The sequence below is a fragment of the Pholcus phalangioides genome, unplaced genomic scaffold (genome assembly GCF_987345545.1).
Source record: "Pholcus phalangioides strain wild (caught in Gottingen) unplaced genomic scaffold, Ppha-v1.0 ptg000002l_1, whole genome shotgun sequence".
NCBI lineage: Eukaryota > Metazoa > Arthropoda > Arachnida > Araneae > Pholcidae > Pholcus > Pholcus phalangioides.
The window spans coordinates 7,542,182-7,599,550 of record NW_028301595.1 but is presented as its reverse complement, the minus strand read 5'-3'; the positions used below and the strand labels follow the sequence as shown (position 1 = coordinate 7,599,550).

Here is a 57,369-nt window from a genome sequence, read left to right as displayed (position 1 = left end):
ACAATAGATCTTGTTTTTTGTCTTATATAAGATTTTAATACCAAGAATTGTCTCTCTGTTATAAAATTCTAAGACAGAAGATTCTTATAAAATCGAGAACTCATAGTTGATACAGACACACACATTCAATATTCTCATAAATTATTCCCACAATATACACGTCATGGGGGGAAAAAAATGGTGGTTATGGTTATATACTGTCGAATCCCGTTTTAACGAATACCGTTACAGCGAAAAGCTCATTTTAACGAACACTTTCCTAATCCTCCAGATAAATTTACATAGGAACAATGCAAAAACCTGGGATTCCTTCATAACGAAATTTCATTATAACGACGTGATTTCTTCGGTCTCTCAGAGTTCGTTATAACGGGATTCGAATGAACGAGACCTCTCTGTATTGAGGGTCTTCAACCTTTCAGGCACCGCGGGACAAATTCCAACTTTCCATGAAGTCATACGATGGTATTTATATTGTATGCGTTTTGGTGTTCCTGTATATTAATGTAAATCATTTGCATCCACAGGAGCATTTATTTCCAGACTCTGCCACGAAGCTGGGCTGGGAGAGAGATCTCGGCAAACGGGATAAGTCCAGTGGCAAAGTTCATTCATTCATTCAGTGGAGTATTTATGGTTTTTCCGCCTGTGGGCTACACGAATTTTGCCGCCCTTCTCCCATTCTAGTCCAATTTTCTTGATTACTCTTTCCTCGAATTCGCCACCCTGCGCTATAACTTGTTTGCGCCCGTCCCCCCGGTCCTACTTGGTTCATCAAGAAATTCTGAAATTATTTCTTTTCAAGTAATTATGAAATTATTTCTTTTCAAGTAATTATGAAATTATTTCTTTTCAAGTAATTATGAAATTATTTCTTTTCAAGTAATTATGAAATTATTTCTTTTCAAGTAATTATGAAATTATTTTTGTCACTGATTCCGAACTTATTTCTGTCACTAATGTTCTGTAATTAGTATTTTCGTTAATTTCAGAAATTATTTCTTTCGCAAATTTTGAAATTACTTGTCACTAATTCTGAAATCATCCATGCAACCCCGAATTCGAATCAGGTCCGAAATTATTGCTTTAAATAAACTCGAATATATTTCATTCAATATAATCGAAATTATTCCTTTCAATATAATTGAAATTATTTCATTCAATGTGTACTCGAAATCACTTTTTCGGTTATTCTGAAATCATTTCTTTCAGTGATTCCGAAATTATTTTATGCCACTACTTGTGAAATTATTATTTTTCACTAATTGGGAAACACGGTAATCTTTGAGGGAGTTGGCGCCTTTCGCATTAAATTATTGGGGATCCTAAGGTTAAGCCCGTGGGGGGAGGGGGGGGGGTCTCAAACATTTTTGTAGTCACCAGCACCATGGATATAAGGAGACCACCGAATACGGCAGTTCTGTTATGTGCTCAAACTAATTACGTTATTCTCATATACAATTTGATTGAGCTTCACAAGAATAAGATAGATCAACCTTTGGGGGCTTAAACGAGCACTGGTGCTGTAGATTAGTGATTTACAACTTTCGATTCTTCAAGTATCATCTCGAAATGTATTGAAAGGGCTGCGTTCCTCTTCTAAATATGCATAGGAGGCTTGCGTGACCCTTGAAATGAATTGGGGAACGGTGCATCCGAAGTAGGAGTCTTTTTTTTTTTTTTCAAACTGAGCACAACTCAGGTCTATCGCCTTGAGCAACTTACTACCTAGTGAGTTGTGCCGGAGGTGTAAGTGTGTGTACCTAACAGTCTGAGTACATATCGATGCGAGTCCGTCACTGTGACCACTCGATCATTACAGCGGCACGTAGGAGCCTTGAAAACCTCTAGATATACGTCCCTCTCCCCCTAATTTTCAACGGAAAAAAAATAATGAACTCAGTGCCCTTCCCGGTCCATGGCCCGGGGCACCAGACCCGGTTGCGGTCTTTTATGTGATAAAAAAAAAACACCATTGTTTTGAAAACTCGGAAACGATTTAAGAGGATAGAGTGACGTGCGGGGATTCCAAAAGTTTCAAAGTCACTAATGCTTTATAAATAAGGCTGGGAACCGATTAAAATTTTAAACTGGTTAATCGATTAATCGAATACTTTAAAGTAGTCCCTATATGGAGCGTATAGTATTTATTCTAACTTTTTTGCATTAACTGATGCTACAAAAATAAATGCATTCATTCATTTCTCTCTCACTCACACTCACCTGTTTGCTAGATGTAAAAAAAATATTAGAATAATTAAGAAATGAAGGCTCCACTCTTGAAGTGATGCTGAACATTTTTATCAGATCCTGGAATTTCTCTACTAGGATCTTATAATTATTTTAAAAAATCAATCATTTCATGTTAGTTTTTTTCGTCTAGTTTTAGACGTTTTTTCCTTAGAAACTGCTCTGAAATTGTACAGGAGAAGAAAGAGGGGGACTAATGGGTTTCCTGAATAAGACAACAAATTTCGGTCTCGTCTTCTAAAACTGGAAATAACTGAAAAAAAGCCCTTTTCAAACTGAAATCATCACAAAAATTTTCGTTGAATGGACTCGTATTTCTCCAAATATTGAAAAATTTGATTAAAATATTGATTTTTTCACATATTTTTAAATATGGTCACTCGTCTAAAATGTTGCATCTAAGAATATAATTTAAGACATCTGATCGGTTTCATAAAATAAAAATAAATTATGAATTTTTATTAAAAATTTTAATCTAATTTGAATAGGATTAATTGAGTCGATTAACTCCACTCAAATTTTTAATTGAGATCAAAAATTGATCGATTAACCAACCCGATTAATCGATTAATTGGACCAGCCCTGTTTATAAATTGACGTATTCACGGTGAAAGCTTGTGTCCTGGCAGAACCCCTTCCTCAATTTTTTTTTCTATTAATCTTTCTTTTGACCAGTGGTCATCAAATTTTCGGACATTGCGGGCCAAAAAAAATAAAATATTTCCATGAAGCTCGAGGGCCAACGAGTGATATTGCGGCATCTAGATTCGCATAGTGGTATCTTAAAAGAGGTCCAGGGCTCCGAATGAAACACAGAAGGTCCTAATAATAAAAATCTTCTCAATTGTATTGAAAATTTTTATCTTTTCCGAAGTTATTTTTTCGTTAAATATGAATTTTAATCAATTGGGAGAAATTATTTCTTGGAATTAAATATGAATTATATATGAATTTTCATTAACCCAGAAACTATTCTTATGAATTATTTTATGCTAATTCAGAATATATTTCTTTTAATGTTTCTGGAAATAATTGTCATAAATTTTACATCTTCATGAATTGTGAAATAATCTTTCTCGACAAAAATCTGATATTATTTATTTCAATATTCATGAAATTATTTCTCTCATTAATTCTGAAATTATTTCTGTTGATAGTGCTAAACATTATTTCTTTTAATAAATTTTAAATTATTTGATTCTTTGAATAATTCTAAAGCAATGTCTTTTAATAATTCTTTGAATAATTCTGAAATTATTTAATTCTTTGAATAATTCTGAAATTATTTAATTCTTTGAATAATTCTGAAATTATTTAATTCTTTGAATAATTCTGAAATTATTTAATTCTTTGAATAATTCTGAAATTATTTAATTCTTTGAATAATTCTGAAATTATTTAATTCTTTGAATAATTCTGAAATTATTGTTTAGATACATCTTTGAATAATTCTGAAATTATTTCTGTTGATAGTGCTAAACATTATTTCTTTTAATAAATTTAAAATTATTTGATTCTTTGAATAATTTTAAAACAATGTCTTTTAACAATTCTTTGAATAATTCTGAAATTATTTAATTCTTTGAATAATTCTGAAATTATTTAATTCTTTGAATAATTCTGAAATTATTTTTTAGATACATCTTTGAATAATTCGAAAATTATTTAATTCTTTGTATAATTTTAAAATTATTTGATTCTTTGAATAATTCTAAAACAATTTCTTTCAATAAATCTTTGAATAATTCTGAAATTATTCCTCTGATTAACCCTGAAATGTTTTCTAAAAATAATTTTTTAATTACGACTTCTTTCCCTCATTTTGGAATACATTTTTCCATACATTGAGGCACATTCCTTCGAATTCTCTAACACAATGAAAGCTTTTCCTTCCAACACTTCTAATAGCTTCGAGGGCCACGGGTGGCCTCGGACCATGTATTGGAAAACCCCCCGCTTTAGATTCAATGAAAGACTCGAGACGAATTCTTAGACAAAAAGACTTTATTCAATTCCCGAATAAAGGGGAGGAATAATAATAATAATTATAATTCATACAGGAAAGGTAAATAAATATACATCAGCACAGCTACGTATACATTCCCCAGAGACATGCGAGTAGCTAGCGTTAAATAACAAAAGGAGACAGGTTTTCTTGTGCGAAATAAATTAGATGTGGACGATCACGACCCTTTACTTTAGTAGAAAGGCAGTCCGATTCCATTGGCGATCTGGTGGAACCCGCCGCTGGGTCCGTATCCGCCGCTGGGCCCGTACGAAGAAGGTCCCATCGATCCCATGAGTTGCTTCATGGCTGCCTCGGCTTCGGCACCGTGCATCTCCTTGTTGCTGACGATGTGGGTCTCGGTCACGTGTGTGGTTCCCTTGTAAGGGTCCTGGATCGTGTACTTCATTTCGCGGCCCCGGCTGACCCCTCCGTGCGCTGGGGCTCCGTACCTGTTGCCGGACGGTTGTCTGTGCTGCTGTTGTTGTTGACCGTAGTGGGATGGACCGGCGGCCGATGCCCTGTACGACGGAGCGCTGGGACCGTGGGGTCTGCTCGGTAGCTGCGGGCGGCTGGGAGCGGAAGGTCGGCCGTAATGACCCGCTGGTGCCGCCGGGGCTCCGTAGTGACCTCCTCTAGCCGGAGGTACCGGAGCGGCTGGCCCGTAACGTGGCCCCGATGGTACGTGTGCGCCAGCACCGTAGGGCCTTCCGCCTTGGGGAGCGTGCGATCCGCTGTGAGAGGTTGTGGTCGATTGATATCCGTATGATTCTGAAGTGCTGGTGGCGCCCTGGTGGCTTCGGTAGTTTGGACCTGCACCGTATTGACGGTTGTACGGACCTACTGGCGCAGACGCTGCGAGCGCCAGGAGTCCGGCGAAAAATAGCCAGGCGGGATTCATCTGGAACGAAAAAGAAGGATGATTATTGGAAAACATTGAGACATCAGTTTAGCCTCAAAGCAACCATCACTCAGGTGGTAAATGCAGAGCTATTACAGTACAACGTATGCAGGGCGTTCTGCAAGTTCTAATGCGGCCTTTATCTCATCAACTGTTCGTCGTAGAGATATGGTTGCAATTTAAAAAATGCTCAAAATGTGTTACAAAAATCACTCTATACCAGTTTCGAGAATGAAAATACAGTATATCACTCAAAATAAAAAAATATAAATTTCATACAGTCCCTCTCTGTCCTCCAACTTCCAATTAGAAAGTTGTTGCCCTGTATCAAGTCCAACAAAAGAAATCCCATGTTTCTAAGTGCATTATTCGCCGAGATATCTGAATTCGGAAAACCGGAAAAAAGCTGAGAAATAAGAAGAATAACTAACGGACAGCACTTTTTTCCCTCATTTGTTGGGTTGTTCTTTTGACCACTTTTCTTTTATTTTTGAATTCAAATATCCCAGCGAACATTGCAGTTAAAAACAGGGTTGTTTTTATGACACTTTATTTTCAATCTCAGAACTGGTACAAGCTGCTTTCTGAACGCATTTTGGGCATTTTTTTAAACTGGAACCATACCTCGACGACGAACGGTTAATGAAATAAAGGCCGAACTAGGACTGACAGGACACACTGTACAATAGCTGGCCAATTATCATTAACATGCGCATGGTATGGGGCGTCCCAAAATGAACTGATGGTTTTTAAAAATGCCAAATATATCAGTCAAACGATGATACTAATCGAAAGTCATTATTCTCGAAGGAGAACTACTTTTTCGGTCCAGAGGTTTCTTTCGGTACTCCATTGGAACTTAGTAGATAAGGCATATTCAACCCGTTGCTCGCGAGCAGCACGGTGCTCCCTGAAGTACCCAGAGTGCTCGATGCTCGTGTCCGATTTCATGCTCGCGAGCATTTGATCAATATTCCAATTTACACACCTCGGAGCAATTGTATTCAAGGATTGAAATCATCGCCATTTCATGCATTCGTATGTTGAACTCGCCGTAGGTGTAGTTTGTTTTGATCAACAGGCTAAAAAAAAACTTGAGTCCGCGGACTCATGAGAAGATTTCTCACATATAATGTATATTAATAGTGTGAGGGAAAAAGGAAAGAACGATCTCGTGAATTAACTAACTGGAGTCCCCCCCCCCCCGCAAGCGTGGGCTGCGGGGCCCACCACCCTTGTGGGGAGGGGGCGGCTGACGGGACTCCACCCTTAATGGGGGGAATGCAGTAATCTCCCTGTAAGAACTTGACCATTAACTTTAATGGTTGGGGGAGCTCGAGCACCCGTAGTATTTTCTACAAGGTCACCATCAGAACAGTTGCTACATAGCTCTGAGTAGAGCCAATTTGAATGTAACCACCAAGTAGAACGGGGGTCAAGCAATTCACAAATCAGAATTTGAACTCACGGGTCTAACAACAATGCCGATGTCCCATGGTAATAACAATTATCGTCGTGTAGTACCGCAAATGAAAGCCATCAGTCCATTTTGAGACACCCGGTATACTTGCGACACTCGATTCCAAATACGCGATGACATTAATATCTCGCGTTCAAGGTCCAACACCATCAATCTCGGATAAACACCTGGTTACACACGTGAAAGTGTAGGAACAAAGAGACGAAGATGGCGATTCATCATTGGAATCTATCTTCCGGCGATCTCGGGGTCAACAAGATGAATCACGTGCATTAAAAATGGATCTTCATGGGATTATTATGAAAGAGTTCGGAAACCCCCCAACGCGTGTTTTAAAACTTCATAATGCTAACAAGATGCAACTATGTCAGGGCCTCCTCATCCAAAACATGTTTGTGTCTGAGGCCATTTTATTCTCCACGCATTAAAAAGGGTTGAAACACAATTATGAGAAACATTATGTTTCATGGGTGAAAAAAACAACAAAAAACGGACGTGTTTCCCGTTTATGTTAAGAAAGAAATTTCCGTCGATATCTGCTGAAAGAGATTGATTGGTGATAAGTTTGCATCATCAAAGAGATGTTCGCATCTAAAGCCAGGGCCACACTCGTGTCAAGCCTGGCCCAATAGTCATTTGCAAATATTTGCTTTTCCTTGATATAAAGAAGCGGCAGCGTCACCGACTGGCTTCACACTGGCCCAGCCTGTCCCATTCTTCCTTGGCAAATACTTGCTTCCAGAATAATTTAATACGCCAACGCGTGTTGCGATTGTTGGCGTTCTTCGGCCAGTGTGTGTGGCCAGGCAGCTTGGAAGATCGGGGAGGAAGGCGGCTCCTCTGACTTAGGCTAAAAGGGCCTGGTCGTTCTCTTCAATTCTCGCAAATTAGGCCTCCAACAATTGACGATCATTGACAATGGTGGAAGCGGCCACACTACTCGCCCATGACCAACCTTAGACCCCAATGGCCCAGGATGAACTCGAGTAAGGTACTGGCTTTATGCACTGAGAATGAGAGAGAAAAAAAACTTAGATCTTGCGGTTGTGGTTACTGGCACAACATTTCGAAAAATTCAGATGGCAACACTCACTTTTATGAATTGCAAAGTGATGGGCGCAGTAAAAAATCACAAACAGCATTGGAACATACCTGTAGCATGATAAGCGCCGTCGCTAGACCAATAAAGTTCTCATCACTCCCGCTAGAAGCCCCCCCTCCCTTTTGCGGCCACTAGGGTCCCGTTCGTACATCGGTAAAGTTATTTTATGACCACCCTGTATATGTTTGAGAGTATCCATATCTTTAAACATCAGAATTTGTGAATCCTTACTGAGAATTTTACATTTCAACTACTTATGATTTTGAGGCGGAGTAGCTTAATATTAAAATTAATTTGACATTGGGTAACATTAATTTGACTCTTAGGCCGGGATTACACTATAAAAGTTTGATAAAAGATATTTTATAAAACTTGAAAAATTCAACCAATAAGATAATCGGTTTCATTTTCCGAGAATGTAATCAATAATCTTATTGGCGGCATTTTTTAAGTTTTATAAAAGTACTTTTATCAAAATTTTATAGTGTAATCCCGGCCTTATAGATAAATGAAGAGATAACTCATCATTATTTTGTTCTATAACATGCATCAGACATCTTCAATCCGTTACTCGCGAGCACCGCGGGGCTCCTTGAAGCACCCATAGTGCTCGATGCTCGTGCCCGATTTCGCGCTTGCGAGCAGTTAAGTTCCAGTTAAACACCTCGTAAAAATTGCATTAAAAGATTAAAATCATATTGATTTCTCAGTCATACGTTATGTCTAACTCGCCATTAAGGCGGTGCTCTTCGTTCCGAAGGTGGATATTTTCAGTGCTCGCAGGAATACAAAAAGGTTGAAGACCTCTGTATTATACATAGAACTATCAGATAAGAATAAAAATTTCTCATTGATATATACGGTCGATTCTAAAATTAAAATAAAATTTTTAAAAATGGTCAGTAGAAATAAGAACGTTATAACGAAATTTCGTTATAACGAAGTGATCTCTCCGGTCTCTTGGAGTTCGTAATAACGGGATTCGACTGTAGCCATACCATAATTTTTATACTTAATAAATAATTTAACCATGTCTATATTGGTTTTTATTTCTGTTTCAGCCCTCAGAGAATTCAGGGGCGCAGTAGCCCGGTCGATAAGATACTCGCCTAAAGTACCGAAGGATGTTTAGAGGTATCGTGAGTTCGATACCCGGTTCGTCCTTGTCTGAAAACTTTCCTGACACGAGTACAACAACAAATGGCGACTTGACCGCAGCAAAAAATTACTACCGCAGGGAGTCCCCCATCGAGGGGTTAGCGTACCAACCTCTCGATGAGTATAAAAAACAAGCCTGCCGTTCGGAATCGGCAATAAATTGTAGGTCCCGGTCTAATTAGCCCTCGTGTGCAGAAAATGACCGTGGTGCGACAAAAATGATCAAAGCCCTCAGAGAAGGTCTGCTAATTATTACCCCGACCTATTTATTTTCCACCGGTCCGCAAATGATTTCTCTATTATTTATTTTTCCTCCTATTAATTTTTGCCAGTCTACAAATTTCTTCTACTACAGTCGAATTCCATTTTAACGAATACCGTTATAGCGAAAATCTCGTTTTAACGAACACTTTTCTAATCCCACGGATAAGTTTACATAGGAACAAAATAAAAAACCCGGAATTCCTTTATAAAGATCGTTATAACGGAGTGATTTCTCCGGTCTCTTGGAGCTCGTTATAACGGGATTTGACTATAATTACGTTTTGCCGGTCCGCTGATTATTTTTCTGGAATTTCTTTTTTCTTCTATTTATTTATTTTCTGCCGATCCGCAAATTATATCTACTAATTGAATATTTATTTTTTTAAGGTCCGCGAATTAGTGTTTCTCCAGTTTATTTGTTCCTTGCGGGTCCGCAAAAAATCAGTTCACGTATTTTTACCTCCTGTTTATTTTTGTCAGTCCGCCAATTACTTCTGCTTTATAATTTTCCAATTTATTTTTTTGCCGGTCCGAAGATTATTGGTCCTTTTTTTTTGCTTCGAGAACTATTCAATTTATTTATGTTTTTCTTTGGCGGTCCGCAAATGGCTTCCACTATTCATTTTTTTGCAGGTTCGTAAACTACATCTCCAACTAAAGCAACGAAACGACGCAAAAATCAAAAATTTAAATCACCGCTATCTCGACGAATTTTTATCTAAATGTCATGATAAATGTCTTTCTGTAAAAATAAGATAGGAGCATATTTTACCAATAGAAATCTATTCTTTTGATAGGGGGTCGTATGAAATTTTTAATTTTATATTCCCCCCTCCCCCCCGAATTATTGTTTTTTTGGAAGAATATATTTTTTTACTAATCGTTTTTCAAATGCAGTCGAATCCCATTATAACGAACTCCAAGAGACCGGAGAAATCACTTCGTTATAATGAAATTTCGTTACAAAGAAATTCCAGGTTTTTGCATTGTTCGTATGTAAACTTATCTGCGGTGTTAGAAAAGTGCTCATTAAAACGAGATTTTCGCTATAACGGTATTCGTTAACACGGGATTAGACTGTATTATTATGATTTTGCGTTACTTAAAATTACCACATTTCAATATGAGCACCCTTGCTAGCTAGCGCTACATTTAAATTGGTGAAATGGTGCTCTTATTGATATGTGGTAGTTGTACGTAACGGGAACCGTAATCAGCATCAATTAGGTACTGTTTATATAGTATTTTATGTGAATATATCGGGAGACAGCGCCATCTGTGAGCGGAACTTTTAACTTGTTCCTAATTATGTATCAAAAAATAATTCTACGTCATGATAAATACTTTTAGTCTATATCGTACTTTTTATATGTCAATTTTTGATTTTTTTTTTTTTAGTAATTTGTAAGATTGGTCATGGACTTTTCACTCAACCTGTATATTCCAAGAATGAAGCTAATCCGAGGAATGTCACTCACAAATTAAAGTGTTTTAACATGTATAATACTATTAATCATGGTTTAAATTACCTTTTCAGTTGCAATTTTAAAATTGGAGTCTACTTCGGCTCCGATTAAACAGATTCTGAGGATCCCAACAGCGATATAACAATTTAATTTTCCAATCTAAGGCGGGTATTCTTTCAGACAATGCGGGCCAAATTGAACTTTCTAGGAAGCCCACTGTTCATCAAGCGCGGTATTCTCGGTTATTATACTGGGTTCTCCAAATTTATTGAACACTTTTATTTACTCTGAATTTATTTCTTTCGTTCAGTTTGAATTTTCATTCATTTTCAAATGACTTCCTTCCTTAATTAAAAAATTAATCATTTCTCTTATCAAATCTGAAATCTGTCCCGATAATTCTGAAATTATTTTTTCATTGATTTTAAATTTCCATTGATGATGAAATTATTTCTTTTAAAAATTCTTAATTTTTGCCTTGAATTATTACTTTAAAAAAATGCAGAAATTTACTCTTGGCGATTCTTAATAACTCTGATTCACATCCGTAGTACTATTTCCTTCACTAATTCTGTAACTACTTTTTCAATAATTTAAAATTTTCATTAATTCTGAAATTATTTTTTTCATTACTTCTAAAAATATTTCTTTCATTAAGGGTTTTTTTTAGCATATTTCTGTAAATTTTGTATACCTTTTTCAGATGCCATAGGCCTCAAAAAATGTTTTGGCCTCAAAAATTCGCTACGACGGCCCTTTCAATGTATCATGCACACATTACTATCGATTCCGGAAAGTATCTCTCAGTTCTAAATACAGCAGTTCAGATTTAATTGGTCAGAGCTGTCTCCAACAATTCTTTCCCCCTTGGAATTTGATCGTTTTTGTATATGAAGTAGCTATTTTCTAAAAATGGTCGGTGGGCTACAGCAAAAAAGCTCGGAGGGCCATGGGTGGAAGGCCCTTGGCCTTTGAAGACCGGACATACCCCGCTTCCCATCTCAGAGAGATATCGAAGCGTTCCCAAAGGATGGGTGTGTCCGGAAAGTTTTATAATAAGCAACAAAACATTGTCGCCTTGGACAATGGCAACAAAAATAAAATATGTATGGAAGAAGGCTGCTGACCTAAGGAATTAAAAGTGTCAGTTTTATCATATGAGTTAAATAGGGGTTCGACTATTGAAAAATATCAAGTAAAATATTTTATTCCAGAGATATCGATGGTTCGAGTCATTTGGTTCAATAATTATGTATTTGTAATTAAGAGTATCGCATACCGCTTTCAACGTGATGAAAAAGCATCAAAAACTATGCTCTAGGACTAGTAGTAATATTATGGACATTTAATCATTGATTTTTATTTCAAATTCACTTCACATATTTTCGATTGTGTATGCTATTTTATGCTGATATAATATTTTCTCCAATGTGTTTTTCTATTTACAAAGTTTCAAACATTAAGAACAAAAAAATGTGCATTATCAACACCTTGCGTGTGTGATGAAATAGCATGAAATCTTATGCAATTGAATAAATAGCAATTAAAAATAAACGAAACTGTTTGTTTCATAAAAGGAGGCAAAATATTTCAGATACACACATTCGATAAATAATTGGTTTATAAAAAAAAAATGGTATTCAAATATTTTTAATTTTTAAATATTTTAAGTTTAAATTTAAATAGGACTGAGTCAGTCAAATCTAAACATTTTACCTCATTTTATGAACCAAATAGATTTTTATGTTTTATTTTTATTCAATTAAGGTGATTTCATGCTATTTTATATAATGCGCGCAAGGTAGGGTAATTGTACATTTTCATTGTCAATGCTTGAAAATTTGCAAAAAAGTATTGGAGAGAGTATGTAAAATATTGTATTGACAAAGCATAGCAATTACAATCTTAAATACGTGTACCAAATTTGAAATTAAATCAACGTTCGAATAATATTTTCTATTGATATTTTTACTAGAGCATAGTTTTTGTGGTTTTTTTGGACCATGTTCAAAATGCATGAGGCCCCTTGAGAAATTTAATCCTTTAACTGGATGCAAAGCGTTATTTAAACGATCTTGGGACGGAAAACGCCGTACAAAGAGATGCTGATGTTAAGGAAAGAAAAATTCATGTCTGTCTTCACGGGGACTCGAACCCCGTTTTCCCGTATGTCGGATGAGTAATTTTTTAAACGTTCCTTACTGCAGCCTGTTTGAAGATAAAAGTTCAGAATCACACCTTTGCGCATATGGAGAGGTAATATTCTTTGCATTTTATATTTAGAATTTTGCTGGTAGGTATCGCAATTAACGGCAACAGCTCATTGTTTGTTGCAGAGCGCGTGTGGCTGGGATTTCGCTAATTTGATAAATGTTTTGTTCGCTTTTTTTGTTACGTTGAAGTTTTCGATCCGAAGTTTTTTCATATTATAGTTTGAATCACAAAGAAGGTAGTTGTATATTTAGAAAGTAATATTGTTTCAATACATTTATTTTATGTGGTATTTGAGGCTTTGCACATCTTCAAATAAGGCTCTGTATAAGTATTACGATTCGAAATAGATTTTTTAAATGATTTTTCCGGCTATCAATACGTATCACTAACTATGAAAAGAAATTATCAGCTCGAAAAGATAATTGAACATTTAAGGCTTAAATTAAAGATGTACACGCCGCTGCTTCATTACTGAAAATTATGGCGATTAGAAATATCTTTAAATATTTGCAGATGGTTTGAATTATTCCATTAGTGAATTTTTTTTATTCGTCTATCTTTTTGCCGTCAATTATTTGTTCATTATCTATAATAAATGTAATTGCAATTATATAAATTCCGTATTTCTTGGAATAAATGCTGCAAAGCAAAATAAAAATCTAAATATATTTGTGAGGCTAAACTAGTACCGCATCTTCCTTTGATGAATTTCTACTCCCATTTAATTACGCACTTTTTTATTGTAATGCACAAAAAGAAAGAAAAGTAATAATGATAAAACAAATAAATAATTTGAAAAAAAATTCTAGTTTAATGTTCACAGCAAATTACCGAATAATTTACGTGCAATTTAATTTTTAATAACTTTTTTTAATGATCACCATGGTGTTTATTTCAAGAAATACGGTATTCACACACAATGATGACGATTATAATAGTTGATATGCTATAAGGAACTTCATTAAAATTATTATTTTTAAATTTTTCCACTGACACAATGATTATATTCGATTTGTTGGTTGTAAGATATAAAATTTATTAATAATAATTAATGTCACGATCAATCAAATTAATTATCAAAGCAAAAAATGAAACAATGATTAATGTTAACTACATCAATTATTATTAATTTTTACGGAATTGAAAAAAAGATTACGCAAAATAATCGAAGGAAATGATTAATAAAGATTAGAAAATAAGATATACAATATAAGATATAATAATATATAAGTAAGATATAATTAAATAATAATAACTTCGATGATTGTAGATATCTCCATTCAAATAATTATTTTAAAATTTTTCCACCCGCACACAATAATTATATTCGTTTTATTGATGGTAAGAAATAAAATTTATCAATTACAATTTAACAATCAATCAATTTGTTATCTTACACAAAATGAAAAATAATCAAATTAATATTAATTATACCAATTATAAATACATTTTATCGAACTAAAAAAACCAATAATTGAAAACTATGCAAAATAATTAAAGGGAATGATTTAATATAAAGGTTGAAAAAATTAAGATATGATTTAATAGTTGCTTTATTATCGTGAACTAGATAATTTCGACGATTATAGATATTTTTATGAAAGAGCTTAATAGTTCAATTGTAGTATAAAAAGATCATAAATAATATTTATATTCATTCAACGTGCCAGATTAAATCCGCGATTACGAAATTATTTTAACAATAACAATAAATGTCATTCGATTGTTATTCGCAGAAAACAATGTTTTTTTATATAAGACGAGCGATAAAAAATAATATGTTTATCGCTGTATGTGAATGTGTGTATTATAAAATAGTGTTATTGTTATTATGTACTTACATTAATCCGAAACTATGTCTGTCGGTGAGGAAGAAGCACTGGGTTATTTTGTCTGGCACGTTTTGTGTCTTTGCGGCAAATTCGACAAAATCCTTCGAACACACAAGTAAAGATATAGGCAATTAAGAATTTCGTCGTCGCCGGCGGCAGACAGTGTCTCCCTCTAGCGTCGGATCTACGTCTTCTTCACCTCGAATAATACATATATAACAACGACCTATCATGTAAGAAGCATATCGCGATTAATATCGCGTAATACTTCGGCTATAAAACCGGTAATATGGATCGGAATAGCCAGATCGAGGCTCGATAGTGCGATTTTGGCGATCATTGCGAGCTCTAATAATAATAATAATAATAAAAGAACATTATAATAAATCTTTTCTTTTACATTTAATACGTTGAATGACTCTTTATTATCGTGGATGCAGAACATTTTTGATTTAGAGATGAGATGTCTCCTCTAACATACAAAATAAGTTTTATTATTAGAGCCCGGAAGTTTAGGCAAAATGCCATAAAATGCCATTTTTGAACTTTTTGTAAAAATGCCTTTTTTGAATTTTTTTCTGCCGTAAATGCCTATTTCGACATTTGTTCTGTTTTTTTATTGAATCTCAGATGTCATATTCTGGTTTTTTTTCGGATATTTTACGTTTTAAAAACCTTAAAGGGATTTCTATTCATAAAAACTTCAATTCTTGGTATCAATTCTTATCATAATACTGCCCCCCAGACTTATTTAAACGCTAATTTGTGTTAATGCCTGAGATATAAAGTGGTGGAAAAAATGACAGGGTTAGGTGAAAAATGGCGATTAAAAAAAAAGTAACAGTCAGAAGTTTTCAAAATTTTTATCAGAGACGACGAATAAAATGAGGAATTCATCTTCGAGACTCATTTGAAAATTAACAATACTTTTTCAGTAAAAAACTCTTCCTCCTATCATTACGATGCAAATCGAAGAAACCACGAGGCCACTCCCATTTTTCTCGCGTCACTTACTTAATTTGCATATTCTTCTGGCTAGGCGTAATTTCTGGAAGCTTCTCGAATAATTCGGCGTATATCTTTTTTCGTGTAGCTCGATTCGAGAAGATGGGATGAAGCAAATATCTTTCTCTTATAGCAAAAAGTAAGATCTTCTTTTTGAAAAAATGCGGAAATTAATTTCTCGACAAACTGGATAGAATATTAATGTCAAGACACTGCTTAATAATAAACAGCGAATTATATTTATTATATAAAAAGACGGTAAAGCCGTTTTCTTTAACAGATTGGCCGAAGAGGACAGCAATAATTCAAGATGCGAACAAAAAAAAAAAATTCCGCAGAGAAAATTTCGAATGTTTTACAACTCTTTTGTATCAGTACTAATGTCCACAAGAGAAGATTAGGAGGCCGCATACCGTGTTCGAGAAAAGGGCTTCCCCTGACCACCCTTTACAAGCACAGAGATGACATTGAATTTCGCTAAAAAGGAATATAATTTTACGGGAATGAACGGTAAAAAATGTTATCTTTCAGATTATAACTCATGTGAATACTATATAAAATTTCAAACGTTTATCCCCCTTTGAAATTAAATGCTTTTTAGCGGAATCCAATCTCATCACTGCGTGTGCTTTTAAAGGGTGGTCAGGGAATCCTTTCTTCCGAACACACGGTACGCAGCATCTTAATCTTCTCTTGTAGAAACAACAATATTCAAGCAATAATTCAAGTTCACAACTTGAATTATTGCCATTCTCCTCTGCCAATCTGTTAAAGAAAACGGTCTCACAGTCCTTTTATATCCAGAATAAAATTCGCTGTTCTTCAGGAAATTATTTAGCAGTGTCTTAGACATATTAATATTCTATCCGATTTCTCGAGAAATTAATTAAAGCTTTGTTAAAAACGAGGATCTTGCATTTTTTCCTATAAAAGATAACTTTTCGCCTCGCCCAATCTTTGCGAATCGAGCTTCGCGGGAAAAAAAAAACCGCATCGAAAAAAATATTCGAGAGGCTGTTATATAGAAATAACGAATAGCCAAAAGGATATGCAAATTAGGTAAGTGACGCGAGAAATGGGAGCGGCCTTTTCGTTTTTCCCATTCGCAACGCAATGCGATAAGAGAAAAACTTTTTTTCTTTTACTGAAAAAGTATTGTGAATTATTTAATCAGTTTCAAGATATAATTTCTCATTGTTTATTCATTTATTAACTCACACAACAGGCATGTACCCGATTACAGTGGAGTGAAGAAAAAAGTAAAAAAAAACAAAACAAACATAAACAGCACGTTGCAATACAGAAAGGCAAAGAATAAAAATAATAACGGCACAATAATAATAACGCAAATAAATATAATACAAATAGTACCATATGTATCGAAATATATGACATCCATATTTGTTATGGACATCTTTTTCTCAGCCACCTCGTTGGGCATTTTGCCTGTTGTGGCGTTGTATTTGTATTTGTATGTATATCCAAAAAAAAAAAAGAAGTCAAAAAGTACATGAGAACTTCCACACCTAAAGAAGCGGAAAGAGAAGAGTTTTCTAACGCGTTTTAGTTCGGTATGGTGGGACATAGAAGAGATACGAAGATTAGTGCTATTACAGTGAAAACTGATTTGCGCTAAAATGTCTGGTACATCCAAGTCGAAGTGCAGAATTTTCACCAAAAAGGTGATCAATGCATTCTGACGGCGGACTTCGAGTGATTCATAGTGAAAAATAGATAGTAATGTATAGTAACTATGTAGATAGTAATGTATAGTAACTATGTAGATAGTAATGTATAGTAACTATGTAGATAGTAATGTATAGTAACTATGTAGATAGTAATGTATAGTAACTATGTAGATAGTAATGTATAGTAACTATGTAGATAGTAATGTATAGTAACTATGTAGATAGTAATGTATAGTAACTATGTAGATAGTAATGTAATAACCTCGGGAGCATCAAATTCCTGCTCGCGTGATGTTAATGGTGCTGCCCGAGGTATAATGTAAGTTGTAATAGTAATATTTTGTTCTCTGTTATTTTAATTGTAATGCAATGTTAATTGTTTTGTAAGGTGAATTGTCAACCTTGGGCCAATGGTGCTCCGGGGATAGAATGTATATATATTTTAACATATGTTATTTTTTTTAAAATTGAGAAAATAAATGCTCCCTCCGGGGAATCCTCGTATGACGAATGGCATTCGCCGGGTCGGGGTAAGTAACTCATATATAGCGAAAAGTAGATCTGAGTATGTCTGTAGGAATCTGAAATATCAAAAATTTGAAATTTCTTGAAGTAAACAAAGCGCAAAAGCCTATTTTGTGTGCGTTCAATCCTCATGTTATTGTACAAGTAATACTGATTACAGATTATGGAACAATATTTTAGAACTGATCTTACGTAAGGTTACTTAAGGTGAGGTCTTACTTAAGGTTTCCTGGATTTTGAAAAAAAAAATTCTGTTGAGGATTATGAAACCGGCATTACTTGATGCTTTTGAAACAATGTTATTAATATGCTGATTGAAATTGAGAGTCTTATCAAAAGTGACACCTAAGTCCTTCATGTACTCTACTCTTCCGAGCGTTTGACCATCAATACTGTAACTGTACAATATAGGACTATGCTTCTTATTGAAAGATAAACATTTGCACTTGGCAATATTCAGATTTAACTTATTGGTGTTAAACCCATGAACTGAGTTGTTCGACAGAATTTTGTAGCATCTCAGCGTCATCTGTATTATTTATGACTTGGAAGATTTTGTATTTATCATCTCTGATAAAAATTTTGACAAATTTTAATTAGCACTTTTTTTAATCGTCTTTTTTTTCACCTGGCCCTATCATTTCTTCCACCACCGTAGACATCTGACAAAAAGGCATAGAAAAGAGACAAAGACATTTCATCGCTGCTATACAGTTTTCAGATAGAAAACAACATACTCCCAACTTCAGCCAGAAACCCTGGTGGTAAATGGATTCGTACGACCACTTACATAAAAATTAAATTTGGGTCGGGACTCATAGTTCGAGCCCCTGGCTGTTAGTGGATTTGAACGATAAAAATCTCAGAAGCACCTTCGACTCAAGTTTTAGGATCACCTCTACTACTTCACCAAACACCAACTCTAGCCATATCGCTATATTGCAATTTACTGCCGTTAATGAGTTGGGTTGGAAACGGAGGCATCATCTATCGGTGCAAGATGCACAAGCTCTCGTTAGGAAAATATCTACGTTCTTCTCTGGGTTTGAACTGGGAACCAAGACGGCAACCTTCGCGGTGGTGGACGAGCATCTTACCACCACTCCACTCGGGTGCTATATGGATCACCTCTGGTCCCTGGCTATAAGTGGCTTTGTACGAGCTGTCTGGGAGGCCCTTGCGGGTCGCGAACCATAGGTTAAAACTCCTGGTATAAGATGTGTGCGATGAAATTTTAATAAAAATATTTGGAGCAAAACTACTCTCAAAGAGTCAGTATCTTAGACTTTTAATAAACTGAGATAAGTGAATGAAATGAATGAAATTCAATCACAGCAAAAATCTTCTAAAGTCGGTAACAGACGAATGAAAAATATCCAGATGTCGAGGAAGCTCATTATAAAATTCGGAAAATCTGTTTATACAGCGCAGTAATTACCAGTATTAGTATTGAATGATTTGACGGCAAATAAACAATTTTAGATCTTGTATTGTGCCACTTAATATTGAAAAAGATTCCGTTAAGAATGGGTATGCAATCGATTTGCTTAGTCAACAGTTTCTTGAAAAAAATTTTCGAGCAAGTAATAATCTCTGCGTTTTTTTAAACTAATGACATTGAAACTGTTTCGCAGATGAGTGGCAGATAGAATATTGTTATAAAGACCATGTTTTTTTGTAATGTAAATACCTTAGAAAATTGTTTTGAATAATTTCAAGACTCATAATATGGCAAGCGCGAAATGGGTTCCCCCATAAATGAAACATGTTCCAGTTTAGATCTTATAAACGTATTAAAAAGGGATATTGAAGTATTAATATCGTTGAAATCTCTCGACATTCTTTTAAGCAAGCCAAGTTTTCTACATGGCACAGAACAAAGATTCTTAATGTGATCAGCAAAGTTGAAATTGGTACTATAAATAACGCCCAAATCGGTCGCAGAGGTTCTTCTAAGCAAATGACTATTATTAATGCTATACGTAAAAAACGATTAGATTCTTTTTGTGAGTGAATGAAAGAATAAAACTTTTATCAATATATTGAGTTTGAGTCTATTAAGTAAACACCATTCGTGAAGTAAAGACAACTCGTTTTGTAGACAATAACATACATCAATACAGTCAATTTTCAAAAAACTTTCAAAACACTTTTCAAAATCTTCAAATCATCAGCAAAGAGATACGTAAATAAAATGATAAATAACAACGAGCCTGGGACAGATCCCCGAAGTGCGTGTAACCAGAAATAGCAACAAAACCTTGACTTAAATTGGATTTATAGGATACATAGACATAGGATCACTGCTAATGATTAAAGTTCTCGTACTTTCTGTGCAATGGGATTAGTCTTGCGAGTACAGACATTTGCGCGAATTTTATATCGCTTCAAGTCGCTTCCAGTGGACGATCGACATAAGGGATCCAACCAGCTAATGAAACCAAATAGTAAAAATTTACACATTCTTGCTTCTGAGGTGAGGGGGTACTTAGAAACGTTGAATTTTTCTTTCTGTTGCCCTCAAAAAAGACAAGGCACAGCCGCCCTTAGGGATGTGTGATAGGTGCTGTCGCATCGAGCCCCGAGATTTGGGGGCCCCGCATTAAGGTAATAGAAGTGAAAAAACATACGCGCGCGTATGTGTGCATATATATATAAAATATATTTTCTCTGAACTGTCTGAAATTGTTTTTCTTTCATTAATTCTGAATTTTTACCGACTCTGGGATATTTTTTCTCTAGCATTAATTCTGAATTTTCACTGGATTCTGGAACTTTTATCTTCAATTTACTCTGAATTTTCTTGGTGAGTAGATATTTTTCAGCATTCTTCTGTATATTCTGTGATAATGCATGAATCTTTAGAGATTCGTCGATTCACGCGATTCACAAAATATATAAAATCGGGGATAAGAAGCCCCGAAATTATTTTGGCATCGGGATCCGCATCTGATAAGGGAAGCCCTGAGATATAGCAACAACTTTCTAATTGAGTTTTAAGGACAGGGTGTCCGTATGAAAAGTTAAATTTAATATTTGAATAACTATATAACCCTTTACAATGTGAGTGAGGTATCTATGGTCTACACCAGTGATTCCCAACGTGGGCGTTAACGCCCCATTCGGGGCGATGAAAAGTTCCGGGGGGGGGGCGGTAGAAGCTACGGGTATAACACAGGATCCTATGGGTTAAATTGCGTCGGGGGCAATGGGAGAAAAAAATTTCTGAAGAAGGGGGCGATGGGACGAAATAGGTTGGGAAACTCTTTTGGGCACTTTTCCAATTGGAAGTGTGCCTTTAGAATAAACGGTTCGCCAATAAAATGCGGCCAAGGGACGTTCTTAATCAACTTGTATATAGATCTTCTAATTTTGCGTATAGAGTGTATATAGCATTGTTTTCAACCTGTGGTTCGCAGACATTTAGGGGTCCGTGTGTGCTTTGTAAAGAAGTCCGCTGGATAATTTTTTTTATTTACTACCATTGTATGTAAACTCCACGTTTTGCGGTGTGAAATTATAATCAATTTCCTAATTTTTTTTTACGATACGCAAGTTAATAGCAACTTTTAGATACTATGCGCTTGGCATTTCCCTCAAGGGTGGGGATTGACTGGGCTCTAGATCATAAGGATGATTCTTATAATTTCTTTTTTGTGCACAATATAAATTCCTTACAGAAGGGCACGCGAATAATCCACCCGGGTGTCGGCCCGAGATCACAGCCTAGGGGCCCTGCTGCAACATTGGGGTTGGGGGATTGATCGAAACTGACATTCGCTACAGGTAGTCCACCGAGTATTGTCACCTAACGTGTTCGTTACATCATAAAGGTTAGAAAACACTGGTATATATATAGTATTCCAGTATTTTTAATTTACAAGTTTACATAATTTCTGCTGACTATTCAGGGTCTAATATCTCTCCCACTGGACACGGGAATTTCATCTTATACGCATTAATTCATTCCCGGAAACAACATCAGACTAGACCAGAATTGAACCTTAAGCCGATTCCCAGCCCGCGATGGCCAACTGCCGGCATAAAAACTGGCCAAGAAGGCCTGTGAAGAAGAAAATGTGTACAATGTTTGTAGATAGATATGTGTTTGCATGAATGTGTAGTGTATGTAAAAAGAACTGGTCAAATTGGTGAAAAGTCATGATCTGGCTATAAGCAGGCCGGAAACAACATATATTCTCAATATAAGTACAAAATGAAATATCTTACAAAACAGTCAAACAACAAATATATTAGGAATCAAACACATCACTAAAACATAATCAACAAAATTTTGCTGTGTTGCATGTTCGTGATAGACAACGTATGAAATTTCTCATTACAATCTTCTCAAGTTTAGTTAAAAAAATTATCGATAGACAGCGCTGCGCAGTTAAAAACCACATTTATTTTGCGAGCTCTGCATCCTTTTTTCTTTCGCATAACCAATATTTTGATTACGGAACGTGAAGATCCGTGAATGTTCGTGGCTTTTGCAGACATATCAACCTGCGTCTGAAGATTGATATCATTTGTGAATTCATAATTTCGTCAAACCTGCAGTAATTAAACTTTTACAGACAACGTTATCCGAAAAAGTAATTTCACTCCTCTCGAAAATTTTAAGAGGTACTTTGGTGAAAGGAAGGGTATTTTTTTGTGTGTGAAAAACATTAAAAAAATAACACTATTAAGAAATATCTAAACTTTGAAGGAGTGTTTTCAATCCTTAAACGGAATTTGGAGTAAAATTGAATTTTGATGCGTATTGGGGCGAATGATGATTACAGGCTGTCTGACAAACCTGCGAAAATAATAATTTTTTTCACCACTTGCCGTTTTTACAACGATAGTCTGTGAAGCAAAGAAAAATATCGTTGTAGAGAGGTTATTGCTATATCGAGAGGTAGCATGATCATCGGCTGCTACCAAATTTTTGCTGTTGTTGGCATCATTTCTAAATTGGTGTTGTTGCCATCACCATATAATGTATTTATGGGTATTTATTTGTTGCAAAAAAATTTTCAATTCATTAGTTGATGAATAAAATTTTGTTTGTTTCGACCTGTAAAGTAGTTTCCTTCACAGTATTTTCGTGTACTACACAAAATAGCGTGTACTTCACGGCAACTTCATTAATACTCTTGGAGGGTTGATAATACAAAAATGCAAAATAACGCGATGTTACTAAACATCCTAGAAAGAACAAAAAATGGTGAAGAGAATTTGAAAATATAGGGTGTCCCGTAAATCTTAATGCGGCCTTTATCTCATCGGCCGTTCGCTCTAGAGGTACCAGGCTACCAGTTTTGAGAATGAAAATACATGCCGTCATAAAATATAGAATCTAAATTCTTATACATGGTAAAAACGGGGCGGGGGAGGGTGCGATGACGACGAGAATGTATTGAAAGTAATGTGGGTCCCCGGGAAAACTTATGTTGCGGGGAGATTGGACCTGACTTTCTTTCAAACCGAGCACAGCTCAGGTCTATCGGCATGGGCAATTCACTACCTATTGAGTTGTGCCGGAATTGTGAGTGTGTGTACCTAACAGTCTGAGTTCGTGCGTATCTAGTATTGTGTCTGACTTTTCAGTGCTGCCCTGCCATCTATACTTCGGAAGTGAAGTCAACGAAGTGTAACGATTGAATTATTTGTACCGTTTGTAGGCCTGTTGCTCTCTGTGGCGAGACTTTTAAAAGAGGAGATCATCTCGCATTCGCGCCTCGAAATTGGGAATCACAGAAAACCAACTTCAGCTGACTACCACTGTGGTGACGGTGGGGCTCGAACCCCACAGCGACCTTTTGCCTGGAAGTAATTCCAACACACATATTTACTCCAGAAAATCAAAGCACCTGATATTATTATCACGTGCTTTCCTCCCGTGCACAGGGCCGTCCAAAGAGCATCATGGGCCTCCGGACCAAGTGATTTTTTGGAGACCCAACAATGAGATGTGAAGGGGGGTGTGTCCGGTCCATCAATGTTTAGTGAGGCCCTACCACGCAAATTCTGGAAAATTTCAACTAAATCTCGTTTTTGTGAGGTCCCTTTTTCTCTTGAGGTGCCCGGGTGGGCCCATGCCTTACGACGGCACTGCCCGTACATCTTAAGCTCCTGGGTCGTTGTAAATACAGCTCCACTAGGGATGAAACGGTAGACTGGACCTTTGCTGTATTGCGTACACGCACGCCGTCCGAAACATGGAATCTAGATGTAACGAAGTGAGGGAGCCATTAGACAGAGATGTTTGATGCCCCCCCCCCCAGAAGTGTATTTACGGGGGGGGGGACTTAACGTTATAGCCCAGGGCGGAAAAGGCGGTGAATTTGAGGAATGATTGGTTAAGAAAACTTAGCAGAATGACAGGAGGGTGGCGAAATTGTTTCCACAATCAATGAAACCATGAATCCGCCTCTACCTAGTTTGCGAGCGAGTGATCAAATGAATGGCCCAGAGTCTTAAAGTATGTTAATGAACAAAAGAGTGATCTAGACAGCAAGTGAACAGGTCAGTTGCGAAGGCGCGTGAGTCACCTTACCAGTGACTTAAAGACAGAGCCGCAACCAGGGAAGGGCAGGGTGCTCAGACCTCAGGCATTGTTTTTTTTCGTTCAAAATTACTTGGAGGGGGGGGGGGGAGTTCTAACAAGGACACTGGCCCCTGGTGACAGTGTTTTCGTTTGCCCGAGTGGCATTGTGGTAAGATGCTCGTCTACCATCGTGAAGGTTGTTGTTAGGGTCCCGGGTTCGAACCCAAGGGAGGATATAGATAAGATATTTTCCCCTAACGCGCGCGAGAGAGAGAGAGAGAACTCGAGGTGACCACCGATAGACAGCGCCTTCACTTCCAACCTATATCACTAATGGCAGTAAATTGCAATACAGTCAAACCTCGTTAGTGCGTCACCCGGTTAACACGTCACTCCGCTTACCGGGTCACTTTTTGGGAAGTCCCAATTGTCCTCAGGCAGGAATTGGCACAGCTATAGTTCACTCCGCTTACTAAGTCATATTTTTGCTCTCCCAAGAGTGACTCATTAACGAGGTTTGACTGTATATGGCCAAAGTTGGTGAAGTAGTAGTACTGTCTTCGTTTCTAGTTGCGGCCCCGCCTAGAGAGGGAGAGACAAAAAATTTCCGATGTGGAATAAGCTGATGACCACAAGCCGGAAAATAGTCTCCTGAGGCAAATAATTAGAGCACAGAAGTTAAGGAAAAATGCCATAAATGGCTTTTTTTGCGTATTTCCAAACCTTCTTTGTAAAAACTGTGAATTTTTCCCGCCATAAGTGCCTATTTCATAATTTCATAATTGTTTCAAGTTCATGTGTGCATACCAGAGGCCATATTCTGTAGAACTTGGACATTTTAAGCATTGAGAACAAAAGAAAAAACCTCTTTCTGAAGTTGACCAACACTTAGTAATGATTATCATCAGAAAGCCTGAGAAATAGGAAACTTGTTGTTGCCATACATTAACTTTGCTTTGACCGGATGCTGTTTTGGATATGGATTTTTTTGTTTCAAACCATAGTTTCCCAAACTTTTTGTTCTTCCATCGTCCACATCTTCAGAAATTTTTTTGTCTGATCGCTCCCCCAACTTATGGTACCCATATGATTCTACGTTGTATTCATCACTGCTATCCCGCTCCGGACCATTACATCGCCCACTTTGGGAAACACTGTTTCAGACGAACGCAGCTCATATTTGAGAACAATTCGAAGTTTGTTTCTGCGCGTGACTCACATAACGTTTTGCTAACGCATCGGACTGCATTGTATAATGCATAGCTGACCGATTATTCTCTCAACAGGTCATCGATTGACACCATGGCTCACATAAGGTGGAGTAGGAGTAGATAGGGTTCTGATTCTGGGGCCAGCCTGCTGTTTTGGTTTTGTTTTTTACACTATACATGCACTGCAAACAGCATGGCAAGTTAAATACGGTGTTTAGTATTCGAAAAAAAATGAACAGAGCTGAGTTGTGTGACAGCTGTGGCTACACAGGACCCTAAACTTGAAGGAGTCCTCCATTTTTCGCATAAATAATGAAAAAAATAGTTAAATTTTTTACAACAACAGAACAAGCGTTTCAACTATAAAAAGGAATATTCCAAATAATATAACAAATAAACGAGAATTATTCGAAACTTGGAGCCCCTCGTCTGGTAAAGGTGGCCCTGGAATTGAATTAATTTTGAGGAACCACTAACATTGTATTTTTGGTAGGAAATGAGTGCGTAGTCAGTATAAACTAATATGGTTAATTGTTTCATAGACGAAGTAAGTGCTTTCTACCTATATTTTTTAGCTTGTTTTCGAAGATTGGGAATATGCAGTAAATAGAAAATTTATGTATCTTACTAAGCAAACTCATAGGCATATACACTGGTGTACAAAAACTAAGGACGAGACGGTTTTTCGAATGTAAAGTTTGCAAAAGTGTTCCAAATCGTCTCAAAAAATAAGATCCCCAAGATACGTAAGAACATGGGAAAAATAAACAAAACTTTCCATAAAGAAAATGCAAAGGATAGAACGGAACTTTTTAGCTTCGAGTACAATTGCCAGAAGACGAAACGTCCATGTGACAAGTGACTGGCAAGGAAAATCCAGGCTTTAGTAGGGGATATGATCAACCCTGACTGCAATGCACGATTTACATCGTCTGTCCATGGTCTGTACAAGGTTGTCAACGAGCTGTTGAGGCATTGATGCCCATTCCTGTTGTAGCGCCAATCGCAGCTCCGGAATCGCTGCTGGTGACGTGCTGCCCAGCATCTCCCTAGAGTGTCCCACAGATTTAGATCCGGGGACCTTGCCGAGCAATCGATGCGTTGAACGTCTTCACTCTCCAACAGCTCTGCGTCTGCCACTGTACGATGAGGTGCAGCGTTTTCGTTCATGAAGAGGAACTGAGGACCAGTAGTACCTGTAAAAAGATGCACGTGAGGAAGAAGAACCTCGGTACAATAGCGGGCACCAGTGACTGCACCACCTTGGTACGGGTACCAAGCATGATACCTCCGAGGCGAGAACTCCACCACCTTCAATCCTGCCCCTTTTGATTATGTTAGAGGGGTTATTGCGTGTTCCCAGCTCTTTCTAGATGTGTATACGTCCAGAATCGCTAGTCAGACTAGGACTGCTTTCATCCATGAAGAATACTTGACCTCAAGTTTTTAGCTTCTTCCTTAATTGTTGCACACCAGTGTTAAAAAAAATTATGCCAAGTTCAAAATTTTTACATGCCCGAGCAATATTAAATTTACCCGGCCCTGGTTCCTACATTCAAAACATAATAAATAAGCGAAACGAAATACACTGTAACAGTCAAATTTTTAAACGTTGTGCCTGCCGTTCAGGCTCATTAAGGTAGAAGAGAGACGCATTAACCGATTCTTCACTACATCCGAGTATGTTATAAATGGGCGTGACTTATAAAAACAATCGAGTATTCTGTAAATTTTTGAGAAATTAATTTTATGATAAAAGAAACGATAGAAAGTAAAAATAAGATATCACCAAAATTTCGTATGTGCAAAATCAGAAAGTGACATTCAAAGTCAAAGACAGATGACGCTGAAAAACAAAACTCGTGGCAATATGCTTGAGCGTCACGAAGTTAGTGGAGCAAATCGTATTATCTATACATTTGCAGTGCATCCAATTTTGTCGAAAGTGGGCCCAATTTTTTTGAATATCGTTAAAATGATAAATTACGGTACATATTTCAAAAAACAAATTGTTTTTCAGAAGAAAAAATGAAAAGAAAAATATCGTTCTCTCACATGTCTCATGAAATCAGAAAATACCATCTATAGCTAACAATGGATGCCTTTAGTGAAATCGAAACTAATTTTGAGTGTAACGCGTAATTATCGAAACCGACCAGACCAGACCAGACTTCTCCCCTCCCCCGCCCCCCCTGCCCAGCTCAGAGGGCCGATTGTAGGATTAAAAACGGGCCAAGAATAGAAAAGAAGTGACCGTGTTTTTTGAAGGTCAGTATGTGTATGCATGTTTGTGTTGTGAATGAGAAAAAGAAATTGTCAAGTCCAAGGTCATGGCCTTCCCAATATTTATGCCTGGTAAAAAGTCCCTTTCTTATTTTTTTGCAAATGCCACCACAACCTGTAAAAGGAAATGTGAGGACATTCATAATGATCTTAATAAAACATCAGAATTTGTGGTAAAGTAATACATCACACAAGTCAACATGCAAATAATAAATTGTCATTTATTTAAAACTCTTTTCGTCACCAAATACACCAATTCAAGACAACAGCCCTCTCATTCAGGGTGGGTTTTTTTGTGGTTTTTTGAGTTTTTTATGGGTAAATAGGTGCCAGAGATTAAATAAGTTCCAGAGAATAAATACGAGCTAAGAAATTTATAATTATAGAGTAGACACAAATTCAAATTGATAAATAGTAGCCAATTTCAAAAATTCTAGATCAAATATAGAGATAATTAAGTAAAAGGGATCAAAGTGCTAAATAGGTGCCAAATTATAGTGAAATATTTGCAAATTTATTTACAGATTTCCCCAAGGAAGGTGAAATATTTGTTTTGGCCTTCTACACACCTTTTTTCTAGATGTTCGTTGTGTAGACCTTTCATTGTAGTCAACAATTTCTCTTATGTGAGCATAATCAGACTCACTCATTTGAATATATATTAATCTCTATGTATTTATTTTTTAATGTATTGGAAGATGTGTAAAATTTTTAAATCATTTCGGATATTTTTATTCCTAATAAAGTAAGGTGCGTTAACAAATCTTCTTGATATTTTATTTTGCCCAGCTTGTAAGTACTTGATATTTTGTTTTACATGCGTGAGCCCACACTGGGGAGGCATATAAAAGAGTGGGTCTAAGGATTAGATTTAAAATAAAGAATTTTATTCTTCAAAGAAAGTTTTGCTTGGGGACAATGTTATCTTATGGAGAGCTCCCATGACCGTATGTGCTTTGTTGCGAACATATTTAATGTGTGTGTGGGGGGTGAACGTTAAAGATTTATTTAAGATATATGCAAGATATTTGATTTCGTCAACAGGTTTTATTGAGTGATTAACAAATGGTTAAGTACCTTTGCCTAGGGATTTTTTTACATCTTGTAAACCAAGAAAATTGACATTTTTTTGATATTTAACAAAATATCAGAGTCCTCGCACCAGTCCATCACTTCATCTATGGTTTCTTGTGAGAAATCTGCTGTAGGACTGCCGTTTTTATGTCTACAAGATGACTGTGTCATCTGCAAAAAGTGCAATTGTACCAGCTTGGGGAGGGGAGGGGGGTTGGTATACAAATACAAATACAACGCCACAACAGGCAAAATGCCCAACGAGGTGAGAAAAAGATGCCCATAAAAATATGGATGTCATATATTTCAAAAATACAGCAACCCAATTAAAAATGCAATTAACAAAAATTATAAACAATATATATATATACACGTGATAAAATATTATACAATGCCCATAAAGAATACTTATGTTAAATATTATTTATTATTTGTTATATATTATGTCGTTAATATACAACAAAAACAATTGAGGTCCTAGGACACTACCCTGTGGAACCGAGGCTGTGATGCGTTTAACTGCAGATAACACGTAGGCACAATTCAAAGCCATGAGGGCAATCGACCGAGCCCAGTGCTGACGGATATCTTGCCCAGGAAACAGAGATTCATCTAATAATGATTTTAATTCACACAACAGTAATTTTTAATAAATATTTAAAAATATGAAATTCTCTTTCTTTGATAAAGACATTAAATTATTTAGATATTTAATCAATATTATTAAATATTTATTTTATATTTAAATAATAGTTTTTTAATTTGAATAAATGATTTGAAATTCCAGACAAAAAAAAAAGGGCAGAGCGAAATTTTTGGCCTTCCACCCTACAGCCCAGCAGGCCTAAGCGCTGATGATGAAATTACAGACGGGCCCAAACAGGCCTATGAAGAAGAAAAGAGCAGAATGTGGTTTTTTTTTGGAAGTCAGTTTGTGTGCGGGTAGTGTGATGACCAGGGCCCAGATGTTGATGAAATTTGCATTTCTTTACATCATTTGCATTTTTCTCCTTTTTTTTTTCACTGTCGGGTCATTTTTTAAAGTTTTGACCATTTTTTTGTAATTTTTTCCACGATATTTTTTTTACTTTTTAAATTTTTTGACAATGGAAAAGATTGAAAAAGAATTATACGAATACTAATTTGATAGAGCACTTATGAAAAAATATGCATGAATTTCTTGGAAAATAAAATAAAAGATGCTTTTCGGCTTCTTAACCATAGGCATATACATGATTTTCTCAGAGGGGGGGAGGGGTGTCATGTTTTGTTTCTTACTGCAATAAACCCTGTCTTCCCCTCCCAGTACCCCAGTCATGGCCCTACATCTAACAACGGGGCCCTCCGGTCAGATTCTTCACGGCCCTCTCAATAGCGAATTTCTTGTAAGGAAATGGTAAGAATCGTCTCCGGCCACCAAGTCAGAGCTCCTGTCAGCCGCACCCTTTTTTTGGGGGGGAGGGGGGTATAACGCCAGTGTTCAGTGTTGTTAACCGATTCATGAATTATAACTCGCTTATTAGAGAGATTTTTGTGTTTGATGAAAATCTAAACGAGAGGGAAAAAGAAAGAATAATGAGAGAAAAAAATTTACATGTGATTGATGCTGTTAAAACTTTTTCTTTCGACATTCAAACATAACCGGCTTTTTATTTTGATGGCATTCTTTTCCAATGTTTAGGGAAGTTTTTAGGGCATTTTCAAGTCATTTTTTCAGGATTTTTTAGGGCTTCAACATCCGGGCCTTGATTATGACTATAATTAACCAAGAAATCTATTATTTCGTGACTATATAACGATTTGATCATTTGATAGTTTTCATCGCACCACTGTCATTTTCGGCACACGAGGGCTAATTAGACCGGGAACTACAATTTATTGCCGATTCCGAACGGCTGGCTTGTTTTTTATACTCATTGGGGGATTGGTGCGCTAACCCCTCGATGGGAGTGACTATATAATTATGACTATAAATTATCACAGCTTCTTTTTCCTAATATTGTTCTCACTACCTCACATAATTGTCAAGTTAATGGTTTTTTTTTTTTTGCCAGTGGATTACAATTCAATCCACTGCAAGTTTCATTACCGCCTTATCTCAGCCTATTTTTGATTTTTCAGTGATTTTAGTGATAAATGTCAGCTGTGTTTGCCTTGGACAACTTTTTTGATGATAAGGTACACCTTCCGCAGGCAGGGTGGAATCCCTTGACGGGCCCGGATGTTGTGTACCACTTGGGGCATTGAAGAGTTGTGACCTCTTCGTTCCAATCATTTTTAACCGTTTTAAATTGTTCTTGGCTGATTTGAAACATTTTTTTCAAGCTCTTTAGGTACAAAACGTTTCATCATCAGCATTAAGTTCACTGCTGGATGAGGGTCCCCTCTAAATTTTTATATTTTACTCTGATGCTTTTACCATTCAGTTGACTCCAGCCACATTTCAGATCTCTTCGCTCGATCTTGTTTGGGGGACGCCTTCTTGGACGTTTAATACCATTGGGGGAAAGTGCCATTCCAGAAAACTTATGGTCCATCTGTTGTGTTCTGTCTTCTTGCAATATGTCTAACCTATTTACATTTTAGATGTTTCATTCTGTCCTTGATATCATATTGTTACGAAAATTATGTATAAATAATCCTTATTTATCTTTTATTATGTCATCTTTCGCCTGTAAATAGTCTTTAATGCATTTCTCTGTAAATCTCGCCAAACTGGAGAAAAACTTGGTAAAATTAGTGACAGCTCCGATGATTTGGTGATGTTACAGCACCAAGAGAAGTGTAAAATTCTCGCGAGAATAGTGAACATCCTGGAAGGTTTCTTTTGCCTATATAAAAGCGCCGCCAAAATGGAAATACGCGATGCTAGTCTAAAAATTAAGTGAGAGAGTTCTCTTGTGAACGTATGTCAGGGATCTCTGTGTGTTTAGTGTGTTGTCAAATCACTACTTGTAAATACGAGTATATAGATGTTCTATAAAATGCTTGTGAGAGACATTATCCGGAACAATATACTTTTGTTTATCTCCTTATCCATGCGATTCGTTTTTGTTTCTCCTTGTGATGCCTAGCATACATCTTTCCACGCTCCTTTGTGCAGTCTGTAGTTTTTATATCGTTTTGCTTGTGAGTGTCCATGTTTCATCTCCATAAGTCAGTACTGGTAGCACACATTTCTTGTGAATACTTCTTTTTTTTCAGGCACAGTGACATGTTGCTCCTCAGAATCACACAGGTTTTGCCAAAAGTGCTCCACCCGATCTTGATTATTTTGTTTGCTTCATTGAGGATGCCGATGCTGCTGTCCATGGTAATTTCTTGTCCCAGGTATACATAGCTTCGTAGTTCTTCCATCTCTGTTTTGTGGAGGAAAAATCTTCATCTTCGAAGCAAACGAGTCGGACATGAATTTAGTTTTTTGAAGATTCATTTTTTTCAAATCTACCTTAATACTTACCTTCGCCAGTTCCTGTATCATTTCTTCTGGTTGATCTGGATTACTGCTGATGATAACAATGTCGTCGGCAAAACGTAAATGGTTGAAAAATCCTCCATTTACAGGTGTCTTTCGCTTTACGAGATTAATTGGTTCCACAAAATCGAACAACACAAGATCGCGTAAGAAGAAATCACGTGAAGTGAGTTAAATTTAACATGGGTAAGATAGCGATAGAGTTTCCTTCAGAAGAATAATCAAAAGTAAAATTCAACTTCCAGCAGCAAAATAATGTTGTTGTTTTTACAATGAATTTAATTAATTATTCAAACTTATAAATAAATCTCGTCAATTTAGGCTACATGAATAAATATAATTAGTACTTTCTATTTTGATGTCGGGTATTTTTGATTCGGGCTACTTCTGCTTCATTCTAGTGAGTGTGAATGTTTTCTTTTCCTGGAGAGCCCGATTTGATAGGCTGATAATTTTTTTAATGAAAACAGTCGAGATTCAGCTGACAAGCAGCATTCTTCGTCTCTTTAAGAAAAGCTGGATAATTCTGACCATCCCACAAAAATACATATGAAAATTCTAGACTAATTAGGATTGTTTTCTTCGATTAAAATTCTAATGGCATTGTCGGTGTGTTACCAGAAAGTGCTCGTTTGTGAGATGAATTTGAGCGTTTCTTAAATATTTGGTCTCATCTAAATCAACAAATAAAACAGATATATATATATATATATATATATATATATATATATATATATAGTTTCTTTTTCATCCTAATCCAGTTTTCTAAATACTTCTTCTAAAATAGCAGTAAATAGTTCTGGCGAAATTTGTATATCATACCATCGGACTCCTTTTCCAATTTTCATCTTTCACTTTTACTTTATGCAAATGAATGATTGCAGTTGCTTTGTCATAGATTTTATTAATGATATTGTTGTAAATCTTCTCTACGCCAGTTGCATCCAGATCTTTAAAGGTACAGTCCCACGAGAGCTTGCTTGGGGACGCTGGTTAAGACAATTAAAGTTAGAGGTAATAAAAGTCTTTGTCAGGATCCGCGGTCGTCTCGGGCCTCGGGGAAGCAATAATTTTTATGGCTTTCAATACAAAGGCAGCGGAACGAGCGTCTTCCTTTGAAAATGACCGAACAATTACGGATTACTTCACGCCGGTTCAGGCCGGCTGTGGTTTTTGCGGTTTATGTCCAACATAGACTTTTATTAACTTTAATTATCTTACCAAGGGTCCCCTAGCAAACTCTCGTGGGACTGTACCTTAACGACAGCAGATGTGAAAATAGAGTTAAAGCTTTCTCAAAGTCGATGAAGGCTATATACAATGGTAATTCGTATTCCTTGCGTCTTTCTATGAGTTCCCCCTGATTATTTGTGTGTGATCCATTGTACACATATGTATACATTAGTTACACATCTGTGTATCTAGTAAAGATATACATGGTGATTCAGAAAAATCGGGAAAACTTTAAGAGGTGATAGCACACACCAATACAAACAATTGTCATCAAAGAATGTTTGGTCTAACATGAAACGCAAACGCGCTAGCGCGTTTCCAAACGGCCGCTCCGCAAACGTTAAAACGGCATTCCTGTTGAAATTTATCGGCAGAAAAAGAACACGATGCATGCAAATGTAATCTGGGGAAAAAGAAACCGTATGCAGACATTACATTTGCATGCATGGGAATTCTTTTTCTGCCGATAAATTTCAACAGGAATGCCGTTTTAACGTTTGCGGAGCGGCTGTTTGGAAACGCGCTAGCGCGTTTGCGTTTCATGTTAGACCAAGCATTCTTTGATGACAATTGTTTGTATTGGTGTTAGCTATCACCTCTTAAAGTTTTTGCCATCTTTTTTGAATCACCCTGTAGACTAAAATTAATCTTTTTCTTTTTTTTCTTTTCAAAGGGCATTTTACATACTTTAAACACAAATTAATTAAAAAAAAATTTTCTAACAGTTCGTTTTTGCACGTACGTGAAGAGAAGAGAGAAAAGTGTCCGATTGAGAAGTGAACTCTTTACAAAATATCTGGGCTTGTCAATGCTAAAACAACGGGACATTTAAGGAAGCGAGATATCTCGTCAAATAGGCGTGTGAGGCCGACCGAATAGCAGATGCGCCACGATAGGTGAAACACAAACGTGCAGCGTCATAAAATTGTACGTTTCTGCCGACGTGAAATGATTCGATTGACGCGGTGCTTAAAAAAAACTGCTTCAAGGGGCAAAACCCAGCTTTAGAGAAGTTTTTATTAGAGATTATTCTTAGACAACGGGATCTATTTTCTCTTAATTAACGCATTAGGTAGCGTCAACACCTGAAAAAAGAATAATATAAACGCTTTTACTTTTCTTCCTTGTTATTTATTCATTTTTATTTTTTAGTATCATGACCCTGTCGATCGACACCAGCCGCCGTCGATTGCATTTAGGGCAACGATCACCAGTCACTCCCCAGACATTCGGAATGAAAGAAAAAAATAAAGAAATAAAATGGTAATAACGGTAATAAATGAAATCGACGGTGATTAATTCCCCTCCACCCCGTTCGTGGATTAGACTGAACTAGGCTGCGTAAGGTAAAGGAAAAGAGCGAGAGAGGTAGAGATAGATCATGGCCTAAATTTGAAAAAAAAAAAAAATGGCCACCTTGAGGTCAGAGGGACAGGGTCAAAGACACGCCCATGGAAAAAAGGCTGGCCGAACCGTGAATTTCGAAACGCTCACCGTGTCGGCCTCGAACGACAGACGGGGTGTCTGGGAATAGGAGGAGGAGGGAGGGGGGGGGGAGTCCGGTCGGTCCGTTGGACGATCTTATTTCTTACAATAGTTGTCCATAGATATTTCCTCATCCGGGTTGTTTGTCTATATGGGTTCTGGTGTGTCATATGTGTAAGGTAGAGGTTCGTGGTTATTTGAAGCAGCCATAGCGCAACCACAACTAAGGAATTTGTTACATGAATACTTGAGTGTTACGTGAAGTGAATGCGAACCACCATGGCCCTCGGAGCCGCCCTTAGGGGGGGTGTGCGACAGATATGATAGCACCGGGCCCCTGCGCTCTGGAGAGCCCCGTACTTGCGGTATTAGAAACGAGAGAAATAAATATAGTGAAAAAAATTACCAAATTAATTTTTGCTGCCCGAAAATATCACAGAACAAGGGTAACAAGAATCTTCAACATTTCGGATGTCACGGGCCAAATAAAAGCATAAGGCTTGTGGGCCACCGAGTCATAAAAAGGTATTTAGAATTGAAAGACGGTATCAAGATCACAAGGGCTTGATAAAATATAGTTAGATAATACAGATATAGAGTGGTACCTTTATACGGATGGGCCCCACAGGCCCAAAGTCTTTCTTAACGGGTGGGTCCATCGGTGCCCACGCCTTCGATTGAAACAGGGGCTCTATAAAGCTCTATATTTATTCGACAATTTGATTGTGACTTTTTTCCCCATTAAATATGAAATTGCATTAATCCTAATTTGTTTTTTCATTAAATATAAATTTAAATGTAAATTTCTTCAAATTCTGAAGTTATTTTTCTCATAAAATGTGAACTTTCATTTACTCTGAAATTCTTTTTCATCGAATGTGAAAAATTTCCTGAATTTTCATCTATTCTGAAATTATTTTTCATTGATCCTGAAATAACTACACAAAAAATAATTTTTATCAATTATGGAAAATATTTTCCATTAATTATGAACTTTCAACAATTGCGAAATAATGGCCGTTCAAGTATTACGTCAGCAAATGTTTGGTCATTTTTGACCCCCTCGCCCTCCTTGTCAACAAAAGTCACCAAAACTCTGATCCCTCCATCCTCCTTGAAAGCAAAATTTCGTCATCTCTGTCCCCCCCCCTCCCCCAACTCCTAACACATATTGGTGGAATCAGAGACATACGTGGGAGGGGGGAAGTCATGGGGGGGGGACACGACCCCCCCCCCGGACGATCAAAAAATTACTTTTTAATGCAAAAATTATTTAAAAATTATTAAAATTTCGAAAGAAAATACCTTTACATGTTGTTGAAATCAATTTCTGTTAATTTCAATGGGATTTGAAGGCTAAGAACTCGATATTTCTTTTTAAGTAATTCATTGCGACCCAACCCCTAAGACAAATATGGTAGACTCATGGCACGCGGACCAAATGTCACCTGTAGGGTTATCTGAACTGGCCTGCCCCTCCCCTCAAACCTAATATTAAAAAAATGAACTAAGCGGCACATCTACAGATCGCGTAAGGGACCCGTGGCGCAATTCCAGAGCATTTAAGCGGCCCGTAGTACATTTCCAGATTACTCAAGTGACTCACGACACAGTTGCAGAACACTCTAGTGATCCGTGGCACATTTAGAGATTTCTTGAGTGACATTTGGCACAGTTTCAGAGCACTTAAATGGCCCCCAGTGCGGCTCTACTTCACTCAAGTTACCCGCGGCACATTCCCAAATTACTCAAGTGACCCATGGCGTAATTGCAATCCAATTGAATGATGCGTGGCACAGTTCCAGACAGATCACTAAAGTGGCCGTGTAGGGGATATATAATAAGGAGAATGTTAGTTCAGTTGCCCAAAAACTAGCGAAAGCTTTTTCACCATTTTGTCGCATCGATTATGATGTCGTTAAGAATATTTTATATTTTTATAAAGGGTGGTTGATGACGTAAGCCTCATCCAAACCCCCTCCCCCCCCTTGTCATCAAATGTCAGCAAATCGGAAACTCCCTCCTCCCCCCCCCTCGATACTGACGTAATACTTGCATGACTCCATACGCGTGAAATTATTTCTTCCAGCAATTATGAAATTATTTTTCATTAATTCTGAAATTATTTTTCATTAATTCTGAAATTATTTTTCATTAATTCTGAAATTATTTTTCATTAATTCTGAAATTATTTTTCATTAATTCTGAAACTATTTCTCTCATTAGTTCCGAAATGTTTTCTAAAAGTGATTTTGAAATTGCTTCTTTCACGAATTCTACATTTTCTTTCATTGGCATTTTTTTTTTCGGCATTTCTATAAATTCTGAAAATATGTAAGCCATTTCTCATCGGTGGGCCACTGCAAAATGCTTGAAGGGTCCACATGTGATGAGTTGAAGACCCCTGTCATGGAAGTATAAATACAATAGATGTTTGATTCAGGACTGAACGCATTTGTTTCTAGTTGTGGGCCAAAGGGACTCAGTGCCCCGAATCAGATAGGGGCCGCCGAATTATTGAAGGCCCTCACCAAGTCTTAAATTATTATTATTTTCATTATTTTTTTAATTTCCATGGATTCTGGACTAACTCTTTTCATTGATTCTGTTTTTATTTCTTCCATCAATATTGAATTTTCATGAATTCTGGAATAACTTCTTTCATTAATTTTGTATTTTTATCAATTCTGAAATTAATGGGCATACTTTCATTAATTCTGAATTTATATGGGTGCTGGAATTATCTCATTATAGGCTCTTATTTTTATTAGGTTTGGAATTCTCTTTTTCATTTAATTTTTTTCCTTCATTTCTTAAGCTCTGCACTTTCATCAATTCGAAATTTTCATTAATTTTTTTTTTCAGTTTACATTTAATTGTGGGGTTCCTTTTCTTTTTGGTATCTCCAGAATATTTAAGAGATATTATAATGCATGAAAGAACCGATTCCAATGCACAAACAGGCACATACATCAATATCTTCATTTCCCCGCGATGCACTCTTTGAGAACCACGGTATTAAGGAAGTAAGCCGAGTTCAGACCCGACGCGCTACGCAATGCTGAGCCGCGGAAAAACCGGTTGTGGACGACAAAAATCAGTCAAAATCACCTCAGCCACACTTCAAAAACAGGTTTTTGAGCTGCTCAGCGCGGCGTACAGCTGTGTCTGCAGAACTTGCTTCGGAAGAGGTTTTACATGATAATCATTTAAACACTCTTAATGACTTTTTCATCGGAATCATTAAAATTATTCGGGTGCACATTCAGAATTCCAATTTAATGAGTCCCATTGACTGGATCCACACCAAGAATTTTAGTTCCGAGAGACGTTGATGGTGAACTTGGCGCCGATTTACTTCGGGCGGGAGAGAAAAGACATCGTTTCCCCTGCATCTAATTGGTCCTCTGAGTCGGATTGCTGTTCGCTCGCCTCAACTTGAATCTTCTGCCGCAGCGGGTGCACCAGCGCAGTTTGTTCTGCGCCATAAACGCCAGCAGGCACCTTCGATGCGCGTACCTCGCCGCACCGCCGCAATTGCACGTCACCTTCATTCGAGAGGTGGGGCCGACCTTCAGGCAGAATCGGCACGTCGCTTTGGTCTGGAAACGATTCCATTTGTCCTGAAACCACCCGACTAAATCCATGATGCCTCGCTGCTGCCGTCTCAAGATGAAGTAGACTTCTTTTAACTCTCAAACAGCTCTTTTTTGCAAATAAAGCTCGATCGTAAATGCTGATTTTGGCCGAAACAATAACGTTGGGCAGAATATTTACTGGACCGTCCGACGCCGCGAACTTGTTGCAGGAATTAGCTCAATCTACTGTGTGATGAGTTTTTTGTGATTGAACGTTGATTGTTGCTTTCTTGAAAACTTACACAAGAAAGAAACGAAAATCCGATCACCTTGCTATTATTGTTATCATTAAGGGCGCGGCCATTGTAAAGGTGCTGTCGCACGGATCGCCTCGATAGCAATCACTTAATGGCTTTCAATACAAAGGCCCCAGAACAAAATAGAACGACCGACTACGACCAGGCTCTGTTGCCTACGCGATATTTATATATACTGCTCATTGCCCCTAGGGCGTTGTGGTGTGGAAAAAAAATTCCGATTTACAAGGAGGAAAAAAATAATTAGGGTTCTTATCGGGTGGGACCTGCGCTACAGGTTACAAAAATGGTTTGCTTAAATTGTCTGGGAATGGCACTTGAATGATTTGGGACTAAACCGCAAGCAACTTGAGCGGTGTGGAATGGCACCGTGGGTCTCTTAAGTACTCTGGAAATGTGTCGTGAGCCTTTCCTTTTTGAACCGAACAAGGCCCAGACTTTATCGCCCATCGCCAATTTCAGCCATTGCCACGAAGAGGGACAAGATGTGTCACGCGGACCACTTGCGTGATCTGCAAATGTGCCGCAGGTCACTCCAGTTATCTATAAATATGTCGCGGGATGCTTAAGTGCTCTAGAACTGTACTGCAGTTCGCTTAAGTGATCGCTCCAATATGCCACGGGTTGACCATATGCCCACTGCTACTAAATCAGACATGCAGTTCGTCCATATTCCTCCGTGGAACTTCTAACGAATTGGTACATGTTGGAATGCGTCTGTGTGCGTGTGTAGCGAACCTTCCGCGAAGTTTGTTTCTGTGTAATGTTTGTTATGTGCAGTGCTGTCATCTGCCATCAATGTTTCTAACTATGCATGAAGTGTAATGATTGAATAGTATACCGTTGTAGGAATGTTGCTCTCTGCGGCGGGACTTCTTAACAGGGACATCGGCTCACATTTGTGGCTCGAAGTTGGAAACCACAGAAAATCAAGACCATATGCCCTCTACTTCCTTCTTGTAATTTTTGCCGTCCCGACTTTTTTATAAAAATGCCCCATTTCTCCCGTATATTCAACGAAGCCGGCGCAACGTGAATTTTAATGCTTTACTAATAATAAATCAAAGGATATAATTATTTTCCCAAATTATTATACAATGTATTAGGATAATTATGAGTGAAAATACAGTATATAGTATATATAATGTTTCAAGTTCTATGCTGATGTCACTGTTTTTTTCCAAGGGGTAGAAATCACGTCAGGTCATTTTGTGAGAAATTCTCTCCCTTGTTCTATCTACTTATATTATACATTACTACTACTATTTAAGCGTATATGCACCTCATATATATTCCTCTACGGAATTTCCAATGAAGGAATATGTGTTCTGAGTTTGTAAATGCGGCCCTAACGTATTTATGTTGGCCGAGTTTGTTTCGTGTTCGGGCTGGTGTCGCCACCTGCCATCAAGATTTTGAAATGTAGATAACAACTGCTTGAATTTCCAGGTTATGTAAGTATAATGTTGGGGGGGGGGGAGGTCTGCCTGCTGCGAGAGGGACAACGTCGGGAGAAATCGCGGTCTCAGCAGTCATCGGACCGTGTTGAAATCGGTCATCGAAAGTAAACAGCGGTCTACGAACTGCGTTCATCCGGTCGCCGTATAGTGTGCCTTTTTGTACCCGAGACCTTGCTCTTTTTGGATAATCCACGTCGAGAGAAATCACGGTAAGTTGTTTTTTTCTGAGCGATTTTCTCAACATGTCATCCTCTAAGATTTTAGATTACGAACCCGTTGATGCTGTTTGCTACTGCCATGAGAAAATTTACCAGTCGGTTACTTTAGATTGGGAACGCTTTTGTAAAAATTTCATGTCTAGTCAAGATTGGACAGAAAGATTCAGCCTTCTTAACGAGTTTTTGTGGAAGTATCAGGGGACAATACGAACGTCGGTCGACTTAAACTGGATAATGGTGGAAACTGGGAAATGTATTGCAGGGCGAATCTTCAAAAATAAATTTGAGGAAATAACTAAATTTGACGGGCACAGTCTGACAAATCCGGTAGGTTGCAAAAGGAACAATCCCTTGTGGAAATTTTTAGTTCCTTGATCAATAATCACAGACCCTCCCGTGCTTTTATGACGAATACCCAGGACTGTTGGCAATGAAACGCAAATTACTGATGGCGAACCGCGTAAAAGTTCATGAAAATCGGCCCCCCCTCCCACATGAAAATTTTGATAATGCTAATTCTACATCTCTTAACAACAGGGGCACCCATAACGAAACATACATCACGGTTAGTCAGGAAAATTGGGGTAAATCGAAAAGCTATTCATACTTAGAATGAGACAACCATAAGTATTCTTTACGGGCATTGTGCAATATTTTATCATGTGTATATATTGTTTATAATTTTTGTTAATTGCATTTTTAATTGGATTGCTGTATTTATGAAATATATGACATCCATATTTGTTATGGGCATCTTTTTCTCAGCCACCTCGTTGGGCATTTTGCCTGTTGTGGCGTTGTATTTGTATTCCCATCAAAGTATTGCTACCTCATAAAACCTAGAAATTTTTAAATCTAAAGATTCCACTCAGTTCAACTCAGTCGTGTGTATGTCCGGCCCACCCTTGAGTTTTGCTCACAGGTCTGGAGCCCACATAAGATCGAATACATAATGCTCCTAGAAAAGCCCCAAAGATCTTTTACAAAACGATTGCCAGGCCTGGGTGGACTGTCCTTCTCTGAGAGACTTGGAGTTTAACTGTTTCCGACTTGAAAATGTGTACTAAATGGTCCATAACATGGTATATTTACTATCGGGCGTCTCATTTGTTTTTGTCATCATTGACCGCCAGGTTAACCTGCGGGGACACCCATATCAAATACAGATCCCGATGGCCATAAGAGATTGCTTCTTCCACGGCTTCAAATGAAGATCAGCCAGACTATGGAATAGACTACCATCAGAACTTGTGTGATCATCATACTCAAGATTCGCTGAAACCGTTGCTGACTTTGACCTTGCTCCGTTTACAAAGTGCTTCCCTTTCTAAATGTTATGTCTTGTTTGTATGTTTTTATCCAGTGTAAGCGCTTTATATGCCTTCTGGCGCTTTACTGAATAAATAACTCCACAACCGAAATGGTTGCCTAAAGAATTTTTAGAGCTGCAATCAAGAATTTTCCACGAGCTTCAACCTCCAGATCTCTGAAACGGAGGGGAACTTCGCGAACTCTCGAGTGCAAGCTTCTAAAGAACATTCTCACTCTAGTTCTATGGGCCTCAGCATCAAACCTTTTAGGGAAGAGTAGAAATCGGGCAGAAATTTACTTTCAACCATCGAATCACATTACTCCGGTCACCAGTATCGAGACAACTGGTAGCGCCAACCACAGTGCGACTCAAAAATGAATCTTTGCAAGAACATTCTACGATTCTTTCTTGTGATGGCGACTCGGACGTCAACCATAATTCCACATACGAAGTGTTTGTTTGAGTTTGCAAAGTCGTGTTTTGAGGATATTATGAAGAGATATGCTCCAATTTCAAATTCCTAACTTTACCCTCTGGAAAACTTTTGAAGTCTTTTTTCCCCCACTATCCTATATTTTTCTTTTAGAATTCTTTTATTTTCCATCTATAACAATTTTTATTTCAGCTAAATAAACTGCAGATTTTCACCCGTCAATTTGATGATCAATGGCGTATCTTAGCAAAAAATAGTGGTTTTTTTATTTGCGTTACAGCTTAAGCTGGTGTTTTTTTCCCTCATGCCCTCCTGAGCGAGAGTGGCTGCTGAAATTGGTGTATAGGTAGTTACAGCTCTAAAAATTCTTGAGTTAATAAATTTTTACGATCATAACAATATCTGATGTGTCTGAAAAACTGTCTCCAGCCAGTGTTGAAATGACTGTTTCGACCAATAGCGTTCAAGATTTTGTGACGGCACGCAAACAGACGGATTTCTGTTGTCTGTGTAGCATTAGCGACATTTAACTTGAAGCTTCTGGGGCAAACATTAAATTTTTAATAAATTTAAACTTAGCCTGGGCTTTGTTTTCCTCTTATGCCATGACCACGAATCCTGTGATTTTGTCGATAAGTCTTTTTTACTCATACACAACACACTTACATGCATTCGTAAATAACTTCCACAGTAGTCTTTTTTCTCCATTGGTCTATCTGGGCAGCATGCTGATCTGGGCCGCTATGTAATCCCACAATCAGCCACTTTTGAACTGGTCTAGTCTGCTGCGAGAGTTCTGCAATTGAAGTCCCAGTAAAGAAAAGGTGCTCGGATTTCACGAGAGGGCGGGTTTCAATACGAGTAGCAGACTACTTGATTGAATGATTTGAGACAGTGTTGCGGGTCACTTGAATGATCTGTAAATGCACTGCTAGCCACTTGAGTGACCCGGAAATGCGCTGCGGATCATTTAAGGGATGTGGAACTGCACCGCAGGTAAATTTACTGATCTGTAAATGCACTGCTAGCCACTTGAGTGACCCGGAAATGCGCTGCGGATCATTTAAGGGATGTGGAACTGCACCGCAGGTAAATTTACTGATCTGTAAAAGCACCACGGACTGCTCGAATGCTCCGGAACAGTATCGCGGGTCCGTCAGGTGATTCATAAATATGTCGCGGGTAGCTTGAATGGGACGTGGGGCACTTCAGTGATTTAAAACAACTCCGGAGGTCACTTGAATGACCTAAATATGCCGCATGCAACTTAAGGGATCTGCTGCACGTCACTCAAATTCTATGTTAATTAGTCGCGGACCACTCAAATGACCTGTTTATGTGCCACTTAGTTGATTTTTACAAAATTAGGTTTGAGGTCATGGTCCTCAACCACGAGGGCCACATTTGGCCCGCGGGTCACGGGGTGAGCAATCATGTAGTAGAGGCAAGTGTGAATTTTCTTTCTAGGAATCATCATCTCTATAGAAACAACCTGTTTCATATATATCTTGTGAGAGCTGTAACATTAATATTGGGTTTTAAGCTGTGCAAAACTATATAAGCAACTTACTCCGGCTCGGCGAATATTATTCATCATGCAAGGGTTCCCCAGAGAGCATGTATTTTCTTAATGGGGAAAAATAATACGGCACCGAAATTCCTCCCGTAACGACAATATTGAAATTTTTGCTTTTTACGAAAACCTCTACAACATATAGTTAATGGTAATTAAATATATATTTACCACTACTGTATATAAAAATAATTTTTATAAACAAAATATTTAGAACTTATGGTATTGTATGTTAAAATAAGTTATACTAAGTTAAAAAAAATCTGAGAGTAGGTACAAATACAAATACAAATACAAATACAACGCCACAACAGGCAAAATGCCCAACGAGGTGGCTGATAAAAAGATGCCCATAAAAATATGGTTGTCATATGTTTCAAAAATACAGCAACCCAATTAAAAATGCAATTAACACAAATTACAAACAATATATACACATGATAAAATATTATACAATGCCCATAAAGAATACTTATGGTTGTCTTATTCTAAGAATGGATAGCTTCTCGATTTACCCCAACATGTTTATCGTATTTCTTTTTAAACGTGTCAATTGTGTTACAATTTACTACCTCCGGGGGTAAGCTATTCCATTTATTAACAACCCTATTGGAGAAAAATTCCCTGCGACACCATAACCTTGCATTGTCCCTCACCAATCGATACTGGTGTCCCCTTGTAAAAGCAGTCGATTGGCGGTGTACTAAAAGTTCATGGTCCATCCTATCCATCCCATTGAAAATTTTGAACACTTCGATCATATCTCCTCGACACCTGCGTTCATCCAATGTAAACATATTCAAAAAATGAAGTCTTTCTTCATAACTCAAGCCCTGTGTGCCAATAAGGACACGCGTAGCTCTTCTCTGCACCCCTTCAACCAAGTCTATGTCCCTCTGTAGGTATGGTCTCCAAAACCTTACAGCATACTCCAGTCCAGGACGAACTAAGCCTCGAAAAAGCGGAAGAATGACTTTAGGAGAACGCGAAGAGACCTTTTTGAAAATGAGACCAAGCATTCTATTCGATTTTTTGACAACCGCTGAACAATGTTCAGAAAACTTAAGTCGCTCGTCAATGAGAATTCCCAAATCGGTGACTCTAGTTGCATCCGGGATAGTGACACCATTCAACTCGTAAGAGAACCGTGGGTTGTTCGAACCAAAATGAGCGACCATGCACTTATCTACGCTAAACGTCATGCTCCATTCATTTGCCCATGCTGCAATCTTGTTTAAGTTGGTCTGGAGCAACTCCCTATCGCTTTCATTCCCGATTACCCCCATTAGCTTCACATCATCTGCGAATTTGCTAGTAATTCCATCGATACCTAACGGAGGTACTGGCCTCCAATTACATTCAAGTTGTCTTAAATATACGTACATTTAATTATTTTATTTTTGTTCTCCGTTGAAACAATAGAGAGCGCAGCCTTCATGATGAAAAGTAAAAATCTTAGGTATTGCGATCATTGTAATTAAATATAAATTTCAATTCATTGATGTCTGATTTATTCGAGAAGCTTTGAATGATCCTTCATCAGTTTTCAATATACAAACTATACTAACGTTGTGAAACGGCAATTGAATTGTTCCCTGCATGATCGGATACACCTCTAAGGGCGGTATTCACTGACATGGTTTGAACTATAGTCACATTTTTTGATGAGAGATCAACATAAATTGGTTAAAAACCTGAATTTAACCAATCCGTGTCGATCTCTCATCAAAAAATTGTGACTAGTTTAAACCATGTCGGTGAATACGGCCGTTAATCGGATATTGTGTGCTGGGGGTCGTTGATATCCGATCAAGCAGATTCGACTGTATTGCATCAGTTGTCACAGAGGGAAAACTTTGAAAGCTAAGCGACAGATTTTATATGTCATTTCTCTAATTAATTTCAAAGTTTGCGCACCGATCTACAAGGTTGAAATGGAACCACCAACAGTACAGTTTGCTGTTATCCCAGGTTGCTGTGCTTGGGTGATTATCAAGACTGCATATGTCAAAAAAGCACCGATCGATGTCAGAATATCACTGTTGCTGATTTTCATGATGTTTCCGGCTGACATGAATATAACCTCTCTGTCGATTATTGCTCTCAGAAGCTGCAATTTTTTGGGGTCGATCCGTTGAGAATAGATCCCATCTTCGTAGATGCTTCTATAGATACCTCTGATTTTTTCTTGAGAAGAAGGTATTCGTGAAGATATAATTATGGTTCCAAATAACGAGCAAGCATTGTGTAGCATGATGCATGTCGTTGCACCAGCGGGCTCTCCATCACTGAAGATGTTGGTCATAAAGATCAGCTCGGTAAGACAGACAAACAACGTGAGAAAAAGTTGTGCCAAGAGAATGAACAACGGCCCTGAGAAAACATCGTTAAATCGTCGCACGATGTTCAGTATCTTTCTTTGTTGATCAAACACGTCATGTATATTTTCGTCAGAAATACCATTCACAGATCTGATTCGAAATGAATCTAACATGCAATAAATGCGTTCGCTCAGAAGATTGTACGCGAACAAAATTAGTGTAGGAAGTATGAGAATGGTGACGTAATATGTTATCTGCCCAATCACCACAAAGGATATCGATAAACTTGGGGGATGAATTACAGTATTGAAGTTATAGTACCTGATATAGACGCCCCTATAATCCTTAATGTAAATGACGATGTCCAATCCAAGTACAGAAAACATCAGGACCAACGAAAAAAGGAATAACTTGTAAGCCAAATTGCTGTTCGGCAAAAAGCCATCTTTCCGAATCATTTCATTTAAAGCTTTCTCAAGTGCTAGAATCTTGTTAGATTGGATCTGGAAAGATAACCAGATGCCAAAACATATCAATAGTAGCAACATTGCGGGCACATGGATGATGAAAATATTCGATCTGTAGATCACCAAGCTCACGATCCGGAGGGCGAACACGTAAGTGAAACACAATGCGCTGAAAACTGAAAACTTGCTGCAAAAGATCTTCCTGAGAATCCCCCTGTGATTGTTCGTGTCGATACCACACAACCTCAGCACTTGCGTAGCACGTCGATTGTGTTTATCATTTCCGGAATCATCAACTGTATTTCCTTTCTGCAAAAACTGCGGCAAGTCTACTCGAAGTGTTTTCAATGCGGAGCCACTTGCAATATCTCTGATATTGATGACAGCCATGACCAATATTATATAATCTTCTGACTCTTACGATTGACAGAATGATACTAGTTTTAGCTGTACGAGGTGACTATTTGATCAAATCGAAGATGACTTCACTTTCCGGTATGACTTCGAGTCAGTGCAAAGCTAAACACATAGACGATATCTTCTTCGTCACACTGCTGACGAGATATGTTTAAACAGGAATAAGATATATTTGACACGCGGGTGTTCGTGTCATCGAATAACGATTATTGGCACGAAATAAAATGTCGAAAAGATATATCGATTGATATACAGCTTCATTTGAATGATATCTCTTCACGAAGAAGGCGGTTATTAAGTCTAATATCATATCAAATGTTTCTCTCATTGGTTCTCATAGAATGTAAAGCGCAGTAATACTTTGATAGGTTATTTGTTTTTATAATCGATACTTTTATATTCATCCTGGTCATGACATCCGTAGATTTTGTGCCCCGTTTGAATTAAAATTGTGATGTTAATCGATATATATATCTATACTAACAGTAGAAGCTGAATATTGATTAATGTATCGGACTACGTTGAAAACGTCATTTTGACGTTCATATATACTGGTTTTTTTTTGCATTTCTTATGAAAGCCCTAGTTTTTTGTAATTACAATCCAGACCTTGTTTTGTTTATATAATGCTTAGAGAACCGAAGTTACGCCCAACTTTGGTGTTGCGTTTTTGCATTCAAGTAATCCGTGGATAGAAACGTTAAACGTGTTTTACGAAGAATCCTATTTGGGGCATTTTACCTGTGTTTCAAACATTGTTTAAATAAATACAATTATCGATTGTATCATCGCAAAATATTAATGTATTTTGGCTTATATTGTTGAAATTATGAACCACAAAATCTAAGGTCTATCACATGTATTTATCTTAATGTTTTATACATTATTATGTTTAATAATTTATAAAAATTCACACGTGCATCAACAGATTTGGGTGTAACTTATGAGCATGCCAAACAATTCTTCAAATTTTGGTTCATAATCTGCAAACTATGAAAATAACAAATAATTTCATTTATAAAATTTTTCGCAATCGTGTTTCGAATATTACACGGATTTTGCTTAAAATTTGGCATCAAAATGAGTTTTTCGAGTGAAATGGCATAGGGGGTAGTCCAAAATTTGTTATCGCTTTAACTTTTTTGAGTCACTTTCTGTCGAAAAATGTTATTAAAGATTTCACTCTCCAGTACCATTTTGTAAAAAAAAAGGTGCCAAGAAATGTAATCTGACCCCTTAGTGAGAGAGAGAGAAGAAACCAGAATGTTTTCTTTGGATGGAATTAATGTGCTATACGATAGCATGGTATGATATGATTAGGTCTTTTCTCATCACGAAAAGACAGAGTAGGCGGGCGAAAAGTCCTTGACACATTAAAAAAATAATAATAAATCAATCAATTGCCATAAAAAATTGAATTAATGAGCTCAAAGACGCACACTTTTTCTTGAATTTTTTACACAGGCTGATCAGTTTTATAACTTTGCCTGAAGCAGGGCGAGAGGTTGTCTTCCTCTATCCTCAAAAGAGGGTTTTTTTTTAATAATGAATTATATTAAACTTATTGAATTATATTGAGTGGCTTAGTATGATATATTGAACTACATTTCAATCCACTGTGATTTGTAGCAGCGCTTTATTACCAGCCACTTGGCAAGTTTTGAGAGAAATATCAGTTATAATTGGTGCTTACCTTTGGCACATAGGCGGAGATAGACTTAGAAGTCTGGAGGGGCACGATGATGAGGATGCCAATTCATACATACAGATATACCTTAGATCAGTCGACTCCACCTTTGACGCTATGGGGCAATGCCCCCCCTCCCCCCCGTATCTTCGCCCATGCTTTGGCATTTTTTTAAGCGACAATTGGTGTACGCGTTTGGAATCATAACTGTCTGTTATTGTTTCGAAGAGATATAATTAGCCTTTTTAATAGGAAATGAAATTTTTATTTTCGTGCTGCCATCTAGCAGTGACTGTGAGAAAATAAAACGTTCTCAAGATCTTTTCATTTTTTCCCTCCTACTTTTTCCATAAGCACATTTTCCGTTATCTAGTATTTGACGAACGTGAATTGAAGGTGCTGTTTGTTTATGAATATTGTTCACAGTGGATCAAGATATATCTTATGCTTGGACGTGGGTGGAAAATTCATCGCCAACAATTCGCCAGAAAATTCACCGACTTCGCAATTCACTGAAATTAAAATACACCGCTGAGAAAATCCACCACCACACAAATATTCTCCAACTTCACAATTCATCAGCAAGTGACGTTGAGTGAGTGGATGAGTAGGTGAGAGTGATTGATCAAGTGAGTCAGCGAGTGAGCAGCCAGCAAATGAGCGAGTTAGCGAATCATACCGCCATCCACTCACTTGGTAACTCACCCACTGATTCCGTCATTCATACTGTCACTCACTCACTTTTTCAGACACTATATGGACACTGAATCCCTCACCATCTCGCTTTAAAACTCATACGATTATCCACTTACAATCGCTCATTCAGTTTGTAACTCACCCACTCACTCGACCACAAATACGGTCACTCACCCATTCACTTGGTTACTTTTACGGTTCCTCACTCAATCGCTCTCACTTGGTCACACACACACACGTGGATACTCCCTCACACACTCATTCATAAAGTTACTCAAATAGTTCCCCATAAAGTTACTCAATCGATCACTCATCAAATTACTCATTCAGGGCGGTATTCACCGACCTGTAGTTACAATTTTTGGATAAGAGATCAACATAGATTGGTTAAAACCCTGAATTTAACCAATCCGTGTCGATCTCTTATCAAAAAATTGTGATTATAGCTTAAACCATGTCGTCTAATACCGCCCTCACTCACTCACTAACTTTTTTCACTAACTCATTCGGTCACTCACTCACTGACTTTTTTCGCTAACTCATTCGGTCACTCACTATCTTATATATTCATTCGATTGCTCAATCACACGGTCACTCACACAGTGGTGAGGCTCTAATGTCGGCGAATTGCTAAAATTAGGCGGCGAAATGCTACCGATGAATTGTAGTCTGTGAATTGCGTGGCAGTGAATCACTGTCGGTAAATTTTCCATCTACCTGTGAATTTCGTGGTGCTCAATTTTCCCGTTTTATAAACATAAGCATGAAAAATTTTTCCAGAAAAGGGAGTAAAAAATCATTTTTGAAAATATATCTTTTAATGAATTATAACATCTAAAAATAATTACAGTAGCATTATATATAGTAACAATGGCAATGCGTTATGTATAGTGTATTATGTATGTATTTGGTTGACGTCAGTGCGGCCTGTAGCCGAAATAAGGCTCCTTCCGGCCGGTGTATTCGAAAGGTTCTGGATCGACCGGTGGGCAGAGGTGCTTCATGTGCTCTGGGAAGTTGCAGTGGTCCCTTCCGAGTGCCTTGATGTATCCGTAACCGCGCTCGAACACCTTCCCAGGTTCCTTGCTGCCGTAAGATATGCCGTGTCCGTAAGTTAGGTACCGCCAGGGACCCTTGCCGTACTCCTGGATGGGATCTGCGACGACGCGTTTCTCGTACATCATGAAGTACTCCGGCAGTCTGGTGTCCTTCGTCGCGGGTGCCTCTCGGTCGGTATGGTGGTATTGTGGAGCTAATTCTTCGGATTCGATCAGCAGGGCCGACAGCACCACGAGTAACTGCGGGCAGAAAAGTGTGACCATGTTAATAGCTCCAGTATCAGCGTCAGAAATAGTTTCTGAATTAGAAGTAATTTCAGAATTGTAATTACATATATACAGGGTGGGCAAAATAAACGATTTGGAGGCATTCTGTTCGTTATCTGCGTATCTTTTATTTGACTTGTGTAAGTCAGTGCCACCTATCGGCTGTTTTTGAGTTATTTTTTCCTGTCTTAAAAAAATACCCGTGTCCTAGCGACGCTAACCCTGCAAACCGTTTTTTATTTCGATTATTTTTCCGGTTTTTATGAATTTTTAAAGTTTCTACGGACTTTTTGTTCACCCTTTATATAAAATTCTGAAATTATATTTCTATTCCAGAATCAGCGCAAAAATAATTTTAGAATTTCCGCAAGAAACAATTTGGGAATTACAGAAAGCACTAATTTAGCAATTAGAGATGCGAATAATTTCAGAATAATTCAAAGAAATAATTTCAGAATTACTGAAAGCACTGATTTTCAGAATAATTCAAAGAAATAGCTTGGGAATTACTGAACGCACTGATTTTCAGAATAATTCAAAGAAATAGCTTGGGAATTACTGAACGCACTAATTTAACAATTAGAGACACGAATTATTTAAGAATAATTCAAAGAAGTAATTTCAGAATAATTCAAAGAAATAATTTCAGAATAATTCAAAGAAATAATTTCAGAATAATTCAAAGAAATAATTTCAGAATAATTCAAAGAAATAATTTCAGAATAATTCAAAGAAATAATTTCAGAATAATTCAAAGAAATAATTTCAGAATAATTCAAAGAAATAATTTCAGAATTAATGACAAATAATTTCAGAATTAATGACAAATAATTTCAGAATTAATGACAAATAATTTCAGAATTAATGACAAATAATTTCAGAATTAATGACAAATAATTTCAGAATAAGTGACATATTGTAAATTATTTTAGAATTAGTGACATATACTGTGTAAATAATTTGAAGAAATACTGAATGAAAGACTTTCCGAATAAGTGACAGAAATCATTTCAGACATAATGATAGAATCGAGAATAAGGACTTATCGCGTTGTTAGGACATAGTCTGACTGCCCGGTAAGTCCTTATCCTCAATTAGATGCCAGCCGCGAAAGCCTACGCCATCGCATTAGTGACAGAATTTATTCAGGAAGTCTAGGGATCTCTAAATTCACGAATAAGAGAATGCCAGAATCTTTTACGTCCAAGAATAAAAGAATCCCAGAATCTAACAAACCAGAAACCCCCACAATTCGAGAAACATCAGAAAATCCAGGACAACCTCGAAATCTTAGAATCTAGGATTCCAACAACCTTAAAATCTTAGAATCTAGGATTCCAACAACCTTAAAATCTAGAAATCCCAGGATCTAAGCATCCGGGAATAACAGAATCCCAGAATTCTTTTGGAATCCAGAAATCTAGAAAAAGTTTCAGACTTGTTGTACCCCAGTAGCGTCAGTCCCATCTTTAAATCCAAGTACAAAAGAATCCCAGAATCTAAGACCACCCCTAACCCCAGATTAAAGAAAACGCAGAATCTTGGAATCTAAGAACCACAATATCTAGGAATCCTAGGACCTTAGTATCCTGGAGTATTTTATATATATCAGAGAACTTATACGAATCCAGAAACACCAGATTCCAGAAAACTCATGTCTCAGAATCACTAGGATTTCTAGAATTATTCCAGGAAATGAAATTCTACGAGCTCAAGCCGAGCAGCCAGGATTTGAAACAATTCCCGATTCCTCCGGATGATTGCAATACTGAATCTTTCTTAGCTGAACGGAAAATTTTTCGAAGCTAATTCTTCAGAAATATTCGTCCAATTATTAGACGAATGTTTCCCGAAGTGGGCGATGGAATGGTCCAGAGGCGCGACAGAAGCTTCGGCTATAACATAGGATACTATGGTTTCTCTTGAGTGGGGGGCGACGAGAGAAAGTAAATTCTGAAGAAAGGGGGCGATGGAACAAAAATTTTGGGGAATTTCATAGTCTCCCACACTTTTTGTTTCATCGTCCCCTTCATCAGCAATTTGTTTCCTCTCATCGCCCCCCAACTCAAGTGAACTCATAGATCCTATGTTAAATCTGTAGCTTCCATCGCCCACCTGGACCATTCCATCGCTCACCAGGGGTCGATATTGCCCACTTTGGGACACACTGGCATAATGAGTAAGGGGCCGTTCAAGTATAACTTTTGTATGAGTACCAATTGGAGGGAATGACAAATGGTTACAATTTGCTGAATTTTGATGGGGGGGGGGGGGGGGGTGCGGGGGTGTTCGAATAATGATCATATAAGCCAGGGGTCTTCAACGCATGTCCCGCGGGGCAGCATTTGGCGCTTTGAGCTTTTACTCTTGGCTCGCTGATCATTTTTAGAAAATGGCTGAAAACGTTGAAAAACATTAATTTAATAAATTAATCGTTATAATTAGAATAAATGAAAGAAATAATTCTAGAATGGGGCTATTCAAGTATTATGTCAGCAAATTGAAATTTCGAAAGAAAATACCTTTTTAAACTCTCAATATAATCAATCTCTGTTCCTTTCAATGCTATTTGAAGGCTAAGAACTCAAAATTTCTTTTTAAGAAATTCATTGCTACCCATCCTCTACGCCTTTTATGGCAAACCCTTGGCACGCGGACCAAATGTGTCCCTGGGGGTTATCCGATGTGGGTCTGTCCCCTCAAACCTAATTTTGTAAAAATGAACTAAGCGGCACATTTACAGATCGCTTAGGTGACCCGTGGCACGATTCCAGGTCATTTGAGTGGCCCGTGGCACATTCACGGGCCACTTAAGCGACCCGCGGCACAGTTCCAGAACACTTAAGCGCTCCATGGCACAGTTTTAGAGCACTTAAGCTGTTTCCAGTGTGGCTATACATCAGTCAAGTTAACCTCGGCACATTCCCAGATTACTTAAGTGATCCGCGGATCACTTGAGTGATGCGTGACACAGTTCCAGATCTCTTGGATTCACGAAACATTTGGAGATCACTAAAGTGGCTGTGTAGGGGACATGTCAATAGGAAGAATGACATTTCGGAGGGGGTGGGGGTGCCCACAAACTAGAGAAAAGTTTTTCTCGTTTTTGTTGGTTAAGTGATAAAACATCGACTTGTGTGGGACCTCGTAGTGTCTCTCGGAGCTTTCTCCAGTACATTCAAGGGGGTTGGTGCACGAAAAATTTCCAAAAAACACACATTTTCCGATTTCTAAATACTATGAAATTTTCTGCGTCCAACTGTGTTCAGATTTTTGTTCTACCTATACTGAAAATATTTTTAAAATGTTTCAATAAAAACTGCTGGCAGGCATTACACATGCTCTCTAATTGTGTTTCACTATAAAATGTTTTTTTTCCTCAAAACTAAGTTTTTTGTTAGATGAGGAACATTTTCCCGAACACTACTCATTCAAATGTTTTGAAAGTTTGTGTGTCTCTCAACACTGTGGTGTTATATACTTTAATCCGAGCTGCTTTTATGATTTTGATTGTGTTGGTTGCTTTTTTCTTGAATTTTAACTTTAACGTGAAACATTTTCAAAAATCACCAAAATTTACCCGTATTTTGTGTCATAAAAATTTTAATAAAACTCCCCGTGTTAAAGTATGTAACACCATAGTGTTGAGCGACACACACAAAGTTTCAACAAGACATTTGAATGAGTAGAGTTCGAAAAAATGTTCTTTTATCTATCAAAAAACTTAGTTTTGAGAAAAAAACATTTCATAGTGAAACACATTAGCATGTTGTCGTTGCTAGTTGATGCGAAGTACCGAGCACTGAGCTCTCGTCTTCTTCGTCTTGGTCTCTCTACTTAGGTAGAGATATAATTATATTATATAATATTAAGATTATATAATTATATAATATAATAGTAAGATTATATCAAGATTATATAATTATATAATATAATAGTAAGATTATATCAAGATTATATAATTATATAATATAATAGTAAGATTATATCAAGATTATATAATTATATAATATAATAGTAAGATTATATCAAGATTATATAATTATATTATATAATATTAGAGATATAATTATATGTGTAATGCCTGCCAGCAGTTTATATTAAAACATTTTTAAAATATTTTTAGTACACGTGTAGAGCAAGAACGTGAACACGGATAGACGCAGGAAATTTCATAGTATTTAAAAATTAAAAAATTGGGAAATACGTTTTTTGGCTAAATTTGCATGAATTAACTTCCTTAATTATTTTATTTTTGTTCTCTGTTAAGCCAATAGAGTGCGCTAAATTTTTCAATAAAATTAAAAGTCTGCCTAAAATGCTTCAGGCGGTGTCTTGGAATGAGAAAAAGTGAAACCTCTGAAAAGAAAGGATATGAGTTTGTGCAACAAAAATTAAAATACAGTCAAACCTCGTTAATGAGTCACTCTTGGGAGAGCAAAAATATGACTTAGTAAGCGGAGTGACTCGTTAAACGGAGTAAGCCATAGCTTGCCAATTCCTGCCTGAGGACAATTGGGACTTCCAAAAAGTGATCCGGTAAGCGGAGTGACGTGTTAACCGGGTGACGTACTAACGAGGTTTGACTGTATTTGGATACAATTAAAAAAAGAACTGGAATTGTCAGAGGGATATCTCAAGCTTAGGGGTCAAACATTCAGAAAAATTTGAATGAAATTGAGAAAGAAATTCACGAAAGAACGGAAACTCTCTTGATCAGAAGAGAAAAATCTAATTTCGACGGTGGAGATTAATTTGTACCGCAATCGTTTCATGCTAAAAGGTTCAAATATGAGGCACCATGATTAGACAAAAAGCAGAGAAAATCACCAATGATTTTGAAAATGTTGAACATTTTTTTTCAAAAAATTGGTTGTACAGATGGCAGCACAGCAAAAGAGAAATTTGATGTTTAAGACATTGACAAACTATATAAGACAGGGGTGCACAACCTCCTGCCCCCGAAAAGTGTTCCATCATGCGTCAATACACACATAACACGGTAAATGCCTTGGCTGACCACATTTCTTTCACAAAAATCCAGGAAATCGATATCCGTACTGGATATCACTAATGGTCGCAAAGAAATTTTCAAGTCAAGTTGCTAATAAATTTAAAGCCAAAAAATTGTCAAGCATTTGCCAGTTACAGACAAGATTATTATCGTTAGTAAGCACAGTTGCCAATTAGAGCCAAAAACTGTCAAAGACCAATTACAGCCAAAAAAAAAAAATATATATATATATATATCAAAGTAGAGTTGCCATCTATTGCTAAAATTCATGGGGAATCACTAAAGGCTGGAACTATAAGATGACTGACTATAAGATGTGAATATACTTATAAGTAATTAAGCTGAAGTCATAATATAATTTAAAAGTCGTGAAAATAATCTTAGTTCTTGATTTCAAAAAATCAAGTTCCCCTTGTTGAAAATGAAGGAAAAACGGGACATTTTTTTATATATATAAAAAAGTTGAGACTTCCAAAATCACAGGAATGTCCCATAAAATGCGGGTCATAAGGTCATCCTATAGAATGCATATTTCTGGCCCATGGACTGACAAGGTTGTGCACCCCCGATACAAGACATTTCACAAACTAAACCTATGGCGTTAAACGGCAATTGAATTGTTCGCCGCTTAATAGAACATTACGTGCTGAGAAATTGTTGATATCCGTTTAAGCGAGACAAGCTGTAAAATGCCCCAGTTCCTTAACAACAGATGCGATTCGAAACATTTCATTGTAAATCGTGAGTACTAAGAGGGCTTATTTCCACAAAGTCTATGGTATTACACCCGAAACTATCATTATGAGGACGTTAACGTTAATTAAACGTTAACATCCGAGGTCAGTAGCTGATATTCCTCCCCATGTATTCAAATACGAAGGTCCTCTCTATCATTTTAAACTTGAAATCCCTTGATGTACAAACTGTGAATTGTCTTGGCGATTTCGTAAAAAAAATGACCATCTAATAAATAAATGCATCGAAATCGGTCAAGGTCAGAGGTGGGTACATAAATATATCTGGGCATTAAATGGACACTGACCTGATTCTCTCTCTCTCTCTACCACACATACGCATGTATATGGAAATATTATTATGAAAGAAAAATGTATAGGCGAAGGCAAAAGCCTAAAAATCCAAGGCGACTTCAGGCGCGAAACTAGAAACGAAATGGACTTGTTTCGTCACTGGCCAATTAAAAATTTCAACAACAACAACAAGATTGTTACGCAAAACGTGTATCATATATGGAATATTATAATTTATCTATTTTTTTTTTTCTTACCACGATTTCATAGATCTTGTCCATCATTTCTTGGAGAGATGAAGACGAACAACACCTATATAACAGCAGCGGCTGCC

The 57,369-nt window shown here is 37.2% G+C and overlaps 2 protein-coding genes across 3 annotated transcripts in view; both read right to left on the bottom strand.

The window, feature by feature from the left end:
- Positions 1–4,236: 4,236 nt before the first annotated feature.
- Positions 4,237–49,078, bottom strand: LOC149089307 (uncharacterized). Of its 2 annotated transcripts, none has more exons than XM_089239690.1 (2): positions 48,979–49,078; positions 4,237–5,156 (listed from the first exon to the last, which is right to left on the bottom strand). In XM_089239690.1, the coding sequence occupies exon 2, from the start codon at positions 5,154–5,156 to the stop codon at positions 4,449–4,451; it is 708 nt and encodes a 235-aa protein (XP_089095816.1). In that variant the 5' UTR covers positions 48,979–49,078; the 3' UTR covers positions 4,237–4,448. The 2 variants fall into 2 exon arrangements, with proteins under 2 accessions (XP_089095816.1, XP_089095806.1); XM_089239680.1 differs by lacking the exon at positions 48,979–49,078 and adding an exon at positions 14,682–14,839.
- Positions 49,079–50,464: 1,386 nt separating this feature from the next.
- LOC149089306 (uncharacterized) overlaps positions 50,465–57,369 on the bottom strand; it is a 7,064-nt gene continuing 159 nt past the window's right edge. Inside the window, exons 1-2 of the mRNA XM_089239666.1 lie at positions 57,293–57,369; positions 50,465–50,966 (exon numbers count right to left, since the gene is read on the bottom strand). The exon at positions 57,293–57,369 is cut by the window's right edge and continues 159 nt beyond it. Coding sequence (XP_089095792.1) covers positions 50,586–50,966; positions 57,293–57,319 — 408 coding nt within the window. The 5' untranslated portion in view covers positions 57,320–57,369 and the 3' untranslated portion in view covers positions 50,465–50,585. The remainder of the gene's footprint in view (positions 50,967–57,292) is intronic.

Bases quoted from the DNA above. Each gene is read 5' to 3' on its own strand.
- LOC149089307 (XM_089239690.1), bottom strand. From the start codon at position 5,156: ATGAATCCCGCCTGGCTATTTTTCGCCGGACTCCTGGCGCTCGCAGCG.